Genomic DNA, 72,089 nt, shown 5'->3' on the forward strand with positions numbered 1-72,089 from the left:
TAGCTAGAATAATAAAGAAGAAAAGTGACAAGAATCAAATAGACACGATCAGAAATGATAAGGGTGATCCCACAGAAATACAAACAACCATCAAAGAATAATACAAACACCTCTATGCACATAAACTAGAAAATCTAGAAGAAATGAATAAATTCTTGGATTCATACACTCTCCTAACACTGAACCAAAAAGAAATTGAATCCCCAAATAGACCAATAATGAGTTCTAAAATTGAGGCAGTAATAAAAACCTGCCAACCAAAAAGAGCTCAGGACCAGATGGATTTACAGCTGAATTCTTCCAAAGATACAAAGAGGAGCTAGTACCATTTCTAGCAAGTAAAAAGGAGGCACTTCTCTGTAACTCATTTTATGAGGCCAACATCATCCTGATACCAAAACCTGGCAAAGATACAACAAGAGCACAAAAGAAAACTTCAGGCCAATACTCCTGATGAACATCAATGCAAAAAACGTGCAATAAAATATTGGCAACCCGAATCCAGCAGCACATCAAAAAGGTTATCCATTATGATAAAGTTGGCCTCATCCCTGGGATGCAAGGTTCATTCAACATACACAAAACAATTAATGTGATTAATCACATAAATAGAACTAAAGACAAAAACCACATGATTATCTCAATAGACACAGAAAAGGCCTTCAATAAAATGCAACATCCCTTCATGTTAAAAATTCTCAATAAGCTAGGTATTGAAAGAACATATCTAAAAATAATAAGATCCATATATGACAAACCCACAGCCAGTATCATACTGAATGAGCAAAAGCTGGGAGCATTGCTCTTGAAAACCAGCACAAAACAAGGATGACTTCTCTCACCACTCCTATTCAGCATAGTATTGGAAGTTCTGGCCAGGGCGATCTGGCAAGAAAAAGAAATAAAGGTATTCAAATAGGAAGAGGGAAAGTCAAACTACTTTTGTTTGCAGATGACATAATCTTATACCTAGTAAATCCCATCGTCTCCACTGAAAATCTTCTTAAGCTGATAAGAAACTTCAGCAAAGTCTCAGAATACAAAAATCTATGAGCAGAAAATGCTAGCATTTCTATACACCAAAAACTAGCAAGCAGAGAGCCAAATCATAAATGAGCTCCCATCACAATTGCTACAAAGAGACTAAAATACCTAGGAATATAGCTAACAAGGGAAGTGAAGAAACTCTTCAAGGAGAACTATAAACTACTGCTCAGGGAAATCAGAGAGGACACAAAAACATAAAAAAATTCCATGCTCATGGATGGGAAGAATCAATATTGTGAAAATGACCATACTGCCCAAATTAATTTATAGAGTCAATGTTATTCCCATTACACTACCATTGACCTTTTTCACATAATTAGAAAAAAAAAAAAAACTATTTTAAAATTCATATGGAACCAAAAGGAGCCCGAAAGCCAAGACAATCCTAAGCAAAAAGAACAAAACTGAAGGGATATGCTACCCAATTTCAAACTATACTACAAGACTACAGTAACCAAAACAGCATGGTACTGGTACAAAAACAGATACATAGACCAAAGGAACAGAATAGATAATTTAGAAATAAGACCACACACCTGTTAATACAACCATCTGATCTTTGACAAACCTGAGAGAAATAAGAAATGGGAAAATAATTCCATATTTAATAAATAATGCTGGGAGAACTGGCTAGCCATATGCAGAAAATTGAAACTGGACTCCTTTTTTACACCTCATACAAACATTAACTCAAGATGGATTAAGGATTTAAATATAAAACACAAAACTATAAAAACCATAGAACAAAATCTAGGTATTACAATTCAGGACATAGACATGGGCAAAGATTTCATGACGAAAATGCCAAAAACAATTGCAACAAAAGCAAAAATTGACAACTGGGATCTAATTAAACTAGAGAGCTTCTGCAAAGCAAAATAAACTATCATCACAGTAAACAGACAATCTACAGAATGGGATAATATTTTTCCAATCTATCCATCTGACAAAGGTCTAATATCCAGTCTATAAAGATCTTAAACAAATTTATAAGAAAAAAAAACTATTAAAGAGTGAGCAAAGGACATGAACAGACACTTCTCAAAAGAAGACATTCACGTTGCCAACCAACATATGAAAAAAAGCTCAACATCACTAATCATTAGAGAAATGTAAATCAAAACCACAATGAGTTACCATCTCATGGCAGTCAGAATGGTGATTATTAAAAAGTCAAGAAACAACAGATGTTGGCTAGGTTACAGAGAAAAAGGAATGCTTTTACACTGCTGGTGGGAATGTAAATGAGTTTAACCATTGTGGAAGACACTGTAGCGATTCCTCAAAGAGCTGGGAACAGAAATACCATTTGACGCAGCAATCCCATTACTTGGTATATACCCATAGGAATATAAATCATTCGATTATAAAGATACATATAGATGTATATTCATTGCAGCACTATTCACAATAGCAAATACATGGAATCAACACAGATGCCCATCAACAATAGACTGGATAAAGAAAACATGGTACACTATAGAATATTATGCAATCATAAAAAGGTGACATCATATCCTTTCCAGGGACATGGATGGAGCTGGAAGCCTTTATCCTCAGCAAACCAATGCAGGAACAGAAAACTAAACACCACATGTTGCCACTTACATGTGGGAGCTGAACAATGAGAACACATGAACACACTGGGGGGAACAACACACACTGGGGGAAACAACACACACTGGGGCCTGTCGGAGGGGATAGGGTGAGAGAGAACATCAGGAAGAATAGCTAAGGGATGCTGAGTTTAATACTTAGGTGATGGTTTGATCTGTGCAGCAAACCACCATGGCACACATTTACCTATGTAACAAACCTGCACATCCTGCACATGTACCCTGGAATGTAAAATATAAGTTGAATAAAAAAGAAAAGAAAGTTGTTTTGAGTCAATAAAATGTTGTAAGATTAATATCCCTGATCCATCATTCTTAAATGACTACTCTGTCCCCAAGACCTTGTCAATTCTTTGCATTTATAAATTTTCCCAAATTTTTAATAGTGTATTTATTTATTATAATTTAATGCAACAGGAAAATTGTATAGACACAGGCTTTATGACTCAGTCTTGAGAGCAATCTATCATTTGAGATAGTTGTAGCTGATTTAGCATGTCTCCTGTTGGTTTTATTTTTCCAGCCTAAGTAAAGATGGGTTATCTTGCTGGACACAGCAGATGGGCATAATCTTCCTTCATCTATCTTCTTAATCAGACAAAAAAGGAAACCAGCACTAATTTACGCACAGATTCACTTAAATATTAGCAATTACATAGCATCAGGTAGTCTGGATGGTTTTTCAATACTCATCCACACAATTTCTAATGTAAATATAGACTTATATGTCCATTATCAAGGCAAAAAAAGATATTCATTAAATGTCATTATAAAATATTTATACCAATAACAGTACAATTTGTAATATAAATTCCTAACTAATATTTATTTTCTTTTCACATCAGAGCAGGGTCACCACAGGACATGATGCAAGAGGCAGGAGCCCAAGATGCGACTGAATGTGACTCAGTTAGTGTTTAATACACAAAGGTCTGACATCTAAGAAATCAAGTAGTAACCAGGAACTCAGCCATAGCCATTAGAAGTCAATAGATTTAAAAGGAGTGATAGTAGGAAATGGAAGTCAAAGCTGTCTGTGGTCAAAAGTCTAGAACACAAGTTCTATTCTAGGCAACTGTTTTATACTTCTTACATCCAAATAGTATAGCCTCAAAAGCCAAACCTATAGATGTAAGAAAAGCCCTTGCAATTGGTTATAGAATGTTAATAGGAAAAAAAACTGATTAGAAATGGTAGAAAAATGTATTCTGAAGCAAGAGATGATACAAAGAAAAATAAAAGGAGTTAATATGGGTATGTTCCAGTTTCATCCATGATGGAATAGCTATTATTGTACTTAACTTCTTGCTATAAACAAGTATAAAATCTAGACAAAACATAAATAACAACTGTTTGCAGGCATTGGACCACAGCCAGTGCAGGGCTGTGGTCCTTGAGAAAAAAGAGGCAAACAAATAAACGTCACATAAACCAAGGATTTCTCCCTGGGGGAATTTTCCAAATTATAGCTCCAGAAAATAGAGCCTAAGTAAAGACAGGTAGTCTTGCTGGACAGCAGAAGCCCAAATCAGAGTTCAGGGCAGCCAAGAGAGCTAGGATTGGAGTGGCTGAGTTTCAGAGAGGAAAAAGCTACACAAAAGGTGCCTAAAAATTTGCATAACCTTTTCCCTTACATTTTTAGTCAACTTCTAAGTTGTCAACCTATTTGACAGCAGTCACTGAAATGCTAGAGAGCAGAAGAAAGATTTCCAAGGCCATGGAAATCCCTTAGGTCAGCCAAGGATTAGAGACCTAAAGCATTCATTTTTTCATCACAGAAATGTCTAAAATGTCACATCCTAGGATATGGATGTGACATTTCCCTAGGTGTAAGGGCTGTGCCCAGAAAGAAAGAGCAAAACTAAAATAGACTTGCTCTCACAAAACTTCAAGCTACCCTGGCAAAATAAAAGTAATCTACAAGTAATTTTAGTCTCTGACCAAACAAAATTTAGCACTATTTAGAAGATAACATAAATCAAAGTATCAACCACATATATACAATGTCAATTTTTCCAATCAAAAATTACTAAATATGGCCAGGCATGGTGTCTCACGCCTGTAATCCCAGCACTTTGGGAGGCTGAGGTAGGTGAAACCCTGTCTCTACTAAAAATACAAAAGTTAGCTGGGCATGGTGACAGGTACCTGTAATCTCAGCTACTTGGGAGACTGAGACAGGAGAACCACTGGCACCCGGGAGGCGGAGGTTGTAGTGAGCATTGCACTCCAGCCCAGGCAACAATAGCGAGACTCTATCTAAAAAGAAAGAAAGAGAAGAAAGAAAGAAAGAAAGAAAGAAAGAAAGAAAGAAAGAAAGAAAGAAAGAAAGAAAGAAAGAAAGAAAGAAAGAAAGAAAGAAAGAAAGGAAGGAAGAAAGGGAGAAAGGGAGAAAGGGAGAAAGGGAGAAAGAAAGGGAGAAAGGGAGAAAGGGAGAAAGGGAGAAAGGGAGAAAGGGAGAAAGGGAGAAAGGGAGAAAGGGAGAGAAAGAAAGAAAGAAAGAAAGAAAGAAAGAAAGAAAGAAAGAAAGAAAGAAAGAAAGAAAGAAAGAAAGAAAGAAAGAAAGAAAGGAAGGAAGGAAGGAAGGGAGGGAAAAGAAAATATATGAAAAAATATGCTAAGAATTGGTTTTAAAATATTCAATAATTGAGAGATAAAATAATAAATAGAATCAGAAACAGAAGTGATTCAAGTAATATAGCTAACAGACTAACAGATAAGGGATTCAAAATAACTAAGATGAATATATTTAAGAAAAGAGAAAAAAGATAGTCAAAATGAATAAAAAACACAGAATTTCGATCACAGATTAAAATCTATAAAAAGAAACTGACATTCTAGAAAAAAATTATCTAAACTTAAGAATGCATTCTAAAGACTTAAGTATTCTATTAGTCTGTTCTCACACTGCTAATAAAGACATACCTGAGACTGGGTAACTTATTAAAGAAAAAGGAGGATTAATGGACTTACAGTTCCACATAGCTGAGGAGGCCTTACAACATGGTAAAAGTCAAAGGAGGAGCAAAGGCACATCTTATATGGCAGCAGGCAAGAGAGTCTGTGCAGGGCAACTGCCCTTTTATAAATCCATCAGATCTCATGAGACTTATTCACTATCACGAGAACAGCAAGGGAAAAACCTGCCCCCATGACCCAGTTACCTCCCACTCAGTCCCTCCCACAACACATGGGGAGACACAGCCAAACCATATCAAGTGCAGACTCGATGGAACAGAACACTGGATTAGTGAATTTGAAGACAAGCCAACATAAAAATATCTTAATAAAAGTGCTGAAAAGAAAAGAAATTACGCAAAGAGCAATTTTGTATCAGAATACGGCCAAAGTAACCCTCAAATAAAGGCTTCTAGACATGCCCTACCAAATATAAAAAGTCTTGAAAAGATCTTGAAAAATCAGTCTTGAAAAGATCAAAGCGATTCTGAGTAATTCAATGATATCCCACAACAAAATCCCAAAATATTTAGAGAAATAAAAAGAAATCCATACCCAACAACAAAAAATTTATAGGATACATATTGTTCTTAGCTTCTCAAGCTGTACATAAAGTGTTATATTATTTAAAGCTAAGCTATACTAAGTTAATCTGCTATAAATCTTCAAGTAAGCACTCAAAGCACAGTAGCTAAAATGAATCTAAAATAAAATCATTAAGAAACAATACAAAAGCAAGTAGTAAAATAACAAAAGTGCATGCACACACACATACACAAGGGACAAATGGAAAACAAATAGCAAGATAGTACATTTATGCTATCATAACAGTGACAGCCAGAATTCTGAAATGACCCCCAAAAATCTATACCCTAATCTCTGGAATCTACGAATATGTTTAGATAGTAAACATGGTTTTGCAGGCCATATTGTCTCCATTGTGACTACTCAATTCTCCCATTGTAGCCAGAATATTCTAGATATGTAAATGAATGCGAATGACTATGTCCAAAAAAACTTTACTTACAAAAACAGGTGGTAAGCTGGATTTGGCCCACAGACCACAGTTCGCTGACTCCTGACAAAGAACCTCCTAATAAAACTACAAAAAAAGATATCAAACCAATAAGTCAATTTAGCAAGGTCACAGGATAAAACGTCATTGTACTAAAATCAGTTGCATTTCTATATATTAGCAATAAACAATTGAATTTTGAAATTAAAAATTATATAATTTCTAATATATACTTAAGGATAATTTTTTAACAAAGTATGTATAAGACTGGTACATCAGAAACTACAAAACATTGCTGAGAGGGGGCAGAGCAAGATGGCTGAATAAGCACAGCTCCAGTCTCCAACTACCAGTGCGAGCGACACAGAAGACTGGTGATTTCTGCATTTTCAATTGAGGTACTGGGTTCATCTCACTAGGCAGTGCCGGAAAATCGGTGCTGGTCAGCTGCTGCAGCCCGACCAGTGAGAGCTGAAGCAGGGTGAGGCATCACCTCACCTGGGAAGAGCAAGGGGGAAGGGAATCCTTTTTCCTAGCCAGGGGAACTGAGACACACAACACCTGGAAAATCGGGTAACTCCCACCACAATACAGTGCTGTAAGCAAACGGGCACACCAGGAGATTATATCCCACACCTGGCCAGGAGGGTCCCACACCCATGGAGCCACCCTCATTGCTAGCATAGCAGTCTGCGATCTAAACTCAAGGCAGCAGCGAGGCTGGGGGAGGGCGCCCTCCATTGCTGAGGCTTAAGTAGGTAAACAAAGCCCTGGGAAGATCGAACTGGGTGGAGCTCACAGCAGCTGAAGGAAACCTGCCTGTCTCTGTGGACTCCACCTCTGGGGACAGGGCACAGCTAAACAACAACAAAAGCAGCAGAAACCTCTGCAGATGCAAACGACTCTGTCTGACAGCTTTGAAGAGAGCAGTGGATCTCCCAACACGGAGCTTGAGATCTGAGAAGGGACAGACTGCCTGCTCAAGGGGGTCCCTGACCCCTGAGTAGCCTAACTGGGAGACATCCCCCACTAGGGGCAGTCTGACACCCCACACTACACAGGGTGGAGTACACCCCTGAGAGGAAGCTTCTAAAGCAAGAATCAGACAAGTACACTCGCTTTTCAGCAATATTCTAACTTCTGCAGCCTCTGCTGCTGATACCCAGGAAGACAGGGTCTGGAGTGGACCTCAAGCAATCTCCAACAGACCTACAGCTGAGGGTCCTGACTGTTAGAAGGAAAACTATCAAACAGGAAGGACACCTACACCAAAACCTGATCGGTACATCACCATCATCAAAGACCAGAGGCAGATAAAACCACAAAGATGGGGAAAAAGCAGGGCAGAAAAGCTGGAAATTCAAAAAATAAGAGCGAATCTCCCCCGGCAAAAGAATGCAGCTCATCGCCAGCAACGGCTCAGAGCTGGACAGAGAATATCTTTGACAAGATGAGAGAAGAAGGCTTCAGTCCATCAAACTTCTCAGAGCTAAAGGAGGAATTACGTATCAAGCGCAAAGAAACTAAAAATCTTGCAAACAAAGTGGAAGAATTCATAGCTAGAGTAATTAATGCAGAGAAAGGCATAAATGAAATGAAAGAGAAGAAAATCATGACATGAGAAATACGTGACAAATGCACAAGCTTCAGTAACTGACGCGATCAACTGGAAGAAAGAGTATCAGCGATTGAGGATCAAATGAATGAAATGAAGCGAGAAAAGAAACCAAAAGAAAAAAGAAGAAAAAGAAATGAACAAAGCCTGCAAGCAGTATGGGATTATGTAAAATGACCAAATCTACGTCAGATTGGGGTGCCTGAAAGTGAGGGGGAAAATGGAACCAAGTTGGAAAATACTCTTCAGGATATCATCCAGGAGAACTTCCCAACCTAGTAGGGCAGGCCAACATTCAAATCCAGGAAATACAAAGAATGCCACAAAGATACTCCTCGAGAAGAGCAACTCCAAGACACATAATTGCCAGATTCGCCAAAGTTGAAATGAAGGAAAAAACCTTAAGGGCAGCCAGAGAGAAAGGTCGGGTTACTCACAAAGGGAAGCCCATCAGACTAACAGCAGATCTCTCGGCAGAAACTCTACAAGCCAGAAGACAGTGGGGGCCAACATTCAACATTCTTAAAGAAAAGAATTTTCATCCCAGAATTTCATATCCAGCCAAACTAAGCTTCATAAGTGAAGGAGAAATAAAATCCTTTACAGATAAGCAAATGCTTAGAGATTTTGTCATCACCAGGCCTGCCTTAAAAGAGACTCTGAAGGAAGCACTAAACATGGAAAGGAACAACCGGTACCAGCCATTGCAAAACCATGCCAAAATGTAAAGACCATCGATGCTAGGAAGAAATTGAATCAACTAACGAGCAAAATAACCAGTTAATATCATAATGGTAGGATCAAGTTCACACATAACAATATTAATCTTAAATGCAAATGGACTAAATGCTCCAATTAAAAGACACAGATTGGCAAAATGGATAAAGAGTCAAGACCCATCAGTCTTCTGTATTGAGGAGACCCATCTCACATGCAGAGACATACATAGGCTCAAAAAAAGGGATGGAGGAAGATCTAAAAAGCAAATGGAGAACAAAAAAAAGCAGGGGTTGAAATCCTAGTCTCCGATAAAACAGACTTTAAACCAACAAAGATCAAAAGAGACAAAGAAGGCCATTACATAATGGTAAAGGGATCAATTCAACAGGAAGAGCTCACTATCCTAAATATATATGTTCCCAATACAGGAGCACCCAGATTCATAAAGCAAGTCCTTAGAGACTTACAAAGAGACTTAGACACCCATACAATAATAATGGGAGACTTCAACACGCCACTGTCAACATTAAACAGATCAATGAGACAGAAAGTTAACAAAGATATCCAGGAATTGAACTAATCTCTGCAGCAAGTAGACTTAATAGACATCTATAGAACTTTCCACCCCAAATCAACAGAATATACATTCTTCTCACCACCACATCACACTTATTCCAAAATTGACCAAATAATGGGAAGTAAAGCACTCCTCAGCAAATGTACAAGAACAGAAACTATAACAAACTGTCTCTCAGACCACAGTGCAATCAAACTAGAACTCAGGACTAAGAAACTCAATCAAAACCGCTCATCTACATTGAAACCGCATAACCTGCTCCTGAATGACTACTGGGTACATAACGAAATGAAGGCCGAAATAAAGATGTTCTTTGAAACCAAAGAGAACAAAGATACAACATAACAGAATCTCTGGGACACATTTAAAGCAGTGTGTAGAGGGAAATTTATAGCACTAAATGCCCACAAGAGAAAGCTGGAAAGATGTAAAATTGACACTCTAACATCACAATTAAAAGAACTAGAGAAGCAAGAGCAAACACATTCGAAAGCTAGCAGTAGGCAAGAAATAACCAAGATCAGAGCAGAAATGAAGGAGATAGAGACACAAAGACCCTCAAAAAAATCAATGAATCCAGGAGTTGGTTTTTTGAAAAGATCAACAATATTGATAGACCGCTAGCAAGACTAATAAAGAAGAAAAGAGAGAAGAATCAAATCGATGCAATAAAAAATGATAAAGGGGATATCACCACCGAACCCACAGAAATACAAACTACCATCAGAGAATACTATAAACACCTCTATGCAAATAAACTAGAAAATCTAGAAGAAATGGATAACTTCCTGGACACTTACACTCTTCCAAGACTAAACAAGGAAGAAGTTGAATCCCTGAATAGACCAATAGCAGGCTCTGAAATTGAGGCAATAATTAATAGCTTACCAACCAAAAAAAGTCCAGGACCAGATGGATTCACAGCTGAATTCTACCAGAGGTACAAGGAGGAGCTGGTACAATTCCTTCTGAAACTATTCCAATCAATAGAAAAAGAGGGAATCCTCCCTAACTCACTTTATGAGGCCAACATCATCCTGATACCAAAGCCTGGCAGAGACACAACAAAAAAAGAGAATTTTAGACCAATATCCCTGATGAACATCGATGCAAAAATCCTCAATAAAATACTGGCAAACTGGATTCAGCAACACATCAAAAAGCTTATCCACCCTGATCAAGTGGGCTTCATCCCTGGGATGCAAGGCTGGTTCAACATTCGCAAATCAATAAACATAATCCAGCATATAAACAGAACCAAAGACAAGAACCACATGATTATCTCAATAGATGCAGAAAAAGCTTTTGACAAAATTCAACAGCCCTTCATGCTAAAAACGCTCAATAAATTCGGTATTGATGGAACGTACCTCAAAATAATAAGAGCTATTTATGACAAACCCACAGCCAATATCATACTGAATGGGCAAAAACTGGAAAAATTCCCTTTGAAAACTGGCACAAGACAGGGATGACCTCTCTCACCACTCCTATTCAACATAGTGTTGGAAGTTCTGGCTAGGGCAATCAGACAAGAGAAAGAAATCAAGGGGATTCAGTTAGGAAAAGAAGAAGTCAAAATGTCCCTGTTTGCAGATGACATGATTGTATATTTAGAAAACCCCATTGTCTCAGCCCAAAATCTCCTTAAGCTGATAAGAAACTTCAGCAAAGTCTCAGGATACAAAATTAATGTGCAAAAGTCAAAAGCATTCTTATACACCAGTAACAGACAAACAGAGAGCCAAATCAGGAATGAACTTCCATTCACAATTGCTTCAAAGAGAATAAAATACCTAGGAATCCAACTTCCAAGGGATGTAAAGGACCTCTTCAAGGAGAACTACAAACCACTGCTCAGTGAAATAAAAGAGGACACAAACAAATGGAAGAACATACCATGCTCATGGATAGGAAGAATCAATATCGTGAAAATGGCCATACTGCCCAAGGTAATTTATAGATTCAATGCCATACCCTTCAAGCTACCAATGAGCTTCTTCACAGAATTGGAAAAAACTGCTTTAAAGTTCATATGGAACCAAAAAAGAGCCCGCATCTCCAAGACAATCCTAAGTCAAAAGAACAAAGCTGGAGGCATCACGCTACCTGACTTCAAACTATACTACAAGGCTACAGTAACCAAAACAGCATGGTACTGGTACCAAAACAGAGATATAGACCAATGGAACAGAACAGAGTCCTCAGAAATAATACTTCACATCTACAGCCATCTGATCTTTGACAAACCTGAGAGAAACATGAAATGAGGAATGGATTCCCTATTTAATAAATGGTGCTGGGAAAATTGGCTAGCCATAAGTAGAAAGCTGAAACTGGATCCTTTCCTTACTCCTTATACGAAAATTAATTCAAGATGGATTAGAGACTTAAATGTTAGACCTAATACCATAAAAATCCTAGAGGAAAACCTAGGTAGTACCATTCAGGACATAGGCATGGGCAAAGACTTCATGTCTAAAACACCAAAAGCAACGGCAGCAAAAGCCAAAATTGACAAATGGGATCTAATTAAACTAAAGAGCTTCTGCACAGCAAAAGAAACTACCATCAGAGTGAACAGGCAACCTACAGAATGGGAGAACATTTTTGCAATCTACTCATCTGACAAAGGGCTAATATCCAGAACCTACAAAGAACTCAAACAAATTTACTAGAAAAAAACAAACAACCCCATCAAAAAGTGGGCAAAGTATATGAACAGACATTTCTCAAAAGAAGACATTCATACAGCCAACAGACACATGAAAAAATGCTCATCATCACTGGCCATCAGAGAAATGCAAATCAAAACCACAATGAGATACCATCTCACACCAGTTAGAATGGCGATCATTCAAAAGTCAGGAAACAACAGGTGCTGGAGAGGATGTGGAGAAATAGGAACACTTTTACACTGTTGGTGGGATTGTAAACTAGTTCAACCATTATGGAAAACAGTATGGCGATTCCTCAAGGATCTAGAACTAGATGTACCATATGACCCAGCCATCCCATTACTGGGTATATACCCAAAGGATTATAAATTATGCTGCTATAAAGACACATTCACACATATGTTTATGGCAGCACTATTCACAATAGCAAAGACTTGGAACCAACCCAAATGTCCATCAGTGACAGATTGGATTAAGAAAATGTGGCACATATACACCATGGAATACTATGCAGCCATAAAAAAGGATGCGTTTGTGTCCCTTGTAGGGACATGGATGCAGCTGGAAACCATCATTCTTAGCAAACTATCACAAGAACAGAAAACCAAACACCGCATGTTCTCACTCATAGGTGGGAACTGAACAATGAGATCACTTGGACTCGGGAAGGGGAACATCACACACCGGGGCCTATCATGTGGAGGGGGGAGGGGGGAGGGATTGCATTGGGAGTTATACCTGATGTAAATGACGATTTGATAGGTGCTGACGAGTTGATGGGTGCAGCACACCAACATGGCACAAGTATACATATGTAACAAACCTGCACGTTATGCACATGTACCCTAGAACTTAAAGTATAATAATAATAATAAATAAACAAATAAATTTAAAAAATTAAATAAAAAAACTTGCTGAGGTAAAGATGGCCCAAAGAAACAGAAAGATATACTATGTTCATTGTTTGGAAAACTAAACGTCTCTAAGATTTCAGTTCTCTCCCATTTGATCAACAACTTAAAGAAAATCTCTAAGTAAATATCAACAGCCATTTTTGGAGAAATTTTCATGCAGAATCAAATATTATTTTAATACATACTAAAAGAACCATGAGAATTCTGAAAAGTAATAAATTAAAAGACTTACACTACCTGATTTACAGACTTACTGTAAAGCTCCAGTAATCACAGAAGTGTGATATTTACGTGAAAACTGATATGCAGATTAATAAAACAGAATACAAAGATAAGAAATAGACTGACACAAATATGATCACTTTACTTTTGACAAAGTTGTCAAGACAATCCAATTAATTAAAGTAGTTATTTCAAAAAATGGGGCTGGTAGAAATGAATAAACATGAGAAATAAAGAAGGAATGGAGAGACGAATGGAGGAAAGAGAGTCAGGGAGGAAAGAGAGTTGGAAGGAAGGAAGGAAGGAACTTATTTCACAGCATATTAAGAAATCAACTCAAAAGGGTTTATATATCTGAAAGTAAGAGTTAAAAATCTAAAATTTCTAGACGAAAATGTAGGACAAAATCCTAGTGACCTTGAGTTAGGCAAAGATTTCTTAAATAGGACACAACACAAACTGTAAAAGAAAGTTGATAAATTGAATTTTAATTAAAATCTTTATGCTCTTCAAAGACACTTTCAAAAATGAAAAGAATGCCACTGACTAGAGGAAAGTATTTGAAAAATATATATCTGAAAATAGACTTCTATCCAAATATTTAAAGAAATCTTTCCACTGAAGAAGAATGATAAACTAATAAAAAGGCAAAAAATAATTTTAAAGTAATTTCATTAGAAATACATACTGATGACAACACATGAAAAAAGCTTAAAATCATCAGTCATCGGGGATATGAAAATCAAAACAACAATGAGATACTATACACTAACTGGAAAAGTAAAAATGAATAAAATTGATAATACCCAATGCTCTTGAAGAGAGTGAAAGCAACTGAAAGAAACTCTGGTACATTGTTTAAAATAATGCAAAATAATATAACCACTTTGGAAAATAGTTTGGCAGTTTCTCATGGTAAGCACACATTTGCTATATAACTGAACAGGTTCATTTGTAGATATTATATTTACCACGATAAATAAAAGCCTATGTCTACACAACAGTTTTTATGGGACTGTTCATAGCAGCTTTATTTATAATAACCAAATATTGGAAAGAATCAAGCCAATGTTTCTCAACAGGTGAAGAAATAACCAAATTGTGGGATATCCACTACTGGTACATGCAACAAAATAGGTAAATTTTGAACACGTGATGCTAAATGAAAGAAGCTAAACATGAAAGGCTGCTTAAGTTAAAGTCTACATGAAATTCTAGAAAAGACAAAAACTAGTGATAGAAATCAGATCAGTAGTTTTAAGGGTCAAGGACGAGAAATGAGATTGACTGCAAGAGGGCAAAAGGGAACTTGTTGGTGTGATGGAAAATGTTGTATAGCTATATCATAGATATAGATAGAAATAGATATAGATATAGATTGGATATAGATATATCAACATTGTGGTGGTAGTTGTGAGGCGACTATATATTTCTCAAATGTCATCAAATTGTATACTTGAAATTTACACATTTCATTGTATATAAATTATGCTTAATAAAGCTGACCACAAAAACAATATCATTACGGCTTGAGCTGAGTGATTGTTACAACAATGAGTTCAGTTTTTGAGAAAATTCATCAGACTCTTCATTTATGATATTCTGTATGTATATTATAGTTAAATTAAAGTTTTTAAAATGTTTAAATATAAAAAGAAACTATGTAGGACAAAATGAATTTATTTGTACACGTAAATGGATGAGTTTTATTGAATGCAAATCATACTTCAATAAAGTGATTTCTGAAAACATTTATGGCAATAACAAGAAAAACAGACTCAGTATGAATTATGCATATATATATATACACACACACACACGCACACACACTGTACAGATCTAAAGCTATAGAAGTTGGTTGCCAACAAAAAATCAGACAAAGAGCATTAAAATTAATCAATTTGTTCTGGGGTTGACTTTCCCTTTGCTTTGGCTATAGTTCAATCAGTGCTTGCCAAACTCTATTTGCAAAAACAGGTTCCTATAGTGTGACAACAGCACAACAGCTTTTGAAAGAGGTCCTCTCCTAACTTAATTACTGGGAGTTGTTAATGTTTCCCCATATGGCAAAGAGATGTTGTAGTTGTGATTAAGTTAAGAACATCGAAATAGGAGATTATTTTTGATTGTCTGGGTGATCTCAATCTAATCACAAGGGTCCTGGAAAGCAGATAACATTTTCTAGGCAGTGGTCAGACAGAAATGTGACTACAGAAGAATGGTCTGAAAGAAGCAGCATCGCTGGTTTTGAAGATGAAGGAAGGGGGCCATGAGCCAAGGAATTTGGGTGGCCTCTAGAAGTTAAAAAAGAGAAAGGAAATGAATTCTTTCCTAGAGACTCCAGAAAGGAAAGCAGATGTGCTGACACCTTGATTTTAACCCAATAAGACCTATATTAGACTTTTGAAGTAATAATTGTATGTTGTTTATGTTGTCTAAGCACTAACTTGATGGTAATTTGCTATAGCAGAAATACAGAATCAATACACATAGTATCAATCTATTCACATGGAGATTTAATGTGGCTCTACTGGTTAAAAAAGAAAAAAAAGAAAAAGAAAAAAAAAACCCTCAAGTTTCCAGGCAACTTATCCCTCTGAGCCTCAGTTTCTTTTTCTGAAAAAATGTGGTGTTTATATTAACTACATCACAAGGACACTGTAAGAATTCAATAAAACAATTGCTTGCAAGACAATTGGCTTAATCATGGCACATGGTAAGCATTTAAGAATTCAATAAATCATAGTTATATTATTTCTACTGAGACAGATTCTAGAAAACTTCTCAAGTGCAGGGAGATTCTGATTCAAATTATTTTATTTTAATGTTGAAATTAATGTTACAGTGTTTAAGTCAAAAGGATCTCATTTATTTTGATCTAATGGGAACTCAGTTATTTTAAATAGCAAGGATAAGCAAGCAATTCCATGGAGTTTCATCTGGAATGAAGTTCTCACTAATCTTTCCAAGAATATGGATAAAGTAGTCCAGGATGAGGTTTTACACATAACCAAGAATGTTTTGATTTCATCACTGAGCCCATGGGGAAAAAAAAAGTTTTGGTTTTTGTTTCTTTGTTTGTTTGTTTACTCAAATGGAATTAGGCAGATTGTAAAGAAACAGATGTATATTAGATATCTGAGAATACTGAAAAAGTAAGGGTTTTAAAATGAATAACACAGCCACAGAATACATATTTTAATTCCAAGAAATAAATCATTTTAACTATACTACCATGCTCACACTAAAAACAATGAAATTCAATAATTTCCTTTCTCACATTCTATAGATTATTTTATAACTTTAGGCCAAAAGCTAAGTTCAATATTAGGGAAATATTAGGAAATATTACTCAAACTAGCTGAGTAAATTTTTTAGAACGGATAAAACGTGGACTTTAGGAGACATTTTAAATAATAGAAAATCCGGAGAAAAATAGAGGACCTCATTTGTACCTAAAATCTGCAGCCTGACCAGTCTATAGAACAACAACAACAACAAAAATCCTCATGCATGTAATAAATACTTTAAAATAAGGAAAATTTAAAAGGCCTACCACCATGGGCGAGAAAGGAACCCACCAACCCGAAGACAGAGACCTAGACTCAGCAGTATTCACCATGTGCTGACTAAAGAGCGCTTTAGTCTTCAATAAACTTCAGTGGTAGCCAGGCAGCAGTCACCATAAGCCTGTAGTGGTAGGGGCCACAGGGAGAGACCCCTTTTGCCTGAAGAAAAGAGGAAACAAAATAAAAAGTATTTTGTCTTGCAACCTGGGAAAGGGTTCATTCACAGTAAAATGAAGCACCAAGTAGATTCCTAAAGTTCCTGATTCCAGGCCCTAGCTCTCAGACAGCATTCCTGGAGCCACCCAGAGCCAGAAGGGCACCTGCATCCTTGAAGGGAAACATGTAGGTAGGATTTACCACCTGATGACTAAACAGCCATTAAGCCTTAAATAAACATCAGTGGTAGCCAGGCAATATTCACCACAGGCTTTGGGTGAGACCCAATATTATGCTGGCATCAGGTGTGACCCAGAATGGTCCTCATGATGGTGGCCACAGCAGTGCTTGTGTTAATCCTTCTCCAACTCTGGGAAGTTCAGCATGGAGAGAAAGATTCCATTTGTTTAGGGTAAAGTAAAAGAAGAGAACTAGAGACTCTGCCTGGTAATCTAGGAAATTCTCCCAGATGTTATACAAAAGCACCAAGGTAATATTTCTACAAGCCTGTAAGAGTCACTGCATTACTGGACTTGAGGTACTCCCTAATGCAGATATGTCTGCAGTAACCAAAAACATAGATCACAATACTCAATTCCCTTTGAATACTTGGAAAACCTTTTCAAGAAAGATAGGAGCAAACAAACCATGACTATGAAAATTAGGATAAACACCTAACTCTTCATTGAGCAGACATCAACGAGCATCCACAAACATCAAGACTATCCAGAAAAATACTACCTCGCCAAACAAACTATCATTAAAGAAGGCACCATAGACCAATCCCAGTATGACAGAAATAGGTAACCTTATGGGTAAGTCAAAATAGCTGTGTTGAAGAAGCACAATGAAATTTAAGATAATACAGGGAAGGAATTTTGAATCCTATCGGATAAATTTAACAGAGATCAAATAATTTTTAAAACTCAATCAGAAATTCTGGAGCTGCAAACTGCAATAGGCATACTGAAGAATGCATCAGAGTCCTTCAATAGCAGAATTGATCAAGCAGAAGAAATAATTAGTGAACTTGAAGACAGGCTATTTGAAAATACATAGAGAAGACAAAAGAATGGGGTATCCATCCCCTCAAGCATTTATCCCTTGCATTACAAACAATCCAATTACATTTGTTATTTTTAAATATTTAGTTACATTATTATTGACTACAGTTACCATATTGTGCTATCAAATAGCAGGTCTTATTCATCTTTCTAATTTTTCTGTACAAATTAAAGATCCCATCTTCCCCCACCCCCAAATCCCTACTGCCTTTCCCAGTCTCTGGTAACCATCATTTTACTATTTATGTCAATTGTTCAATTGTTTTGATTTTTAGATCCCACAAATAAGTGAGAACATGCAATGATTGTCTTTCTATGTCTGGTATATTTCACTTAATATAATCATCTACTGTTTTATCAATGTTGTTGCAAATGACAGGATCTCCTTCTTTTTATGGCTGAATAGTACTCCATTTTGTATATGTACCACATTTCTTTATCCATTCATGGACACTTAGACTGCTGGACACTTAGGTTGATGGATACTTACGTTGTTGGACACAGGCTGCTTCCAAATCTTAGCTACTGTAAACAGTGCTACAACAAACATATGAATGCAGATACCTCTTTGATATACTTATTTTCTTTCTTTCAGGTATGTACTCAGCAGTGGGATTGCTGAATTCTATGATAGCTCAATTTTTAGTTCTATAAGGAACTTCTAAATTGTTCTCCACAGTACTAATTTACATTCCCACCAACAGTGTACAAGTTTTCCCTTTTCTCTACATCCTTGTCAGCATTTGCTATAACCTGTCTTTTGGACTAAGCCATTTTAATTGGAAATCACATCTCATTGTGGTTTTGATTTGCATTTATCTGATGATTAATGATGTTGGGCACCTTATTATATGCCTGTTTGTCTTCTGTATGTCTTCTTCTGAGAAGTGTCTATTCAGATCTTTCCCCCATTTTGTGATCAGATTATTAGCTTTTTTTCCAATAGTGTTGAGTTTTTAATATATTCTGGTTATTAACTCCTTGTCAGATGGGTAGCATACAACCTTTTTATCTCATCCTGTGGATTGTGTATTCACTTGGATAATGGCAGCCTTTGCTGTGCAGAAACTTTTTAACTTGATGTAATCTTATTTGATCATTGAGGTTTTGGTTGCCTCTGTTTGGGAAGTATTGCTCAGGAAATCTTTGTCTGGACAAATGTCCTGGATATGTTCCCCAATGTTTTCTTGTAGTAGTTTCATATTTTGAGATCTTAGATTGAAACTTTTAATTCATTTTGATTTGATTTTTGTGTATGATGAGAGATACAGGTCTAGTTTCATTCTTCTGCATATGGATATCCAGTTTTCCCAGCACCATTTATTGAAGAGACTGTCTTTTCCTCAGTCTATGTTCTTGGCACCTTGTAGAAAATGAGCTCACTGTAGATGCATGGAATTGTCTCTGGGTTCACAATTCTGTTCCATTGATTGATGTGTCTGTTTTTATGCAGATATTATGCTGTTTTGATTACCATCACTCTAAGAATTATTTGAAGTCAGGTAATGTGATTCCTCCAGTTTTCTTCCTTTTGCTTGCGATAGCTTTGGCTATTCTGGGGCTTTTATTTTTCCGTATAAATTTTAGAATTGTATTTTCTATTTATGTGAAGAATCTCATTGGTATTTTGATAGGGATTGCATTGAATCTGTAGAGTGCTTTAGCTAGTATGAACATTTTAACAATATTCATGCTTCCAATCCATGAACATGGAATATCTTTCCATTTCTTGATGTTCTGTTTAATTTCTTTTATCAGTGTTTTATAGTTTTCATGGTAGAGATCTTTCACTTCTTTTTGGTTAACTCCTAGATATTTAGTTTTATCTGTGGCTATTGCAAATGTTATTACATTTTCATTTCTTTTTCACATGTTCACTGTTGGCATATAGAAATGCTACTGATTTTTGCCTGTTGCTTTTGTATCCTGCAACTTTACTGAGTTTGTGTGTCAATTCTAATAGCTTTCTTATGGAGTGTTTGGTATTTTCCAAATATAAGATTATATATCATCTACAAACAAGGATAATTTGACTCCTTCCTTTCCAATTTGGATGCCCTGCACATCTTTCTCTTGTCTGATTTTTCTAGCTAGGACTTCCCATACTGTGTTGAATAACAGTGGTAAAGTGGGCATACTTGTCGTGTTCCAGATCATAGAGAAAAGGTTTTCAGTTTCTCCCCATTCAGTATGATACTAGCTGTGGGTCTGCTGTACTTGGCTTCTATTATGTTGAAGTATTTTTCCTTCTATCCCCAGATTTTGAGGGCTTTTATCATGATTGTATGTTGAATTTTATCAAATGGTTTTACAGCATTAATTTAATTGGTTATAAAGTTTTTATTCTTTATTCTGCTGATATGATGTTTCACATTGATTGATTTGCATATGTTGAACCATCCTTGCATCCCAGGGATGAATCTCACTTGGTCATGTCATTTTAATGTATTGTTGAATTAGGTCTGCTAGTATTTTGTTGAGGATGTTTGTATCAATATTCATCAGAGATATTGGCCTGTAGTTTTCTTTTTTGGACGTGTCTTTGTCTTTTTTTGCTATCAGGGTAACGGTGGTCTCGAAGAATGAGGTTGGAAGGATTCCATTCTCCTCTGTTTTTTGAAAGTTTGAGTCGGATTGGTATTAATTCTTCTTTAAATGTTTGGTAGAATTCAACAAAGAAGCCATCAAACCCCAAGCTATTCTTTACTGAGAGACTTTTTATAATGGGTTCAATATCATTACTTTTTTTTTTTTTCTTTGTCAATTCAAATTTTAGATTCCTTCCCTGTTCAATTTGGGTAAGTTTTATGTGTCTAGGAATTTTTCCATTTCTTTGAGATTTTCCAATTTCTTGGCATATAGTTGCTCACATTGGCCACTAAAGATCTTTTGAATTTCTGCAGTATCAGGGATAATGTCTTCTTTGTTATCTCTGATTTTATTTGTATCTGCTGTCTTTTTCTCTTAAGGAGTATGTCTAAAAGTGTGTCAATTTTGTTTAACTTTTCAAAAAACCAACTTTGTGTTTCAATAATCTTTTATTTTTATTTCAATTTCTTTTATTTCTGCTCTGATATTTATTATTTCTTTTCTTCAACTAATTTTTTATTGCTTTGCTCTTGCTTTTCTAGTTATTTAAGATATATTGTGAGACTGTTCATTTGGAAGTTTTCCTCTTTTTTGATATAGGCACTTATAACTATAAACTTGCCTTTTAGTACTGCTTTTGCTATATTGCATAGGTTTTGGTATGCTGTGTTTCCATTATCATTTGTTTCAACATTTTTTTCAATTTCCTTCTTATTTCTTCATGAACCCACTGGTTACTAAGGAGCATATTGCTTAATTATCACATATTTGTATAGTTTCCAAAATTCCTCTTGCTGTTAAATTCTAGTTTTATTCCATTGTGATCAGAGAAGATGCTTGACAGAATTTCAATTTTTTGGAATATTTTAACACGCGTTTTCTTACCTAACATATGGTCTGTCTTTGAGAATGATCCATGGACTGAAGAAAAGAATGGGCATTCTGCAGCTCTTCAATGCAATGTTCTGTGAATATCTGTTAGATCTATTACAGTTCAGGTTAAGTCTGATGTTTCTTTGTTGGTTTTCTGTCTGGAAGATCTGTCAAATGCTAAAAGTGAGGTGTTAACATCTCTAGCTATTATTGTATTGGGGCCCATTTCTCTCTTTAGGTCTAATAATGTTTACTTTATATATCTGGGTGTTCCATTGTTAAGTCCATGTATATTTAAAATTGTTATATCCTCTTGCAGAATTGACTCCTTTATCATTATATAGTGATCTTTGTCTCTTCTTATAGTTTTTCTCTTGAAATCTATATTGTGTGATGTAAGTATAGTGACTGCTGCTCTTTTTTGATTTCCATTGGGATGGAATGTCTTCCTTCATCCTTTTATTTTCAGTGTATGTGTATCTTTATAAGTGAATTGCATTTCTTTTAAGCAACAGATCAATAGGTCTTGTTTTTTCTTCCATTCAGCCTGTCTCTGTATTTTGATTAGAAAGTTTAGTCCATTTGCATTCAATGTTATTATTGATAAGTAAGGACTTCCACAATTTTGACATTTTCTGGTTCTTTTCTTTTTGTCTTCCTTTAGTGAAAGTGATTTTCTTAGTTTTTTGCTTTTTAGTTTTTTATTTTTTGTATTTCTTGTATAATTTTAGTTTAAGGTTACCATGAGGCTTGCAAATACTATCTTGTAACCCATTATTTTAACCAGATAACAAAACTGCATAAACAAATGAAAAAACAAGCAAAAATATTGAAAACTCTACACCTTAACTTTCTTTTTTTGTGTGTGTGATTTCTTTTTTTTTTTTAATTTATTTATTATTATTATACTTTAAGTTGTAGGGTACATGTGCACAACGTGCAGGTTTGTTATATATGTATACTTGTACCATGTTGGTGTGCTGCACCCATCAACTCGTCATTTACATCAGGTATAACTCCCAATGCAATCCCTCCCCCCTCCCCCCTCCACATGATAGGCCCCGGTGTGTGATGTTCCCCTTCCCGAGTCCAAGTGATCTCATTGTTCAGTTCCCACCGATGAGTGAGAACATGCGGTGTTTGGTTTTCTGTTCTTGTGATAGTTTGCTAAGAATGATGGTTTCCAGCTGCATCCATGTCCCTACAAAGGACACAAACTCATCCTTTTTTATGGCTGCATAGTATTCCATGGTGTATATGTGCCACATTTTCTTAATCCAATCTGTCACTGATGGACATTTCGGTTGGTTCCAAGTCTTTGCTATTGTGAATAGTGCTGCCATAAACATACGTGTGAATGTGTCTTTATAGCAGCATAATTTATAATCCTTTGGGTATATACCCAGTAATGGGATGGCTGGGTCATATGGTACATCTAGTTCTAGATCCTTGAGGAATCACCATACTGTTTTCCATAATGGTTGAACTAGTTTACAATCCCACCAACAGTGTAAAAGTGTTCCTATTTCTCCACATCCTCTCCAGCACCTGTTGTTTCCTGACTTTTGAATGATCGCCATTCTAACTGGTGTGAGATGGTATCTCATTGTGGTTTTGATTTGCATTTCTCTGATGGCCAGTGATGATGAGCATTTTTTCATGTGTCTGTTGGCTGTATGAATGTCTTCTTTTGAGAAATGTCTGTTCATATACTTTGCCCACTTTTTGATGGGGTTGTTTGTTTTTTTCTAGTAAATTTGTTTGAGTTCTTTGTAGGTTCTGGATATTAGCCCTTTGTCAGATGAGTAGATTGCAAAAATGTTCTCCCATTCTGTAGGTTGCCTGTTCACTCTGATGGTAGTTTCTTTTGCTGTGCAGAAGCTCTTTAGTTTAATTAGATCCCATTTGTCAATTTTGGCTTTTGCTGCCGTTGCTTTTGGTGTTTTAGACATGAAGTCTTTGCCCATGCCTATGTCCTGAATGGTACTACCTAGGTTTTCCTCTAGGATTTTTATGGTATTAGGTCTAACATTTAAGTCTCTAATCCATCTTGAATTAATTTTCGTATAAGGAGTAAGGAAAGGATCCAGTTTCAGCTTTCTACTTATGGCTAGCCAATTTTCCCAGCACCATTTATTAAATAGAGAATCCATTCCTCATTTCATGTTTCTCTCAGGTGTGTCAAAGATCAGATGGCTGTAGATGTGAAGTATTATTTCTGAGGACTCTGTTCTGTTCCATTGGTCTATATCTCTGTTTTGGTACCAGTACCATGCTGTTTTGGTTACTGTAGCCTTGTAGTATAGTTTGAAGTCAGGTAGCGTGATGCCTCCAGCTTTGTTCTTTTGACTTAGGATTGTCTTGGAGATGCGGGCTCTTTTTTGGTTCCATATGAACTTTAAAGCAGTTTTTTCCAATTCTGTGAAGAAGCTCATTGGTAGCTTGAAGGGTATGGCATTGAATCTATAAATTACCTTGGGCAGTATGGCCATTTTCACGATATTGATTCTTCCTATCCATGAGCATGGTATGTTCTTCCATTTGTTTGTGTCCTCTTTTATTTCACTGAGCAGTGGTTTGTAGTTCTCCTTGAAGAGGTCCTTTACATCCCTTGGAAGTTGGATTCCTAGGTATTTTATTCTCTTTGAAGCAATTGTGAATGGAAGTTCATTCCTGATTTGGCTCTCTGTTTGTCTGTTACTGGTGTATAAGAATGCTTTTGACTTTTGCACATTAATTTTGTATCCTGAGACTTTGCTGAAGTTTCTTATCAGCTTAAGGAGATTTTGGGCTGAGACAATGGGGTTTTCTAAATATACAATCATGTCATCTGCAAACAGGGACATTTTGACTTCTTCTTTTCCTAACTGAATCCCCTTGATTTCTTTCTCTTGTCTGATTGCCCTAGCCAGAACTTCCAACACTATGTTGAATAGGAGTGGTGAGAGAGGTCATCCCTGTCTTGTGCCAGTTTTCAAAGGGAATTTTTCCAGTTTTTGCCCATTCAGTATGATATTGGCTGTGGGTTTGTCATAAATAGCTCTTATTATTTTGAGGTACGTTCCATCAATACCGAATTTATTGAGCGTTTTTAGCATGAAGGGCTGTTGAATTTTGTCAAAAGCTTTTTCTGCATCTATTGAGATAATCATGTGGTTCTTGTCTTTGATTCTGTTTATATGCTGGATTATGTTTATTGATTTGCGAATGTTGAACCAGCCTTGCATCCCAGGGATGAAGCCCACTTGATCAGGGTGGATAAGCTTTTTGATGTGTTGCTGAATCCAGTTTGCCAGTATTTTATTGAGGATTTTTGCATCAATGTTCATCAGGGATATTGGTCTAAAATTCTCTTTTTTGTTGTTGTGTCTCTGCCAGGCTTTGGTATCAGGATGATGTTGGCCTCATAAAGTGAGTTAGGGAGGATTCCCTCTTTTTCTATTGATTAGAATAGTTTCGGAAGGAATTGTACCAGCTCCTCCTTGTACCTCTGGTAGAATTCAGCTGTGAATCCATCTGGTCCTGGACTTTTTTTGGTTGGTAAGCTATTAATTATTGCCTCAATTTCAGAGCCTGCTATTGGTCTATTCAGGGATTCAACTTCTTCCTGGTTTAGTCTTGGAAGAGTGTAAGTGTCCAGGAAATTATCCATTTCTTCTAGATTTTCTAGTTTATTTGCGTAGAGGTGTTTATAGTATTCTCTGATGGTAGTTTGTATTTCTGTGGGTTCGGTGGTGATATCCCCTTTATCATTTTTTATTGCGTCTATTTGATTCTTCTCTCTTTTCTTCTTTATTAGTCCTGCTAGTGGTCTGTCAATTTTGTTGATCTTTTCAAAAAACCAACTCCTGGATTCATTGATTTTTTGAAGGGTTTTTTGTGTCTCTATCTCCTTCATATCTGCTCTGATCTTAGTTATTTCTTGCCTTCTGCTAGCTTTCGAATGTGTTTGCTCTTGCTTCTCTAGTTCTTTTAATTGTGATGTTAGAGTGTCAATTTTAGATCTTTCCTGCTTTCTCTTGTGGGCATTTAGTGCTATAAATTTCCCTCTACACACTGCTTTAAATGTGTCCCAGAGATTCTGGTATGTTGTATCTTTGTTCTCATTGGTTTCAAAGAACATCTTTATTTCTGCCTTCATTTCGTTATGTACCCAGTAGTCATTCAGGAGCAGTTTGTTCAGTTTCCATGTAGTTGAGTGGTTTTGATTGAGTTTCTTAGTCCTGAGTTCTAGTTTGATTGCACTGTGGTCTGAGAGACAGTTTGTTATAATTTCTGTTCTTGTACATTTGCTGAGGAGTGCTTTACTTCCAATTACGTGGTCAATTTTGGAGTAAGTACGATGTGGTGCTGAGAAGAATGTATATTCTGTTGATTTGGGGTGGAGAGTTCTATAGATGTCTATTATGTCTGCTTGCTGCAGAGATGAGTTCAATTCCTGGATATCCTTGTTAACTTTCTGTCTCGTTGATCCGTCCAATGTTGACAGTGGAGTGTTGAAGTCCCCCATTATTATTGTATGGGAGTCTAAATCTCTTTGTAAGTCTCTAAGGACTTGCTTTATGAATCTGGGTGCTCCTGTATTGGGTGCATATATATTTAGGATAGTTAGCTCTTCCTGTTGAATTGATCCCTTTACCATTATGTAAAGGCCTTCTTTGTCTCTTTTGATGTTTGATGGTTTAAAGTCTGTTTTATCAGAGACTAGTATTGCAACCCCCGCTTTTTTTTGCTCTCCATTAGCTTGGTAAATCTTCCTCCATCCCTTTATTTTGAGCCTATATATGTCTCTGCGTGTGAGATGGGTCTCCTGAATACAGCAGACTGATGGATCTTGACTCTTTATCCAGTTTGCCAGTCTGTGTATTTTAATTGGAGCATTTAGTCCATTTACATTTAAGATTAAGATTGTTATTCGTGAGCTTGATCCTGCCATTATGATATTAACTGGTTATTTTGCTCGTTAGTTGATGCAGTTTCTTCCTAGCCTTGATGGTGTTTACATTTTGGCATGTTTTTGCAATGGCTGGTACCGGTTGTTCCTTTCCATGTTTAGTGCTTCCTTCAGGGTCTCTTGTAAGGCAGGCCTAGCGGTGACAAAATCTCTAAGCATTTGCTTATCTGTAAAGGATTTTATTTCTCCTTCACTTATGAAACTTAGTTTGGCTGGATATAAAATTCGGGGTTTAAAATTCTTTTCTTTAAGAATGTTGAATATTGGCCCCCACTGTCTTCTGGCTTGATGAGTTTCTGCCGAGAGATCTGCTGTTAGTCTGATGGGCTTCCCTTTGTGGGTAACCCGACCTTTCTCTCTGGCTGCCCTTAAGATTTTTTCCTTCATTTCAACTTTGGTGAATCTGGCAATTATGTGTCTTGGAGTTGCTCTTCTCGAGGAGTATCTTTGTGGCGTTCTCTGTATTTCCTGGATTTGAATGTTGGCCTGCCCTACTAGGTTGGGGAAGGTCTCCTGGATGATATCCTGAAGAGTGTTTTCCAACTTGGTTCCATTTTCCCCCTCACTTTCAGGCACCCCAATCAGACGTAGATTTGGTCTTTTTACATAATCCCATACTTCTTGCAGGCTTTGTTCATTTCTTTTTCTTCTTTTTTCTTTTGGTTTCTCTTCTCGCTTCATTTCATTCATTTGATCCTCAATCGCTGATACTCTTTCTTCCAGTTGATCGAGTCGGTTACTGAAGCTTGTGCATTTGTCACGTATTTCTCGTGTCATGGTTTTCGTCTCTTTCATTTCGTTTATGACCTTCTCTGCATTAATTACTCTAGCCATCAATTCTTCCTTTTTTTTTCAAGATTTTTAGTTTCTTTGCGCTGGGTACGTAATTCCTCCTTTAGCTCTGAGATATTTGATGGACTGAAGCCTTCTTCTCTCATCTCGTCGAAGTCATTCTCTGTCCAGCTTTGATCCATTGCTGGGGATGAGCTGCGCTCCTTTGCCGGGGGAGATTCGCTCTTATTTTTTGAATTTCCAGCTTTTCTGCCCTGCTTTTTCCCCATCTTTGTGGTTTTATCTGCCTCTGGTCTTTGATGATGGTGATGTACTGATGGGGTTTTGGTGTAGTTGTCCTTCCTGTTTGATAGTTTTCCTTCTAACAGTCAGGACCCTCAGCTGTAGGTCTGTTGGAGATTGCTTGAGGTCCACTCCAGACCCTGTTTGCCTGGGTATCAGCAGCAGAGGCTGCAGAAGATAGAATATTTCTGAACAGCGAGTGTACCTGTCTGATTCTTGCTTTGAAAGCTTCCTCTCAGGGGTGTACTCCACCCTGTGAGGTGTGGGGTGTCATACTGCCCCTAGTGGGGGATGTCTCCCAGTTAGGCTACTCAGGGGTCAGGGACCCACTTGAGCAGGCAGTCTGTCCCTTCTCAGATCTCAACCTCCTTGTTGGGAGATCCACTGCTCTCTTCAAAGCTGTCAGACAGAGTCGTTTGCGTCTGCAGAGCTTTCTGCTGCGTTTGTTATTGTTTACTGTGCCCTGTCCCCAGAGGTGGAGTCTACAGAGACAGGCAGGTTTCCTTGAGCTGCTGTGAGCTCCACCCAGTTCGAGCTTCCCAGTGGCTTTGTTTACCTACTTAAGCCTCAGCAATGGTGGGCGCCCCTCCTCCAGCCTCGCTGCTGCCTTGCGGGTAGATCACAGACTGCTGTGCTAGCAATGAGGGAGGCTCCGTGGGTGTGGGACCCTCCTGGCCAGGTGTGGGATATGATCTCCTGGTGTGCCTGTTTGCTTAAAGCGCAGTATTGGGGTGGGAGTTACCCAATTTTCCAGGTGTTGTGTGTCTCAGTTCACCTGGCTAGGAAAAGGGATTCCCTTCCCCCTTGCGCTTCCCAGGTGAGGCAATGCCTCGCCCTGCTTCAGCTCTTGCTGGTCGGGCTGCAGCAGCTGACCAGCACCGATCGTCTGGCACTCCCCAGTGAGATGAACCCCGTACCTCTGTTCAAAATGCAGAAATCACCGGTCTTCTGTGTCGCTCGCGCTGGGAGTTGGAGACTGGAGCTGTTCCTATTCGGCCATCTTGCTCCCTACACCTTAACTTTCTCCCCCGGCTTTTAATCATTTAGTTGTTTCTATTTATATCTTCCTGTACTTTCTATGTCTTGAATAGTTGTTGTTGTAATTATTATTTTTGATTGGTACATTGCTTAATCTTTCTTCTTAGGATAAGAGTACTTTACACACCACAGTTACAGTTTCATAACATTCTGATGTTTTCTGTTTACTTACTATTACCAGTGAGCTTTGTACCTTGAGGTGGTTACTTATTGCTTATTAATGTCCTTCTGTTTCTGATTGAAGTACACCCTTTAGTATTTCTTGTATGACAGGTCTGGTGTTGATGAAATCCATCACCTTTTGTTTGTCTGTGAATATCTTTAGTTCTCCATGTTTGAGGTATATTTTTGCCAGATATACTAGTCTACAGTGAAAGTTTTTTGTTTTTTTTTTTTTTTTCCTTCAGCACTTTAAATATGTCATGCCACTCTCTTCTAGCCTGTAAGGTTTCCATTGAAAATTCTACTGTCAGGCATATTGCAGCTCCATTGTAAGTTATTTGTTTTGTTTCCCTTACTGCTTTTAAAATCCTTTCTTTAACTTTGACTTTTGGGAGTTTCATCATTAAATGCCTTGAGGTAGTCTTTTTTGGGTTAAATCTCATTGATGTTCTACAGGCTTGTATTTGGATGTTCATTCCTTTTTCCAGGTTTAAGAAATTCTCTATTGTTATCCTATTAAATAAACTTTATACCCCTCTCTCTTTCTCTATCTTCTCCTTAAGGAGAATAACTCAGATTTGCCCACTTTGAGGCTATTTTCTGGATCCTGTAGGCATGCTTCACTGTTTTTTATTCTTTTTTTCTTTTGTCTCCTCTGATGTATTTTCATTTAGCCTGTCTTCAGGCTAATTCTTTCTTTTGCCTGATGAATTCTGCTATTGAAGGACTCTAATGCATTCTTCAGTATGCCTATTGCATTTTTCAGTTCCAGAATTTCTGCTTGATTCTTTTGAATTATTTCAATATCTTTGTTTAATTTATATGATAGAATTCTGAACTCATTCTCTGTGTTATCTCAAATACTTTGAGTTTCCTCAATGCAGCTATTTTGAATTCTCTGTCTGAAAGGTCACATATCTCTGTTTTTCCAGGATTGGTCTCTGGTGCCTTATTTAGTTCATTTGGTGATATCATATTTTCCTGGATGATGTTGATGGTAGTAGACATTGTCAGTGTCTGGCCATTGAAGAGTTAGGTATTTATTGTAGTCTTCACTGTCTAAGCTTATTTGTAGCTTTTCTTCTTGGGAAGGATTTCCAAATATTTGAAAGAAGTTGGGTGTTGTGAACTAAGCTGTATCTGCTTTAGGGAGCACCCCAAGCCCAGTAACACTGTGGTTGTCACAGATTCTTAGAGACACCACCTTGATGGTCTTGGACAAAATATGGGAGAATTCTTTGGATTATCAAGTAGAGACTCTTGTTGTATTCTCTCACTTTCTCCTAAACGAACAGGGTCTCTCTCTTTTTTCTAATACTGGGGGTGAAGAAGCTGGGGGTAAAGAGACATAAGTACCCCTATGGCCATCACCACTCTAACAGCACTGGGTCTCATCCAAGGCCTACTGTAACAACTCCCTGTGTACTGCCTATGTTCAACCAAAGCCCCAGGGCTCCACAATCAGCCAGTGGCAAAGCCAGCCAAGCCTGTGTCCTTGCCTTCAGGATGGAAAGGTCTTCCATTCCCAGGTGGGTCCAGAGGTATCATCCAGTAATCAGAGACTAAAATCAGAAACCTTAAAGTTCTACCTGTTGTTCTACTGTAGTGTGGCTGAGCTGACACTCAAACCACAAGTTCCCATCCTTTTTTTCACCTTTCTAAAGGCAGAGGAATCTCACTCCATAGCCACACCCATTCCAGGCCACAAGAAGTAATAACAAACTACCACCAATGTCCCCTAAAGGCCAAAGTCTCTTAAGTCAGCTTGTAGTGAATGCTACCTTGCCTGGGACTCACTCTTCATGACAATGAGCTCTCCCCTGGCTCAGGGTAGATGCAATAATGCCATCCAAAAAAGTAAAATCAAGTCCTAAAGTCAGGGACTTCAAGAGACCACTTGGTGCCCTACCCCTCTGCAACCGTGCTGGTACCTAATGTGTAAGACAAAGTCCTTTACTTTTCCCTCTGATTTTCTCAAGTAGAAAAACTTTTGCCCTATAGCCACCATAACTGGTAATGTGCTCAGTCTCACTTGAAGCCAGCAAGTCTCAGAGGCTCACTCATGGCTCCTGACATAGTACCTGGGTGTTGCTGCTGGTAATTCAGGGCTCTCCAGATAGCAGGTGATTAATGTTTCCAGAACTGGGTCTTTTCCTTCAAGGCAGTGGGTTCCCTACTGGTCCAGGGTGTGTCCATAAATGTTGTCCACGTGCTAGATCCTGGAATGAGGGTCTCATGACTCTAACTGATGCCCTATCCTGCTGTGGCTAAACTGGTATCGAAGATGCAAGACAAAGTCTTACCCACCCTTCCCCCTCCTCTCCTTAAGTGATGGAAAGAGTCTCTTTTGGAGCCATGACGTATGCAGCCTGGGTTTAGGGGAGGGCTAATGCCACCAACTCCCTTAGCAATGCTGACTGGTGTCTCAATAGGTCATGTGTCCCTGGATTCCACTGTCTCTGGACCTAGTTCAGCACTTGAACTTGCCTAAAATTTGCTATCCTTATGGCCTAGACTGCCTTTCAACTTCATTTAGAGACACAGAGCACTGTAGTCCATGGAGGCAAGGTTTGCTAGAAGTCAAGTTTGGCACGCTGGGATTAGCAATTCCGCTCTCACTAGGGCTGGTTTAAATGTTCCCACTGTGGGAGGACATTAGCTGAGTTTGGTCCAGCTTTCCTTTATGCTCTAAAAGGACAGCACTGAGCTCAGTCCCTCACAATTGTTGTGTTCTCCTTCCCCCAGTGCCTAGAGATGCTCTCTGCACCACATACTCCTTCCAGGGGCTGGGGACGGATGGTGTTGGTGATTCAGGATGTTTTTTCTATCACTTCAGTGCTTCTTCCAGCTATATGAAGATAAAACTGGGTACTATGAGGACTCACCTGATTTTAGGCTCTTATGAAGGTGTTTGTTCTATATAGATAGTCTTTAAATTAGTGTCCTTCCCAGGGGGACAAGGAGTGGAGCCTTCTATTGTACCATCTTGCTCCACTTCTGATATGATTTGGCTATTTCCTCACCCAAATCTCATCTTGAATACCCACATGTTGTGGGAGAAACCTAATAGAGGTAACTGAATCATGGGGACAAGTCTTTCCCATGCTGCTTTTGTGATAGTGAGTAAGTCTCACAAGATCTGAAGGTTTTAAAAAGGTGAGTTTCCCTGCATAAGCTCTTTTATCTTGATTGCTGCCATGTGAGACAGGCCTTTCACCCTCTGCCATGATTATGAGGCCTCCCCTTCTTCCATGTGAGGCCACATATAACTGTAAGTCCATTAAACCTCTTTCTTTGGAAACTGCCCAGTCTTGGGTATGTTTTTATCAGCAGCGTGAAAATGGACTAATACAACCTGTCTCCCAAAATTATGATATATTTATGCAGTAGAATAATAAGCAGCCATAAGAGATAATGAGTTATAAAGAAGGATCTCTAATATCTTCTAAGGTTAAAAAAGTATAGAATCCTGTGAATACAAATAATGGGAAAAAAAAGTCAGTGTTTATATAGGTATGTAATACAAAGATTTCTGAAAGAAAATATATTGATTACCTGTGAGAAGAGGAGTGGATGACGTTCCGGAATAGGAGAGATGCTTCTCTGACTTCTCTATTCTATGAATTGTGAACCATCTAAATACATTACATATTGGAAAAATTTAGTAAAATAATTGGGTTAGAGAGAAAAAAATACAAAAACAAACAGTAAAAGGCCACTTGAAATTCTAAACTCTAGTCAGTGTAATCTAGAGGTATTTGGCAGACCACTCTAAAGAAGAATAACCACAATTTGAAAACTTCAATATTTTTTAAATTTTCTCGATTTCAAATTATTATCCAACAACATGTATTGTGTATTTTAGTAAAAATAAAAGTATCCATAGACAAAAGCTTTCTAGTGAATTAAGTTTAATCTTAAATTAAAAGTCTATTGTGTTTCTGTCCAATGGCAATTTCTCAAATCAAATTTCTAGCTGTGCAAAACAGATTGACAGTTTTACCTAGTATTGATTTAACTTACTAAAAATCAGCAAATACAGTTTTTAGCCATGTTTTTCTGCATAGTTAGAAAAATGTCGAGGGCAGAGCAAGATGGCTGAATAGGAACAGTCTCCAACTCCCAGTGCGAGCAACACAGAAGACAGGTGATTTCTGCATTTTCAACTGAGGTACTGGGTTCATCTCACTAGGGAGTGTGGGACAATCGGTGCTGGTCAGCTGCTGCAGCCCGAGAGCGAGAGCTGAAGCAGGGCGAGGCATCACCTCACCTGGGAAGTGCAAGGGGGAAGGGAATCCCTTTTCCTAGCCAGGAGAACTGAGACACACAACACTTGGAAAATCGGGTAACTCCCATCCCAATACTGCACTTTACCAGGGATCTTAGCAAACAGGCACACCAGGAGATTATATCTCACACCTGGCCAGGAGCGTCCCATGCCCATGGAGCCTCCCTCATTGCTAGCACAGCAGTCTGCAATCTACCTGCAAGGCAGCAGCGAGGCTGGGGGAGGGGTGCCCACCATTGCTGAGGCTTAAGTAGGTAAACCAAGCGGCTGGGAATCTTGAACTGGGTGGAGCTCACAGCAGCTCAAGGAGTCCTGCCTGTCTCTGTAGACTCCACCTCTGGGGACAGGGCACAGCTAAACAACAACAACAACAACAACAAAAAGCAGCTGAAACCTCTGCAGATGCAAACGACTCTGTCTGACAGCTTTCAAGAGAGCAGTGGATCTCCCAACACAGAAATTGAGATCTGAGAACAGACAGACTACCTGCTCAAGTGGGTCCCTGACCCTTGAGTAGCCTAACTGGGAGACATCCACCACTAGGGGCAGACCGACACCCCACACCTCACATGGTGGGGTACACCCCTGAGAGGAAGCTTCCAAAGCAAGAATCAGACAGGTACACTCGCTGTTCAACAATATTCTATCTTCTACAGCCTCTGCTGCTGATACCCAGGAAAACAGGGTCTGGAGTGGACCTCAAGCAATCTCCAACAGACCTACAGCTGAAGGTCCTGACCGTTAGAAGGAAAATTATCAAACAGGAAGGACACCCACACCAAAATCCCATCAGTACGTCACCATCATCAAAGACCCGAGGCAGATAAAACCACAAAGATGGGGAAGAAGCAGGGCAGAAAAGCTGGAAATTCAAAAAATAAGAGTGCATCGACCCCTGCAAAGGAACGCAACTCATCGCCAGCAATGGATCAAAGCTGGACGGAGAATGACTTAGACGAGATGAGAGAAGAAAACTCCAATCCATCAAACTTCTCAGAGCTAAAGGAGGAATTACATACCCAGTGCAAAGAAACTAAAAGTCTTGAAAAAAGAGTGGAAGAATTGATAACCAGAATAATTAATGCAGAGAAGGCCATAAGCGAACTGACAGAGATGAAAACCATGACACGAGAAATACGTGACAAATGCACAAGCTTCAGTAACCGACGCGATCAACTGGAAGAAAGAGTATCAGCAATTGAGGATCAAATGAATGAAATGAAGCAAGAAGAGAAATCTAAAGAAAAAAGAAGAAAGAGAAATGAACAAAGCCTGCAAGTATGGGATTATGTAAAAAGACCAAATCTACGTCTGATTGGGGTGCCTGAAAGTGCAGGGGAAAATGGAACCAAGTTGGAAAACACTCTTCAGGATATCATCCAGGAGAACTTACACAACCTAGTAGGGCAGGTCAACATTCAAATTCAGGAAATTCAGAGAACGCCACAAAGATACTCCTCGAGAAGAGCAACTCCAAGACACATAATTGTCAGATTCACCAAAGTTGAAATGAAGGAAAAAATCTTAAGGGCAGCCAGAGAGAAAGGTCGGGTTACTCACAAAGGGAAGCCCATCAGACTAACAGCAGATCTCTCAGCAGAAACTCTACAAGCCAGAAGACAGTGGGGGCCAATATTCAACATTCTTAAAGAAAAGAATTTTAAACCCAGAATTTCATATCCAGCCAAACTAAGTTTCATCAGTGAAGGAGAAATAAAATCCTTTACAGATAAGCAAATGCTTACAGATTTAGTCACCACCAGGCCAGCCTTACAAGAGACCCTGAAGGAAGCACTAAGCATGGAAAGGAACAATTGGTACCAGCCATTGCAAAAACATGCCAAAATATAAAGACCATTGAGGCTAGAAAGAAACTGCATCAACTAACGAGCAAAATAACCACTTAATATCATAATGGCAGGATCAAGTTCACACATAACAATATTAACCTTAAATGTAAATGGACTAAATGCTCCAAAAAAGCAAGACCCATCAATCTGCTGTATTCAGGAGACCCATTTCACATGCAGAGACATACATAGGCTCAAAATAAAGGGATGGAGGAAGATCTATCAGGCAAATGGAGAACAGAAAAAAGCAGGGGTTGCAATCCTAGTCTCTGATAAAACAGACTTTAAACCATCAAAGATCAAAAGAGACGAAGAAGGACATTACATAATGGTAAAGGGATCAATTCAACAGGAAAAGCTAACTATCCTAAATATATATGCACCCAATACACGAGCACCCAGATTCATAAAGCAAGTCCTTAGAGACTTACAAAAAGACTTAGACTCCCATACAATAATAATTGGAGACTTCAACACCCTACTGTCAACATTAGAGAGATCAACGAGACAGAAAGTTAACAAGGATATCCAGGAATTGAACTCATCTCTGCAGCAAGCACACCTAATAGACATCTACAGAACTCTCCACCCCAAATCAACAGAATATACATTCTACTCAGCACCACATCACACTTATTCCAAAATTGACCACGTAATTGGAAGTAAAGCACTCCTCAGCAAATGTACAAGAACAGAAATTATAACAAACTGTCTCTCAGACCACAATTCAATCAAACTAGAACTCAGGACTAAGAAACTCAATCAAAACTGCTAAGCTACATGGAAACTGAATAACCTGCTCCTGAATGACTACTGGGTACATAACAAAATGAAGGCAGAAATAAAGATGTTCTTTGAAATTAATGAGAACAAAGATACAACATACTTGAATCTCTGGGACATATTTAAAGCAGTGTGTAGAGGGAAATTTATGGCACTTAATGCCTACAAGAGAAAGCTGGAAAGATCTAAAATTGACACTTTAACATCACAATTAAAAGAACTAGAGAAGCAAGAGCAAACACATCCAAAAGCTAGCAGAAGGCAAGAAATAACTAAGATCAGAGCAGAACTGAAGGAGATAGAGACACAAAAAACCCTCCAAAGAATCAATGAGTTCAGGAGCTGAATTTTTGAAAAGATCAACAAAATTGATAGACCGCTAGCAAGACTAATAAAGAAGAAAAGAGAGAAGAATCAAATAGACGCAATAAAAAATGAAAAAGGTGATATCACCACCGACCTCACAGAAATACAAACTACTATCAGAGAATACTATATACACCTTTATGCAAATAAACTAGAAAATCCAGAAGAAATGGATAATTTCCTGGACACTTACACTCTCCCAAGACTAAACCAGGAAGAAGTTGAATTCCTGAATAGACCAATAGTAGGCTCTGAAATTGAGGCAATAATTAATAGCCTACCAACCAAAAAAAGTCCAGGACTAGATGGATTCACAGCTGAATTCTACCAGAGGTACAAGGAGGAGCTGGTACCATTCCTTCTGAAAATATTCCAATCAATAGAAAAAGAGGGAATCCTCCCTAACTTATTTTATGAGGCCAACATCATCCTGATACCAAAGCCTGGCAGAGACACAACAAAAAAAAAGAGAATTTTAGACCAATATCCCTGATGAACATCGATGCAAAAATCCTCATCAAATACTGGCAAACCAGATCCAGCAGCACATCAAAAAGCTTATCCACCCTGATCAAGTGGGCTTCATCCCTGGGATGCAAGGCTGTTTCAACATACGCAAGTCAATAAACGTAATCCAGCACATAAACAGAACCAAAGACAAAAACCACATGATTATCTCAATAGATGCAGAAAAGGCCTTTGACAAAATTCAACAGCCCTTCATGCTTAAAACGCTCAATAAATTTGATATTGATGGAACGTATCTCAAAAAAATAAGAGCTATTTATGACAAACCCACAGCCAATAGCACACTGAATGGGCAAAAACTAGATAAATTCCCTTAGAAAACTGGCACAAGACAGGGATGCCTTCTCTCACCACTCCTATACAACATAGTGCTGAAGTTGGCCAGGGCAATCAGGCAAGAGAAAGAAATAAAGGGTATGCAATTAGGAGAAGAGGAATTCAAATTGTCCCTGTTTGCAGATGACATGATTGTATATTTAGAAAACGCCATCATCTCAGCCAAAAATCTCCTTAAGCTGATAATCAACTTCAGCAAAGTCTCAGGATACAAAATCAATTTGCAAATATCATGAGCATTCTTATACACCAATAACAGACAAACAGAGAGCCAAATCATGAATGAACTTCCATTCACAATTGCTTCAAAGAGAATGAAATACCTAGGAATCCAACTTACAAGGGATGTAAAGGACCTCTTCAAGGAGAACTACAAACCACTGCTCTGTGAAATAAAAGAGGACACAAACAAATCGAAGAACATTCCATGCTCATGGATAGGAAGAATCAATGTTGTGAAAATGGCCATACTGCCCAAAGTAATTTATAGATTCGATGCCATCCCCATCAAGTTACCAATGCCTTTTTCAGAGAATTGGAAAAACGAGTCTAAAGTTCATATGTAACCAAAAAACAGCCTGCATTGCCAAGACAATCCTAAGTAAAAAGAACAAAGCTGGAGGCATCACGCTACCTGACTTCAAACTATACTACAAGGCTACAGTAACCAAAACATCATGGAACTGGTACCAAAACAGAGATATAGACCAATGGAACAGAACAGAGTCCTCAGAAATAATACCACACATCTACAGCCATCTGATTGTTGACAAACATGACAAAAGCAAGAAAAGGGGAAAGGATTCCCTATTCAATAAAGGTGCTGGGAAAATTGGCTAGCCATAAGTAGAAAGCCGAAACTGGATCCTTTCCTTATTTCTTTTATGAAAATTAATTCAAGATGGATTAGAGACTTAAATGTTAGACCTAAAACCATAAAAACCCTGGAAGAAAATCTAGGTAATACCATTCAGGACATAGGCATGGGCAAGAACTTCATGTCTAAAACACCAAAAGCAACGGCAACAAAAGCCAAAATTGACAAATGGGATATAATTAAACTAAAGAGTTTCTGCACAACAAAAGAAACTTCCATCAGAGTGAACAGGCAACCTACAGAATGGGAGAACATTTTTGCTATCTACTCATCTGACAAAGGGCTAATATCCAGAACTTACAAAGAACTCAAACAAATTTACAAGAAAAAAACAAACAACCCCATCAAAAAGTGGGCAAAGGATATGAACAGACACTTCTCAAAAGAAGACATTCATACAGCCAACAGACACATAAGTAAATGCTCATCATCACTGACCATCAGAGGAATGCAAATCAAAACCACAATGAGATACGATCTCACACCAGTTAGAATGGCAATCATTAAAAAGTCAGGAAACAACAGGTGCTGGAGAGGATGTGGAGAAATAGGAACACTTTTACACTGTTGGTGGGATTGTAAACTAGTTCAACCATTATGGAAACAGTGTGGCGATTCCTCAAGGATCCAGAACTAGAAGTACCATATGACCCAGCCATCCCATTACTGGGTATATACCCAAAGGATTATAAATCATGCTGCTATAAAGACACATGCACACGTATGTTAATTGCGGCACTATTCACTATAGCAAAGACTTGGAATCAACCCAAATGTCCATCAGTGACAGACTGGATTAAGAAAATGTGGCACATATACACCATGGAATACTATGCAGCCATAAAAAAAGGATCAGTTTGTGTCCTTTGTAGGGACATGAATGCAGCTGGAAACCATCATTCTCAGCAAACTATCACAAGAATAGAAAACCAAACACCACATGTTCTCACTCATAGGTGGGAACTGAACAATGAGATCACTTGGACTCGGGAAGGGGAACGTCACACACCGGGGCCTATTATGAGGAGGGGGGTAGGGGGGAGGGATTGCACTGGGAGTTATTCCCGATGTAAATGACGAGTTGATGGGTGCTGACGAATTGATGGGTGCAGCACACCAACATGGCACAAGTATACATATGTAACAAACCTGCACGTTATGCACATGTACCCTAGAACTTAAAGTATAATAATAATAATAATAATAAGTCTTCTATAATCTCAACCATATCACCACTATGCTATTACACCATTTCTGAATCATTTTCATCTCTTCCCTGATGCCCTCCACAAGTCATTTTAAAGAGTAATTAGGCATTGTGAGCTCATTGGCATTGAGCAGAGAAAAGGTTTTTTACAAGTCTGCTTCCAAATAGAATATAACAGAAGAATTTGTTTCTAAACTTGCTCGCCATTTTATGTTTCATCATGCTCCCATGAATTTTGTTGGTATGAATTTAATTATTTTTAAAATGTAAAAAGCAATACTCATTGGTTAAGGAAATCATGAATGTCTTAGTTCCGGTCTAACTCTCTTAATTACCTTTCCAGCAAATGTGCATTTGTCTTCCATTTATCTCCAGAATTTAATGTAATGGTCTAAAACTGGAAAGACTCAATGACCACAGGTAGAAACTTGGGATTAGGTAAATTAAGTCATTCAGACTGAGCATCTTCCCAAATGATAATAATTTAAGTGGACAAAAAACAATCTGACAAACCTGTATCTTTAGGCAGATTTTACATACCAGTGCAGAAAATAAGAAATAAAGTAGGACTGGGGGGCAGGAAGGGAGAAGACTTCACTGAAATAATGGTATGAAAAGAGAGATGTTGCAATCATCCTAAAATAACCATAACCTATACATTTACAAGGTTCTCTTTAAAGGTAGGGAAATTCAAACAAGCAAATAATTTTTCCAGGAAGGAAGCAATAGCAGTGTGATGGCTATCCATACAATGTTTCTTTAAAAAGAAAGAAACAAACAAAAACATTCTTATAAATAAAACGATGTATCACTTCCAATTCAAACATCTTATGGCTTCAGACAGAAAACACTAAAAAAAATCATTATTCTCAAATTAACTGTACTTTTCTTAATGAAAAGTACTTACGTTGAAGCGGTTTCAACTCTTAGTTTCTTGATCATTTTATTTGGATTAATATAATTAATTCCGGAATAACAATCTCAATGAATGTTATCTAAACAATTATTTAACAAAATAGACATGGGGACAATAAATTTCAATGTGCCTATGATTTTGACAGTACAGATGAACACTCTTGCTGCTAAGTTGTAGGGACATTGCTCTCACATAAAAAAGTACTGTGAAGAATTCACCAACTAAAAGCAAAAAAAATGAAATTAAGCAAAAATGGTCACTAAGGAAATCTTACTTATGTATACCCACATTTTGCAGAGTCTGTGTGTCTCAGGCCTTACCCGCTAATAACTAATTTATAAAATACTGTGTCATTTTTCTAACCACTTGTCATAGCAGGACCTCCTGCCAGACTTGTTGCTTTAAATTATTGGCCCCCTTATTGTCCTATAGAACTCTTCTGAAAGTTATCCAGGGGCATCTATCTACACTTTGCTTTCCCCCAAGGAAATAGGTATATAATATATAATGCTATATATATTATATAATTTATATTATTATAATATATAATTATATAATTTATACTATAATATATTAATTATTATATAATTATATATCATTATATAAGATATAATAACATGCTATTATATAAGATATAATAACATATATATTATATTATTATATAAGATATGTTATAATATAATATATAGTGAAAGTTTAAAATGTTATGCCTTATAGTCAAATACCTCCTGGGTAAGTTTTAGACATTAGTGAACTCTTTTATCCTACAATTATGTTCCCTAAAACCAAATTTTAAGGAGAAAAAAAAAAATGTTATCTTTGTAACATAAGCTTTTTTTTCCTTTTTTGCCTCCTCTACTACCCTTTCATTTGGATTATGCTGTAAATTCATTTGCAGGATCAAGCCTAACTGTAGGAGTTAGTATACAAGTGAGGCTGGAATAAAATCATGTTTCACAGACTTGAACTGCTGGGTCATCCAAATTCTCTTTATACCTATCAACCAGATTCGGGAAGTATCATGGCCAAGTCTCACCTCAGCATACGTACAGGCCCAGAACCAGTACTCCTTCCATGTATGCTGGCTGGTTAGACTGGCTTTCATTTCCCTTCTGTGGTGATTTCAGCTAGCATGCCTCTCACCCCAACTTCCCTTATAAAACTGAACCCTTTGCACTGTGTTTAAATTTTCTTTTCTAGGGCTAGACCATCCCAGCAGATTTCCTTCTACCTTAGTGACATCTCAAATTGACCATCTCCTATCGTACTCCTGAATATTTCCCTGTTCCACCATCTCTACCCCAACTAAGTGTAGTTCTGTGCTGCTTAGCCTCATAATCGTGCACTTCCTAGTCCTCCTGATTACCAGTATTGATGGACTTGTTCAGTGAGCCTCTTGGCCTACTTGATTCCTTGGCCTACTTTATTCCTCTAGATAAAACCTATCTCTGTAGGAAGATTATGAATCTTCCTGTCAAGTCTCCCAGCTTTTGTTTCCTTGCCTTGAGGCATAATGTTCAAGAAGAAATAAAAACAATCACTTCAGAGAAAAACCTGAGGGAAAATGGGAGGAAGGGATTGTATTAGAATGACTACTTAACTGTTTTTCCTGTATTTTTCCTTAAAGTGAATAATTTTTAATATAAAGTCATCCTCTCTTCTCTAGTGCCTAGCTTATCTCAGAGTATTAAAGGGGTGAAGTGCTGATCAATATGTTTTCCAAAACCAAATAATACAGGGATTGCACCAGATATAGCACACCAGTAGGAAAATAGTTACCTGCCATGGGTAACTAAATAAAGAGAGAGAAAAAATGCAACCTCACTACAGAAAACCTCATGTATTTTGAGTTGTGAATACAATTTGTCTCTAGTAGGATAGGATTTATGCATACTTGAATATTTCCCTGTTCATTCATCTTTAAGTTTTTATTCAAGGGAAGTAAAAAGCATAAAAATAAATAAAGACACCTGTATTCTTCCTAATGCTACATCATCTGCAACACCTATGGACACAAATATTTAGTAATATTTTTCTAATCAGTCTTCAAATCTAAGTTTGGATAGCCATACAGAGACAAATTTGGCTTAGACGAGCTAATAAAAAAAAAAAAAAAAAAACTAAGGCCATTTTTTATAGATCTTGCTTACTTAGAACTGATTTTGTCTACCTAATACAGATCTGGCAAGAGCAGAATTCAACAGGGCAGGGGGACAAAACTGGGAAAGTTCTAGGGAGTAATGCTCAACTAGAAATGAAAACAATCACTTCAGAGAAAAAAAAAAAACTGAGGGAAAAAGGGAGGAAGGGAGTATATGGGAATGACTACTTAACTGCTTTTCCTGTATTTTTTCTTAAAAAGTGATTAATTTTTCACAGAAAGTTATTCTCTCTTCTCTAATGCCTACCTTATCTTAGAGTACTAAAGGGGTGAAGTGCTGATGGATATCTTTTCTAAAGCCAAATAATGCAGGGATTACAGTAGATATAGCACACCATTAGGAAAAACAGTACTACTTTCTCCAACACTGATAAACAAGGGATGTTTGGCATGTGTCCATATCCCAGCTTTGGGGCCCCAGAGAATAAATCTGATTGTGGTATCTTGAAACTCAACAATCTCCTCTGAAAGGTGGGAAAGAGATACCTGAATCAAGAGGGCAGCATGAGACCACTAGCTGGGTGTTAATGAGAAGACAGAAATTAGAATCACAAAGTCTATAAAGCCCCATCAAGATTATTTGTGGAGCTAGAGGTACCATCATTCCTTGACATTAAGCCACAGCAACCTTGTAGACAAGCCAAAAAGCAATCACAACCTACAAACGAGAGAAAAATGATATTGCCAAGCAAAACCCTCTAAGGAGAAAACTGGCCCTCCCTATGTACCTCGCAAATACCAGAGGAGTAGGGGAGGGAATCGGGGTGGGAATGCATTTTGTAAAAAGAAGCACATGCTCTCCAGGCCACTAGTCTAGCCTTGGGTGGAAGGGGTGCATGTGGAGGACAGTGAGAGAAGGAAGCTTTCAGGCCAATGAGATAGCAAGAAGAGACTCCACAATTCTGCAGACCCTGAAAGTAAGGAAGACATTATGAATCAAACTGGATGTCATTAAAAGGGCTCACTGCATAACAGAAAATGCATGGAGATTTCAGAGACTACAGAGGTAGTGCAAAAAAACACATAGTCCACATCTGTATCCCAGTGGATCAAAACTGCTAAAAATTGTTACAGTGGTATTTTTTATACATTATTATCAATAGATAAAAATATGACAAACCTCTAAAAGAACACTTCTAGCCTCTACCCTTATATACTCTCAAAAGAGTTTGAGAAAGGTGAGTGCCCCATCTATTCTAAAATGTCATTTAAAGGTAATCTTCTTCCTAAAGCTACTCTAATGTTTAATAACTCTATTTGCAGGTCACTTTCTTCACAAAGTTGAAGATCTTTTATAAACATTAAAAGCACACCAGTTAGAATGGCTATTATCAAAAAGTCAAAAAATGGCAGATACTAGTGAAGTTGTGAAGAAAAAGGAACACTCATACACTATTGGTGGGAGTATAAATTATTTCGGCCATTGTGGAAGACAGTGTGGCAATTCCTCAAAGACCTAAATACAGAAATACCACTCAACCCAGCAATTCCATTACTGAGTATATGCCCAAAGGAATATAAATCATTGTATTATAAAGACACATGCACATGTATGTTCATTGCAGCACTCTTCACAATAGAAAAAACATGGAATCAACTAAAATTCACCAGTGATAGATGGATAAAGAAAATGTGGTACATATACACTATAGAATCTATACAGCCATAAAAAAGACTGAGATTATGTCCTTTGCAAAGATATGGATAGAGCTGGAAGCCATTATCCTTAGCAAGCTAATGCAGGAACAGAAAAGTAAACACCACATGCTCTCACTTATAAGTGGAAGATAAATGATAAGAACACATGGACACATAGAGGGGAAAAAAACACACTAGGGCCTATAGGAGGGTGGCGGGTGGGAGGAGAGAGAGGTCAGAAAATAACTAATGGGTACTAGGCTTAGTACCTGGGTGATGAAACTTGTGTACAATACACCCCGATGACACAAGTTTACCTATATAACAAACCTGCACTTGTACCCCTGAGCTTAAAATGAAAGTTAAAAATAAAAATAAAAATAACATGCCTGTATACTACTCCTAAGAAAACATAAAAATATTTGCTTTCCCATTCTAAAAGTGTAGGTGTTATTCCAGTCAACAATATGACTTTGGTTTTCAGTCTTTCATTCTAATCTACATAAGTGCAATGTAAAAATCAAAACATTTCATGTGGTCTTTATTTTTTAGTAAATCCATTTACCTTTAACATGCACTTTGTGTGTACACCTTCAAAAGGCAAAAATAATGAAACAGGTCAATAAAAATTCAAGTAATTTCTAAACTTGGTGCAATACAAAGCTAACACATCAGTTCAGCAGAAATAGTATTCCATAGTGCATATGTGCCACATTTTCTTAATCCAGTCTATCACTGATGGACATTTGAGTTGATTCAAAGTCTTTGCTATTGTGAATAGTACCTCAAATATTTGATTAAACTGATTTTTCAAAAAGGTAACAGCATATTATAGCATCATGTATAAAAAGACACAGGGGATATCAATTAAGACAGAATTAGGAGCATGGAAGGTTGACAGGGTAAGTGAATTGTAGTTAAGAATTTGTCTGTCTTCTAACATTCATGGAATAAACCTATCTTACAAGAGGTTGATATTTAACCCTCTCAGGAACCATAGTGATTTATAGTATGATAATGGAACAAAGTTAAAAGCATATGGCAAATTTGAAAGATAGTACCAAAGAAAACTGCCACAGGAGACTAAATTTACAGCCTGGAAAATGATTTGCCATCACAACTGTCACTGCTTATGTAAAATTGTTTTTGTCAATGGTTGGTCACCATAAAGATGTGCTGTCATCATTGCATGAAAATAAACATAGAGATCAGACCAATACCCAGAATTACACTGGAAAAAGAAAGAGGGAAGCCCTTGCCCGAGAAGAAGAAAAAAAAAGTCACAATTTTCAATAGTGTCCTAAGTCAAATATTCATAAAAAGATCTCTTGCCAAGGAAAAAATACTTTCCTAATTTGCTTCTTTTGTTGTGTTTTGCTTTGAATCTGAAAAGCACTTTTTTGTTTTGTTTAAAGGGCAAATTCATAAATATTTACAGAGAGATCTTACTAAGCAGAAAAAGAGATTAGAAAATGTTTTTCAATGAATGCAACATGTTTCATGTAAATTGAATTATACAATCAATTTTACATTAAGGACAAAAATAATAAATCACAAAATATAATCTATTTTGTGAGACAATATTTTAAATGATATGAGAAGTGAAGACAATCCAGTGTTTTGTTTTTGTTATGGTTCAAATTAAATTTAAGAAACATATTGGCACCTAACACAGTAAGTAATAGTGTGTGTATTAAACGTTACCAAGTAAAAACAGTATCTAATAGTTAATAAGTCTTCATTTCAAATGTTTAATTTAAATATATATTACACATACTGATCACTATATACAATTCTTTATCATATAGTCTTATAAAATCTTTGATTTTCTATTTTCTTGTTTATCTGAGACTACGGTAAAAGTTTTTCAATTACAACCTCACAAACACAAAGATGAATTACATGTTTGCTTTATTCAGATAGTGATACTATGGAATTAAATTCAAAATGTAATTCAGTAAAGGCAAATATTTGTTTTATTGAAAAGCAATATGGTTTCTTAAGAAAAATACATTCATTATAGTTAGTAAAGACCTCCTGGTACCAGCATCATCACAGAGACATTTCAATTTATGGTTTCTAGTAGTCTTTTTCAGTATGAAATACTAAATATGAGAGATGGGCTTTTAGAAAATTATTTGTAGATAGTTTACACTTAGATAGGCTTCATTCTTAAATTATAGAACTATTTAAACAAATACAGATAAAAGATTACATGTTCCATTCTCTTAAACACTGTTTTCATTTCTCCTAGAAACTTCATAGTCCTGGATATAAGTACTATACATGAAATCAACAAGGCCTTGATTCATCAAGAGTGAAAAGCTATGAATCATGTGATCCATCAAAGTGCAGGTATAAATTGGGCATCAGATTTACTCTCTCACTCACATACAATTTTAGACATAATATCTTCTAAGAAGGTATACATATTTTTGATCTTTGGCTTAATAGGTAAATGACATCTCATGAAATGCTTCACAAATCCAGTCAAGGAAAACAAAATAGTAAAAATACTAAAGAAAAGAAGTCTCCTTTACCTCGCCTAAAGTTCTAAATTTACTTTCTGTAAAATAAGAAAATTTTCACATCATCTTATGCCTATAGGTAAAAGGTGTTTGAAAAAATAGTTATCTATATTTTGTTTTTAAATTCTGAAAAAAAGTATGTGGGAGAGAAAAACTGGCTACCAGTAATTGATTCATTCATTAAGTACTAGTTGAGGCCTCTTTAGAAAATAAAAGTTATCATAGTATGTTATCTGTGTGTAAAGGGAGATGTAATAATAAAAAATGCTTACTCAGTGTATTTGATATCCAAGGAGATTATGTGTTCCCCAAAAAGCTGTAGAAACAACAATATCCATAGTTGCTTTAAGAAATTCAGCATTAAGGTAATTGTTACAATACTATGATGGGCATAATAGTTTTCCCTGATAATTAGAAAACTCTGATAGCAATAAAAGCTATGAATTCCTCAAAATATCTCAATAGTTTTTCTCCTTTCTCTAAAGTCCAGTAGGTAGTTAGAATTCCTTTCATCTACCTACTAGATCACTCTCTTTAATTGTGGGAAAGGTAAGACATGTTTTATGTGTCTAAATGTCAGTATTTATGGGAGAGAATAAGCAACTAAAATACATTTGCAATAACATCATATTAAGGATTATTTATGATTAGAGTTAAGGTAATATGATTAGAATTCATATACCTTTATTTGTAATTTTTATACAAATCCCAAACAACGTCTTTTAACAAAAGTTAAATATGTGTTTTTCTAGTTAGCCATCACTAGATAATAACTTCCATCTTGTGCTTAAAATCGTATTGAGTAATTGAAAAGCATATCTGTAATAGACAAAGAGTTTTTTTTTAATTAATGAAAATATAATGAGAGTTCTAAAAGACAGCATAATAATTTGAAAAAAATAGAAACCTGGTGTCTTGGTCCATTTTGTGCTGCAATAACCAAATACCTGAGACTGAGAAATTAAAAAAAAAAAAAAAAAGAAATATTTATTCCTCATAGTTCTGGAGTCTCAGAAGTTCAAGATCAAGGCACTGGCACCTGGTGAGGGCCTTCTTGACGCATTATAACATGGTGGAAGACATCGACATCATATGGGAAGATAGTGAGGGAAGAAACCCAGATTTATCCTTTCATAAGAAACTCATTCCTTCAATAATGAACTTGCTCTGACAATAAGGACATTAGAGCTAATCACCTCTTAATGGTGCCACCTCTCAAAGCTATTGCACGGGGGATTAAGTTTCCAACACATAAATTTGGGGGACACATTCAAACCATAGCATTTCACCCCTGACCCCAAAATTCATGCCCTTCTCTCAGGCAAAATACATTCATTCCATCTCAATGACCCCAAAAGTTTTAACTTGTTCCAGCATTAACTCAAAAGTCCAAAGTCCAGCGTTTCATCTGAATCAGATATGGGTGAGACTCAAGATATGATTCATCCTGAGGTAGATTCTTCTCCAGCTGTGAGCCTGTGAACTTAAACAAGTTATATGCTTCCAAAATACAATGGTGGAATAAGCATAGGATAGACATTCCCATTCCAGGCCCCAAGTAAATTTAAAACCTAACAGGGAAAACATTAAACCTTAAAGCTTCAGAATAATCTTTCACTCCATGTGAAAGATAATCATTCACCTCTCTGACACACTCAGGCAGGGGTTAGGCAGCCCCACCCCTATCTACCCCTATCCACCCCTATGGCTTTGCTGAGCTCAGCTCACTCAGCAACTCTTTTTTTTTTTATTATTATTTTTTTTTTTGAGGTGGAGTCTGGCTCTGTTGCCCAGGCTGGAGTGCAGTGGCCGGATCTCAGCTCACTGCAAGCTCCACCTCCCAGGTTCACGCCATTCTCCTGCCTCAGCCTCCCCAGTACCTGGGACTACAGGCGCCCGCCACCTCGCCCGGCTAATTTTTTGTATTTTTAGTAGAGACGGGGTTTCACCGTGTTTGCCAGGATGGTCTCGATCTCCTGACCTTGTGATCCGCCCACCTCGGCCTCCCAAAGTGCTGGGATTACAGGCGTGAGCCACCGCGTCTAGCCCACTCAGCATCTCTTATGGTTGCCATCTTATGCCTGCAGCTCTCCCATGTGGAAGTTTCATGCTGGTAGCTTTATAGTTCTTGGGTTTCAGGGGGGGCCCCACTCCCATGGCTCAACTAGTCATTATCCTACTGGGGATCCTCTCCGCAATGGCTCCACTCCTGCAACAGATTTCTGCTTGGGCTCTCAGGCGGTCCAGTACATTTTTTTTTTTAATCCCTAGTTAGAGGCTGTCATGGCCCCACAGTTTGGACAGTCTGTCCATATGCAGAGCCAGCACCACATGGGCATCACCAAAGCTTACTGCTTGCACTAGCAACACCTGGGTCCACTTGAGCTGTGGATGGGCCAGCTGAGGAACACTGCACTGGAATGTGGGGAGTGAAGTGCCAAGGCAGCTCTGGTAGTAAGCCCATGGAAGATGCCCTGATCTCATCCTCTAAAATCAGTCTGCCCTTCTAGAGCTCTGGACCTGTGATGGGCATGGCAGCCTTGAAGAACTCTAAAATATCTTTAAGGTCATTCTCCCATTGTTTTATGAATAGCACCTGGCTCCCTTCTATCTATACTAATATCTTTATCAAACAGCTGCTTAGCCCTACCCTTGGTTTGCTCTCTTAAAAATGCCTTTTTCACTCTTTACATGACCAGGTTATTAATTTTCCAAATATTTTTGCTCTGCTTAACTCTTAATTATCAATTCTATCTTTAAATCATTTCTCTCCTTTCATGTCTTTAAAAGACATGCCATTACTTTCAATGGCAAAAACCACAATTATTTTTGCACCAACCTAACATGAGTGGTTAAAAGCACTTATGCAGCTACTTCAATATTTTGCTTAGGAATTTCCTCCACCAAATATTCTAGTTCATCACTATTATATTCTGCTTTCTGTAAAGCCCTTGGGCATGGACACTATCCAGCCAAGTTATTTACAACTTTTTAACAAAGATGACATTTACTCCAGTTTCCAATCAGAGAGTCCTCATTTCCCTCTGAGACCTCATCAGAATGACCTTTCCTATCCATATTTCTACCAAGATTCTGATCACAACCACTTAAACAATCTCTAAGAAGATTCAGAGTTTCCCTACAGCTATACTCTTCTGAGTCCTCCCCAGAATTGTCCTTAAAGCTTCATTCATAGCCATTCAGGATTTTTCTAGCCTGCCCCTCCAAATTTTTCTAGCCTCTGCCCATTACCCAAGTCCAAAACTGTTTTCTGTTTCCACACTTTTAAGTATTTATTATAGCAACACCTCACTCATAACCAATTTTCACACTCAAACCATGGCACTTGGGAATTATTATTATTAACTCTAATTCTCTTACAAATTACTTGGTACAGTATTTTAATTTTTTTCTTAGATGTAAGGCAAAGATATATAAATATGTGTGTATATATATATATCAGCTTGATTAGTATGATTGTGTGAAAAATAATGAATTTTGTTCCCAATTTTTTTAAAAGCAATTTAAAAGTGAGATAATTGCTTTGACATGGATGATATTGATTGAAAACAAACATAATGATAGAGAAGTTTCCATGTCCTAATACAATCCTATAACATATACCCTCTAATGAGAAGTTCTAAAATACAAGTTTAAAGGCAGAAGTTGACAACGTACACACATACACAGGCACACACACTGAATTTCTCTATCTACTTCCAGTAATATTTTCAATTGCCATTTCAAAGTTCCTATCCATGTTTATGATTTGCATCTTGGTATCAAACTCTGCCCCTGGCTATAAAGTCATCATTTTTATTGTCTTGGAAAGCATCCATGTGCAAGGAGAAAAACAAAATGTTATAATTGGTATTTATTTCCATTCTTCTTTCTAACTACTGCTTAAATTCAGGGTTGTTCTCTATTTCCTTTTGCAGTCCTTTTCTTTTCTGGTCACAAGGAAACTATTAATTCAAAGAAATCCAAGAATCAAAATGCTAATTAAATTTCCTTTCAGTGCTTTTTATTTCCAGAAAAAAAGGTCATACTTGCTTTGAAAGTAACTCTCTATGTAAAGAAATTAAAGTTGCAAACTTCAAGTCATATTAAAGAAATTATATATTAAATATAAATGAGCATTAAATAAGTTCCTTATTAAAAAGGTGGCAAGGCAAAATGTTCAGGAATATCTGCTAAAAGAATTAATAGTCAGGAGGAAATTCTGCTACAGGCTTCTAATTGGAGTGGAAAGAAATTCCCATCTTCCTACCCTCTCCTAGAGAGGGTCCCCGATGAGACACCATGAAATATTATAAAACCCCCACAAATAGTTACCTAGCAGTAGTACTCTCTCCCTACAAAGTCAGAGAAAAGAGAAAAAGAGAAAGTACTCTATAAAAAGTAGAGAATTACTCCAGTACATAAGTGGGGAAAAGAAAGCTGAATAAAAACTGCCACTGTTAAAACACATCCACTTGAAAGAATCTTTAAAAGTAGTGAATAAACCTAGGGATCGTGATTCTTTTTTTTTTTTTTTTTTTTGAGACAGAGTTTCACTCTTGTTGCCCAGCTGGAGTGCAATGGCGGGAGCTCGGCTCACTGCAGTCTCTACCTCCTGGGTTCAAGGGATTGCAATCAACATAAATGACAAAGTTAAAATGAATGGGAGGACAAATAGGTAGAGAGAGGGAGACAGATACAGAGATGCAGATATTAATTTTTCAACACAATGTTGAAAAAAGTCAATATTCACATTCAGTTCCGTACAATGGAATATTACTCAACAAAGGAGGAAGGAACTACTGATACATACTACAACATAGATAAGCATCGAAAGCATTTGGCTAAGTAAAAATATTCATATGCAAAAAAACTAAAAATAATAAAAGAAAATCAACTCTTGCCTCACACCATAAACAAAGGCTAACTCCAAATGGATCATACACTAAATGTAAAAGCAAAGTTATAAAAGTTCTAGAAGAAAATTGTTCTGCCCTTCAGCTTGACAAATACCTCATAGGACACAAGTATGAATCATAAAATAACAAATTGATAAATTATTCTTCATCAAAATTAAGATATTTTGCTCCTCAAAATTTACCAAGAAAATGAAACATCAATCCCAATAGGCTTGGATAAGATATTTTTAAAATGTACCTGATTTTAAAAACACCTATCCAGAATGTATTTAAAAATTTTTACAGTTCAATAATAACAGAAACTAATTTATTAAAATATGGGCCAATTCAGTAGCCACTTCACCAAAGAAGATATACAAATGGCTTGGAAGCACTTGGAAAGATTCTCAGCTTCCCTAGTTGATAGAGAAATCCAAATTAAAATGGCAATGAGATATCACTGCACGTCCACAGAACAGTTAAATTTTAAAAACTAACTATATACTAACTGTTAGAAAAGATGTCGAGCAACTGGCATTTTCATACTTCACTGGTATGTTCAGTCACTTGGAAAAGAAGTTGGGTCATTTCTTACAAAGTTAGGCATACACTTGCTATACAACCCAGGAATTCTATTTCTAAGTATTTTCCCAGGAGTAGTAAAAGTGTAACTTTACACAAAGACTTTACTTGAAAACTTACATCATCTTTATTGATAATTAAAATTGTCGGCTATCTATTCAATGGAATGTTATTCAACAAAAGGAGAAGGAACTACTGATACATACTACAACATAGATAAGCATTAAAAGCATTATGGTAAATAAAAAGAAAGTAGGCCCCCGAAGACTATGTACTGTCTAATTCCATTTATATAAAAATTTTCAAGGCAAAACTGTAGTAATAGAATGCAAAACAGTGGTTAGTAGAAACTGGTGATGGGGGTAAATAATTACTGTAAAGGACCATGAGAGAATTTGGGGATGTTAGAAGTGTTTCAAAATGATGATTGTGTAAAAGCAACATGACTATACCGTCAAAAGTCATCACAATTTTTTTGTTTTTGTTTTTTTAATTATACTTTATTCTAGGGTACATGGGCACAACGTGCAGATTTGTTACATAGGTATACATGTGCCATGTTGGTGTGCTGCACCCGTTAACACGTCATTTACATTAGGAATATCTCCTAATGCTATCCCTCTCCCCATCCCTACGCCATGACAGGCCCCAGTGTGTGATGTTCCCCTTCCTGTGTCCAGGTGCTCTCATCGCTCAATTCCCACCTATAAATTAGAATATGTGGTGTTTCGTTTTCTGTCCTTGCAACAATTTGCTGAGAATGATGGTTTCCAGCTTCATCCATGTCCCTACAAAGGACATGAACTCATCCTTTTTATGGCTGCATAGTATTCCATGGCATATATGTGCCACATTTTCTTAATCCAGTCTACCATTGATGGACATTTGGGTTGATTCCAAGTATTTACTATTGTGAATAGTGCCGTAATAAACATATGTGTGCATGTGTCTTTATAGCAGCATGATTTATAATCCTCTGGGTATATGCCCAGTAATGGGATGGCTGGGTGACATGGTATTTCTAGTTCTAGATCCCTGAGGAATTGCCACAATGTCTTCCACAATGGTTGAACTAGTTTACAGTCCCACCTACAGTGTAAAAGTGTTCCTATTTCTCCACATCCTCTCCAGCACCTGTTGTTTCCTGATTTTTAATGATTGCCATGCTAACTGGTGTGAGATGGTATCTCATTGTGGTTTTGATTTGCATTTCTCTGGTGACCAGTGATAATGAGCATTTCTTGATGTGTCTGTTGACTGAATAAATGTCTTCTTTTGAGAAGTGTCTGTTCATATCCTTTGCCCACTTTTTGATGTTTTCTGGTTTTTTTTTTCATGTAAATTTGTTTGAGTTCTATGTAGATTCTGGATATTAGCCCTTTGTCAGATGAGTAGATTGCAAAAACTTTCTCCAATTTTATAGGTTGCCTGTTCACTCTGATGGTAGTTTATTTTGCTGTGCAGAAGTTCTTTGGTTTATTTAGATCCTATTTGTCAATTTTGGCTTTTGTTGCCGTTGTTTTTGGTGTTTTAGGCATGAATTCCTCGTGCATGCCTATGTCCTGAATGGTATTGCCTAGGTTTTCTTCTAAGGTTTTTATGGTTTTAGGTCTAACATTTAAGTCTCTAATCCATCTTCAATTAATTTTTGTATAAGGTGTAAGGAAGGGATGCAGTTTCAGTTTTCTACATATGGCTAGCCAGTTTTTCCAGCACTATTTATTAAATAGGGAAACCTTTCCCCATTTCTTGTTTATGTCAGGTGTGTCAAAGATCAGATGGTTGTAGATGTGTGGTTTTATTTCTGAGGACTCTATTCTGTTCCATTTGTCTAGATCTCTGTTTTGGTACCAGTACCATGTTGTTTTGGTTACTGTAGCCTTATAGTATAGTTTGAAGTCAGGTAGCATGATGCCTCCAGCTTTGTTCTTTTGGCTTAAGATTGTCTTGGCAATGCAGGCTGTTTTTTGGTTACATATGAACTTTAGTCTCATTTTTTCCAATTCTCTGAAAAAGGCATTGGTAACTTGATGGGGATGGCATCGAATCTATAAATTACTTTGGGCAATATGGCCATTTTCACAACATTGATTCTTCCTATCCATGAACATGGAATGTTCTTCCATTTGTTTGTGTCCTCTTTTATTTCACAGAGCAGTGGTTTGTAGTTCTCCTTGAAGAGGTCCTTTATATCCCTTGTAAGTTGGATTCCCAGGTATTTTATTCTCCTTGAATCAATTGTGAATGGGAGTTCACTCATGATTTGACTCTCTGTTTGTCTGTTATTGGTGTATAAGAATGCTCATGATTTTTGCAAATTGATTTTGTATCCTGAGACTTTGCTGAAGTTGATTATCAGCTTAAGGAGATTTTTGGCTGAGACGATGGGGTTTTCTAAATATACAATCATGTCATCTTCAAACAGGGACAATTTGAATTCCTCTTCTCCTAATTGCATACCCTTTATTTCTTTCTCCTGCATGACTGCCCTGGCCGACTCCAACACTATGTTGAATAGGAGTGGTGAGAGAGGGCATCCTGTCTTGTACCAGTTTTCAAAGGGAATGCTTCCAGTTTTTGCTCATTCAGTATGATATTGGCTGTGGGTTTGTCATAAATAGCTCTTATTATTTTCAGCTATGTCCCATTAATACTGAATTTATTGAGAATTTTTAGTATGAAGGGATGTTGAATTTTATCAAAGGCCTTTCCTGCATCTATTGAGATAATCATGTGGTTTTTGTCTTTGGTTCTGTTTATACGCTGGATTATATTTATTGATTTGCATATGTTGAACCAGCCTTGAATCCTGAATCTCAGGGATGAAGCCCACTTGATCTTGGTGGATAAGCTTTTTGATGTGCTGCTGGATTCAGTTTGCCAGTATTTTATTGAGGATATTTGCATCGATGTTCATCAGGGATATTGGTCTAAATTTCTTTTTTTGTTGTGTCTCTGTCAGGCTTTGGTATCAGGATGATGTTGGTCTCATAAAATGATTTAGGGAGGATTCCCTCTTTTTCTATTGATTGGAATAGTTTCAGAAGGAATAGTATCAACTCCTTCTTGTACCTCTGGTAGAATTCGTCTGTGAATCCGTCTTGTCCTGGACTTTTTTTGGTTAGTAGGCTATTAATTATTGCCTCAATTTCAGAGCCTGTTATTGGTCTATTTAGGGATTCAGCTTCTTCCTGGTTTAGTCTTAGGAAGGTGTATGTGTCCAGGAATTTATCCATTTCTTCTAGATTTTCTAGTTTATTTGTGTAGAGGCATTTATAGTATTCTCTGATCATAGTTTGTATTTCTGTGGGATCAGTGTTGAAATCCCCTTTATGATTTTTTATTCTGTCTATTTTATTCTTCTCTCTTTTCTTCTCTCTTTTCCTTGAAGGTTTTTTTGTGTCTCTATCTCCTTCAGTTCTGCTCTGATCTTAGTTATTTCTTGCCTTCTGCTAGCTTTTGAATGTGTTTGCTCTTGCTTCTCTAGTTCTTTTAATTGTGATGTTAGGGTGTCAATTTTAGATCTTTCCTGCTTTCTCTTGTGGGCACTTAGTGCTATAAATTTCCCTCTACACACTGATTTAAATGTGTCCCAGAGATTCTTGTATGTTGTGTCTTAGTTCTCACTGGTTTCAAAGAACATCTTTATTTCTGACTTCATTTCGTTTGATACCCAGTAGTCCTTCAGGAGCAGGTTGTTCAGTTTCCATGTAGTTGAGCGGTTTTGATTGAGTTTCTTAATCCTAAGTTCTAGTTTGATTGCACAGTGGTCTGAGAGACCATTTGTTTTAATTTCTGTTCTTTTACATTTACTGAGGAGTGCTTTACTTCCAACTATGTGGTCAATTTTGGAATAAGTGTAATGTGGTACTGAGAAGAATGTATATTCTGTTGATTTGAGGTGGAGAGTTCTGTAGATGTCTTTTAGGTCCACTTAGTGCAGAGTTGAGTTCAATTCCTGGATATCCTTGTTAATTTCCTGTCTCGTTGATCTGTCTAATGTTGACAGTGGGGTGTTAAAGTCTCCCATTATTATTTTGTGGGAGTCTAAGTCTCTTTGTAAGTCTCTAAGGACTTGTTTTATGAATCTGGGTGCTCCTGTATTGGGTGCATATATATTTAGGATAGTTAGCTCTTCCTGTTGAATTGATCCCTTTACCATTATGTAATGGCCTTCTTTGTCTCTTTTGATCTTTGTTGGTTTAAAGTCTGTTTTATCAGAGACTAGGATTGCAAACCTTGCCTTTTTTTGTTTTCCATTTGCTTGGTAGATTTTCCTACATCCCTTCATTTTCAGCCTGTGTGTGTCTCTGCACGTGAGATGGCTCTCCTGAATATAGCATACTGATGGGTATTGACACTTTATCCAATCTACCAGTCTGTGTCTTTTAGTTGGAGCATTTATCCCATTTAGACTTAAGGTTAATATTGTTATGTGTGAATTTTATCCTGTCATTATGATGTTAGCTGGTTATTTTGCTCACTAGTTGATGCAATTTCTTCCTTGCATCAACGGTCTTTACATTTGGGCATGTTTTTGCAGTGGCTGATACTGATTGTTCCTTTCCATGTTTAGTGCATCCTTCAGGAGCTCTTGTAGGGAAGGCCTAGTGGTGACAAAATCTCTAAGCACTTACTTGTCTATAAAGGATTTTATTTCTCCTTCGCTTATGAAGCTTAGTTTGACTGGATATGAAATTCTTGGTTGAAAGTTCTTTTCTATAAGAATGTTGAATATTGGCCCCCACTCTTTTCTGGCTTGTAGAGTTTCTGCCGAGAGATCCATTGTTAATCTGATGGGATTCCCTTTGTGGATAACCTGACCTTTCTCTCTGGCTGCCTTAACATTTTTTCCTTCATTTCAACTTTGGTGAATCTGACAATTATGTGTCTTGGAGTTGCTCTTCTCAAGGACTCTCTTTGTTGCGTTCTCTGTATTTCCTGCATTTGAATATTGGCCTGCCTTGCTAGGTTGGGGAAGTTCTCCTGGAATATCCTGCAGAGTGTTTTCCAACTTGGTTCCATTCTTCCCATCACTTTCTGGTACACCAATCAGACATAGATTGGTCTTTTCAGATCGTCCCATATTTCTTGGAGGCTTTGTTCATTTATTTTTACTCTTTATTCTCTAAGCTTCTCACTTCATCTCGTTCATTTGATCTTAAATCACTGATACCCTTTCTTCCAGTTGATCAAGTCGGTTACTGAAGCTTGTGTATTCATCACGTAGTTCTCATGCCATGTTTTTCAGCTCCATCAAGTCATTTAAGGACTTCTCTACACTCGCTATTCTAGTTAGCTATTCGTCTAATCTTTTTTCAAGGTTTTTAGTTTCTTTGTGATGGGTTTGAACTTCCTTCTCTAGCTCAGAGAAGTCTGATTGTCTGAAGACTTCTTCTCTCAACTTGTCAAAGTCATTGTCCATACAGCTTTGTTCCATTGCTAGTGAGGAGTTGCGTTCCTTTGGAGGGGTAGAGGCACTCTGACTTTTAGAATTTTCAGCTTTTCTGCTCTGCTTTTTCCCCATCTTTGTGGTTATATCTACCTTTGGTCTTTGATGATGGTGACGTACAGAGGTTTTCTGTGTAGATGTCCTTTCTGTTTGTTAGTTTTCCTTCTAACAGTCAGGACCCTCAGCTGCAGGTCTGTTGGAATTTGCTGGAGGTCCACTCCAGACCCCGTTTGCCTGGGTATCAGCAGTGGAGGCTGCCAAACAACAAATATTGCTGAACAGCAAATGTTGCTGCCTGATAGTTCCTCTGGAAGCTTCATCGCAGAGGGGTTCCCAACCATGTGAGTTGTCAGTCTGCCCCTACAGGCGGTTGCCTCCCAGTTAGGCTACTTGGGGGCAGGGACCCACTTGAGGAGGCAGTCTGCCCATTCTCACATCTCAAACTCTGTGCTGGGAGAACCACTACTCTCTTCAAAGCTGTCAGACAGGGACATTTAAATATGCAGAGGCTTCTCGGGCATTTTGTTGACCTATGCCCTGCCCCCAGAGGTGGAGTCTACAGAGGCAGGCAGACCTCCTTGAGCTGCAGTGGGTTCCACCCAGTTTTGTTTGCCACTTTGTTTACCTACTCAAGCCTCGGCAATGCCCGGCACCCCTTCCCTAGCCTGGCTGCCACCTTGCAGTTCAATCTCAGACTGCTGTGCTAGCAATGAGGGAGGCTCCGTGGGCATAGGACCCTCCAAGCCAGGTGTGGGATATAATCTCCTGTTGTGCCCTTTGCTAAGACCCTTGGAAAAGCGCAGTATTAGGGTGGGAGTGACCCGATTTTCCAGGTGCTGTCTGTCACGGCTTCCCTTAGATAGGAAAGGGAATTCCCCGACCCCTTGTGCTTCCTAGGTGAGGCAATGCCTCGCCCTGCTTCGGCTGTCAGTGGGCTGCACCCACTGTCCTGCACCCACTGTCTGACACACCCCAGTGAGATGAACCCGTTACCTCAGTTGGAAATGCAGAAATCCCTCATCTTCTGCATCGCTCATGCTGGGAGCTGTAGACAGGAGCTGTTCCTATTTAGTCATCTTGAACAAAACTCTTCAAATTTAGCACTTAAAATATAATTTTAATTTACATCAATTCTGCCACAAGAAAACTGATTTTTAAAGAAGTTTATGTGTCCTTTGCCCATTTTTAATGGGGTTGTTTTTTGCTTGTTGAATTGTTTAAGCTCCTTATAGATTCTGGACGTTGGATATTTGTTGAATGCTTAGCTTCTGAGTATTTTCTCTAATTCTATAGGTTATCCGTTTATTGATAGTTTCTGTTGCTGTGAAGAAGCATTTTCTCACCGATAATCAGGAGCTAAGCATTGGGTAAACATGGAAATAAAGATGGCAAAAATACACACTAGGGACTACTCAGGGGAAGTAGGGGAGAGGGGTGTGGGTTGAAAAACTACCTATTTGGTACTATGCTCACTACCTGGGTGATGGGATCATTCATACACCAACCTCAGAAACATGCAATTTATCCATGTAACAAACTGGTACATTTCCCCCCTCAACCTAAAATAAAAGTCAAGGAATAAATACAAATAAGCATATAAGAATGAACAAACAATAATCAGACAGCTATTTTCCCATTAAAATGTCATGATCTGGCCAGGTTAAGTGGCACATGCCTGTAATCCCAGCATCTTGAAAGGCAAAGGTGTGATCAATTGAGCCCGGGAGTTTGAGACCAGCCTGGGCAACATGGTGAAACACCATCTCTACAAAATATATAAAAATTAGCCAGGTATGGTGGCATATACCTGTAGTCCTAGCTACTTGAGAGGCTGAGATGGGAGGATGGCTTGACTCCAGGAGGCAGAGATTGTAGTAAGCTAAAATCATGCCATTACACTCCAGCCTGAGTGAGACCCTGTCTCAATCAATCAATCAATCAATCAAATGTCATGATCTCTTGATCAGTTCCCAAAAGTGAGCCAGTTTTCAAATCTGGAAACTGTTGATTTAAGTGGTGGCCAGGTCTCCAGGAAAAAGGACAAGACAACACCACAATAAGTGTATACTGTAATGATCCTCCCAGTCCTTCTCCAAAAGATCCTATGGCTTTTTGCTATACAACGGGGAGAGAGAAATACTTAGACATTTCATGGACTGTTGAACCAAGGGTCTGAGTTGACATTTTTTTCTGAGACCAGAAGCATCACCATTGCCCAGTTATTAGAGTGGAGGACATGCAAGGGCCAGATAATAAATGAAGTCCTGGCCATAATTGAGTTTACAATGGGCCCACTGAGTTTGCCCACCCAACTGTTGGTCCTTCCCCCAACTGCTGAATAAATGATTCGGAATGACATATTTGGCTCTTGGTGTAACCCTCGCATTGGGTCTTTGACTTGGGGGTAAAAGCTGTCTGAGTTGAGAAGCCCAACTGAAACTTCCAAAATTGTCCTTACTCTACCCACAGAAAGTGAAAAATCAAAAAATAAAAACTGTATCCCAGGAATGGTGAAGAGATTAATGCCACTTTAAAAGATCAAATTAATGCAAGTATAGCAGTTTATAACATTTTTCTAGTCTAGTCCCTGAAATCACTGGTTGGATTCTGAAGAATGGCCATTGACTACCACAAGATCAAACAAGCTGCATTATGAGGTGTGATATCACTACCAGAGCAGATTAACACAGCCCTGGATACATGATGTGTGGCTATTGATTCCATAAGTCTGCCATTTTCTATTCCAATCAAGAAAGAATATAAGAAACAGTTTACATTCACATGGAACTGACAACAATATACATTCATGATTTTGTCCAAGGACTTTGTTAATTTTCGTACCCTCTGTCATAATAGAAACTGAAGAAATCTGAGATATTTGTGTACCTCACTGAATATCACATTGCTCCAGTATTATATCAATGACACCAAGTTACTAGGGTAGGGTGAGCAAAAAGCGGTTGCGGACCTTGTTAACAAATGTGTACTTCAAAGGGAGGCAGATACACCCTATGAATCTTCAGGGACCTGCCACTCCAGTAAAGTTTTGGGAGGTCCAGTTATCAAGTACGTATCAGGATATCCTCTGTAAAGTAAAATTCAAATTACTGCATCTTATATCCTCTGCTACAAAGAAGGATGCATAATGTCTTGCAGGACTTTTCAGGTACACTACATACATTCAAGCTACATTACAAGTAACCATGCTACCTGAGCCATGAAATCCACAACAACCAACAGTGTTAAAAGTCAATGGTGGGAAAGGTATAGTGTGGAATATGTTTCAAGTCTTAGTAGGAGAATCTTAATACAGATTCTTTGAGTCCTGAAGCATAGCCTTCCATCCACAACATAGAACTACATGCTTTTTGAGAAACAGCTCTTGGAGTGCTATTGGGGTTAGGCAGTGTATTATGCTTGGCCATGGAATCTCAGGCAATTATTCATCCAGAACTTCTTATGATGGTCTAGGTCCTGTCAGACATGCCAAGTCACAGAGTTGGGTGGGTCTAGCTGCAATCATAATAAGAGGTCAAGCCAGCTGAGCTTCTGGGTCGGGTGGGGACTTGGAGAGCTTTTCTGTCAAGCTAAAGGTTTGTAAACACACCAATCAACACTCTGTGTCTAGCTAAAGGTTTGTAAATGCACCAGTCAGTACTCTGTGTCTAGCTAAAGGTTTGTAAATGCACCAAACAGCACTCTCTAAAAACGGACCAATCAGCTCTCTGTAAAATGGACCAATCAGCATAATATGGGTGGGGCCAAATAAGGGAATAAAAGCTGGCCACCCGAGCCAGTAGCAGCAATCCAATAAAACTGTGGAAGCTTTATTCTTTCACTCTTCACAATAAATCTTGCTGCTGCTCACTCTTTGTGTCTGCACTACCTTTATGAGCTGTAACACTCACTGCGAAGGTCTGTGGCTTCACTCCTGAAGTCAGCAAGACCACGAACCCACTGGAAGGAAGAAACTCTGGACACATCTGAACATTTGAAGGAACAAACTCCGAACACACCATCTTTAAGAACTGTAACACTCACTGCGAGGGTCTGCAACTTCATTCTTGAAGTCAGCGAGACCAAGAACCACTGGAAGGAACCAATTCCGGACACAATAAGATGAAAATGGTACTTACAGGATCAGAAGACACAAGCAAGCTGCATGAAGAGTAGCTTGTGCTTCATGTTGCCCAAAATGGTTGTGCCAGCACCCTCCTCCTTCAAGATCATATTCAGGCCATATGGGAAATTTAACACTAGCAGCTCGCTAAAGGAGGAGAAAAAGGTTGAGCTTAATTTATGTATGGTTTTGCTCAGTATGCAGGTGAATTAAAAAATACAACATAGCTTCATCACTGGCTCATTCAGGGGCAGTCTTGAAAGCCAAATGGAGAAGGAAAATCTTTACAATGAACAGAACTTTGAGTGGTGCACATAGTCATCCACTTTCTATAGAGAGGTATGGCCTGATATTAGAAAATATATGGATACATGGGCAGTGGCAAATGGCCTGGCCAGTTGGTCAGGAGCCTGAGAGAAGGAAGATTAAAGACAAGGATATCTGGGATAGAAGCACACAGAAAGACATAAAACATTAGGTACTTATATTATACTTCAATACCCATCAAAAGCACCCACCACAAAAGATGTACTAAACAAATAAGTAGACCAAATTAATCACTAGTTGATAGTAGCTAGACATTGTCAGTGGCCACCTCAATGCTGGCACAATAAGCAACTGGAAAAAAATGACTATGGTGGGCAGAGATGCTATGCGTGAACCCAACAACATGAACTCCCACTGACCAAGGCCAATCTAGTTACTGCTGCCTCTGCATACCCAGAATACCATCAAAAGAGACTACAGTTGAAACCCCAATATGCCAATATTCCCTAAGGAGACTGACCAACCACATGGTGGTAGGTTAACTACACTGGATTCTGTATTCTGTTATCATTAAAGGCCAGTGATTTGGTCACACAGTAATAAACACTAATTCCAGGTATGGGTTTGCCTTTCCTAACCACAGATCCTCAGCCAGTACCACATCTGGGGCTTATGAAGTATCTGTTCCACAGATGTAGCACTGACCAGGAAACCTACTTCACAGTGAAGGAGGTGCAGGAATAGATCTATCACCAAAGTAGCCACTAGTGTATTACCTTCTACACCACCCTGTGGCAGCAGGCCTCATAGAACACTGGAAAGACCTGTTTAAATCACAGCTGAAGAACAGCTTCAAAACAATACTTTGCAAGGATGTGGTGCCATCCCCCAGGAAGCAGAGTGTGCTGAATGAGAGACACTGTGTCCCAGTAGGAAAGCTATATGGATATGAGAAGACAGGATGGAAGAAATAATGGCCTATTTACCATAATTCCAAATGACTAAGGGAGAAATTTTGTGGCCCTGCAACCCTGAACTCTGTAAGGTTAGAATTCCTGGTCCCCAAAGATGACTCTCTCTGCTCTAAGACACAGCAGAGTACCAAAGACTGAAAACTATAGCTGTGTCCAGCATCGATAGGCAAAAACAAGTTGCATTTTGGCAAGGCAAATCGATCTTGATCATCAAGAAGCAGTAAGAGTCCAGGTGCAGTGGCTCACACCTGTAATCCCAGCACTTTGGGAGGCCAAGGCTGGTGGATCACCTGAGGTCAGGATTTCAAGACCATCCTGGCCAACATGGCGAAATCCTGTCTCCACTAAAAAATACAAAAATTAGCCAGGCATAGTGGGAGGTGCTGATAATCCCAGCTACTCAGGAGGTTGAGGCAGGGAGAATTGCTTGAACTCAGATAGTGGATATTGCAGTGAACCGAGATCATGCCACTGCACTCCAGTCTGGGCAACAGAGTGAGACTCCATCTCAAAAAAAAAAAAAAAAAAAAAAAAGAAGAAGAAGAGGTAAGATTACTGTCACACAATAGCCACAGAGAGGAATATGTGTGGAACTTAGATGACCCACTTCAGTACTTGTTGGTATTACCTTGCTCAATCATGATCATGAATGGACAAATGCAACAACAATGGACTGAGAACAGATGTTCTTGAAATATTAGGATATCTACCTGTGTTAGGAGAGGTGAAGGCTGAAGGCAAAGATAATTTAAGACAAGTAGTGGTAGAGGGAGAGAATGAATAGAGTTACAGTTTCAAGACCAACTGTAGTGCCAGTTTGTCCCTCTAACCATCCTCTTCCAAGTTTCCCCTCAGAAAGAGAACAACTGTGACCCTGGAGGAGCTGTTGCTCAAATGTGTGTGAGGTAGTGAAGGAAGTGGACTGCTTGGGCCCCCCTACAAGTAAGGACATGTGGCCTAGCTGCAAGGAATTTGCTTAAACAACTTCCAACTGTTAACTCATTCATGTCTTCCTCTAGCTTTTAAATCAAAGTCATAATCTTTTCAGGGTGGTACCAGCCAGTGACTGAGCAGACTCTGAAACAAAGGCCTCACGACAGCCCAACAGACGACTCCTCTAACAGCAATCTTTGCTCCAGAGCTCTCCGTGGAGCTAACAGAGACTTTTTCAGATAAGCCTGAGAGCTCCCATGGCTCCATCTTTTCTTCCCTTTCCTTTTATAGGTTACTCCCCAATAAATATTTGTACTCTAACTTCATCTCAGTACCTGATTCTTATTTTTTATCTCTTAAAACAAGTTTCTGTCCTTCAAAAAGTGCCAGACACTCTGCATCTTGTATCCCATTCTTACAATTATAAGATAAATTAACATAATAAAGTTGCTGAACATTCTAGCAAAAAGGAAATCTGTTCAACTTTGTTTATTCTGGAGCTTCCTAAAATAATTTGACCATGAACCCCTTTTCCTCCTAACACCTATAACCTCCCACAGAAGTCATATCTGATGAACACACTTTGGGAAATACTAACCAAGCAGCAGCTTACCATATTTCAGATATATCCCCTAAGAAAAAATAAACAATTTCTGAAAACTTGTTTTCAAATAGAAATCTATAGAATAAAAGCATCATAACAAAATGAATTAGAAATGTATGCAAGTTAACTTATTCTAATTCAATGCATCCTTGAAAATTTGGGGAAAAATGTTGATATCAGAATTATAAATTTTTACAAGTATTTGCATCAGGATTTTCCCAAAACAGAACAGTTAACTACTTTATATTTGTTCATGGTTTTTTTGTTGTTGTTGTTTTTGTTTTAGTTTTTTTTACTACATTTACTTCTGGTTTACTAAAGTGATGAATAAATACCTCTCAGAATAATCTCTTTTCTTTTCTCTCCATTTCTATGATCCTCAAGTTACACCTTCGGAGTCAAACAAGGTTTGATTTATCAGTCTAACCTCCATCTACTTTGCCAAAGATCTTTCCTTTTAGTTCCTGGCCACCAAACATTCTGAATCTACCCTCTAAGATCTCACACCACATTTTCTCCACATATTGTGTACATAGTCTATTTATACTTTTTACATGTATATCTCTTTTCTAGAAGCAAATTTAGCCCCCAACAGGCAGCAATAAAATCTTATAAATGTTTGTAATTTCAACAACTAACATGGTACGTGTCATGAAGACTTTCCTTTTCCTGCCTCAATCATTAATCACAATTTGTCTATTCTTCTATTCATATCAGAATTCTTGAGATCATTGCTATATATCGCCTCAGAAGCCAGATGATGCAAAATTTCATTATTCTTTTTTGAATCGTCTCTCATCTTGGTTATATATGATCGACCAATACTCTTTACCCTCCATGGACAATATAGTGGCTTCCAGACCACAGAGAGGCACAGTCATATGTTTTCTTCAGATATATCCAACCAGAGCACCACATTCATATGACAAATCCAGTAGACATTGTCTTTACATTAAAAGAAATAAATAAGATTCAAAATACTAGATAACTGGAGGGACTATATAATTAATCACCTGAACCAGGATGCTGCTAACAGCAGAGGAGACTATTAGTAATAACTAAACCAAAACAGCAGACACAAACTATTAGTGTCCCAGCAAATCCACTTTCTGTTTACTCAAGAATGAGTTTGCCACGGGGTTGCATGACAAAGCCCTAAACAAGAAGGACAAGACCACCTAATGACTTATTCTTTGATTCATTCATTCAACAAATATTTATTCATTACTTCTGTGTGCCAGATCCTTTGCTAAGCACTAAGATAAAAAGTCATAAATAAGGCAAATATAATCCTTGCCTTTGTGGAAGAAACAGAAAACAAGGACACAATCACATCACTAAAATAATTACCAGTTGGGATTTTAAATGCTATAAAGAAAACAAAAAGTTTCACAAGAGACAGGAACATACCTGTTCAAAAAATCTCTCTGGAGAGTGGTAACATTTGAACTGAGACTTGAAAGCCTAATATGATTAGTGATGGGGTGGCTGGGAGGTGAGAAATAGAGAAGTGTTCCAAGCTCAGAAAACAGCACGTGCAAAGGCCCTGAACGGAGGGTGGGGGAGCAGGGAATGTTTAGTTTAAGTGGAAAAATGATGAAGACTTGCTTGCTCGTAGTTTAGAGAAAAAATGAAAAAGTATCCAAAGTAGGCTGGAGAGATCAGAAGTCTTACATTTCTTAGCTAGAACTCTCTGGTGAAAGGACAGTAAGACCTTAACTGCCAAGGCACACAGCACAGCCAATTCAGTAAGCATTTACTCTTTTATTTTTTTTTTTCTTATTTATTTATTATTATTAAACTTCAAGTTGTAGGGTACATGTGCACAACGTGCAGGTTTGCCACATATGTATACTTAGCAAACTATCGCATTTACTCTTTTGTCCCCTCTTAGCATATGCCTACCCAAAGAGGTAAATTAAGAGGTGGAAAAATATTACTGGAACCTAGTAAAAACCAACTGTGCTCATTTCTTCCTCTATTGCCATGGCATAATGAGGAGGGTAGAGAAGGAATGGACATGTTTACAGCAGCAGAATGAGTGCAGTACCACAGAACACAATTTCTCCCTGGGTGTCTCTAAAGGAACTGGTGTTTCTTTGGAACTGGAACTGATGTCTCTTTGTTCAGCATCTTCAAAAATTGTCCTGGTCTATGCCTTTTCCAAATGACCACAGCATGGCAAAAAAAATTCTAGACAATTTATATAGTGCTTTTACCATTTCAACAAGATGCAAAATTAAGGTTGCACAATTATTAACAGAGAAGCAGAATACATTCCTTCTACCAAAAGTTTGGTAACATGTGAATATAAAGCTGGAAGTATACTTCTGAGTGTCAAGGGTTTTATCAATAACTAAAACAAGCACAAACCCAAGGAAGTAATTACAACTCAGAATAAAGTCATTTTCAAATTTTAAAAAAAATAAACAGTATTAAGTCTAAACATGAATTAATTTTAAAAGAAAAGAGGCTCCAGCATAATTTGGGGGTCCAGGAAAACACTGAGTTTTATTCTAGTATTTTGGGTTCAGCAAAATACATTTTGCCAAACATTTTCCCCCTTAATTAGGAAAAGGCATGCATATTTGAAAGGAAATTTAATCCATATGTTTCTGATTCATTTACACTTAATTCATCAAAATGTTGTTTTGTAAGAGTTATTTGGTGTCCAAGAAGTCTTATAAGACTCTTCTCTTTGAACAAAAAGCCTTGCATTGCCAGGACTAAATGGAGCTTTATTTGCAAAGAGAGGACCTAGTGTTCCTCTAAGGAGTTTGGCTCATAAACTAGACTCTACTCCTGGAGCAGTGAAGTCAAGAGTAACAGGTAACACTGAGAATCAGCAGTGAGAGATAAAGAGAAAACTGTCACCCTCCAGTGAAACAAACTCAGCATTCCATTATTGAGATGCAGTTTTTGTTTTCATTTTTTATTATGGAAAATGATTTCAATAATTTTTCAAAAAGAAAATGGACTTTGGTCCTTAGCACGGAATGTTATACTTAGTTATTAACCAAGAATAAATTTATTATTTTATAGTACAATAGCAAAAGTGTATTTCCTCTGGTATTTCAAGCATTTTGTTATGCAGATTGTGAGCTTCCTCAATGCCTTCATGCACTTCACTAATTGTTTTGGACTTTGAGAATGCTATTCTTTATCTAACTGATGTTTAAGTTTTTCCACTAACCAGTGGGCTTTTTCTCTTTGGGTATGTGCTTGCTTAAGTCCCAAGACTATTAATATTGGTTCTTCTGCTTCTTTATTTTTAATAAGTATGCAAGATTTCTACATTTAAAACTATATTATACTGTGATGGATTTACTGTGATTATTAACTTGATTGTGCGTATTATATGGCAACAGTTCAAAATATCTTTTACAATGATCCAAACAATATGATGCAGTTATAGTACTATCCCTTGATGGATGTAGAAAGCCTAAACTTTCTTGAATGACAATGAGGCACAGGATTTAAAAGTACAGACTTCATCAAGATTCAAGATAACCGAAGATTTCCTATGATTGAAATCATAAAATAATTCAGTGAAAATAACTTGAGTGAAATATTAAACAGTAACAAAAATGGTTGCTGTTAATATGCTCTCAATAATTTAAACTACAAAAACAGACATTTTTAAAGGGCTCAGTATAGATTAATATTATTTAATAACATTGATTGTGAACCCTCAAATATATCGTCTATGTGTAATAGATACGTATATCTAGTGATATAATTTCTTTTAACTCTTTTTTAAATCTAAAACATTTGAGATTGTAAAACTTTAAATGTCTCTATTTTCTTTGAAAAACTTCCCAATTATTTACACAAAGAATTTCATTGAGTACAACCCTCAAATTAAAAGCAAAGGTTAGTGAATACAGGAATTTATTGCGACCCTAGGATGCAAATATGTTTTCAGTCCTAACGGGTTTATCTGCATAGTGCAAAGTATGTGATTTGGAAATTATAAGAGAATTGTCTTATCGCTTACCTAATAATTATAACAAGAGAAAAAGGCCTCCACAAAGAGAACTTGGATCAAGTCCCAACTCTACCATCTAGAAACTGTGTTCCACTTAGATATTTTTTTTCAATCCCTATGAGCCAGTTTCATCATCTGTAGAGTGAGTAAAATATTATTCCCATCTCAAAGAGCAAAGAATTAAGCAATGTATGTGTGCTGAAGTAATGCTAGATGTCATAAATAAATGCTCAAATTATACAAAACATGACAAAAATTCATTTCTCACACACATACAGTCCTAACTGGCTATTCTTGATTGTCAGGAGGTTTTGTTCTTAGCAGAAATATTGGAAATAAGAGCATGCTTCTGATAACCCCACTCTTTTGACATATCATTTCTAAGATTACTATATTTGTCTGCATCAAGGCAGCAGAAAATGAAAGAGCATCACATATGAGATTTTATGGACTAGACCTAGAAATAGTACATGTCACTATTTTCTTGCCATTGACAAGAACAAACTCACGTGGCCACATGCAGTCACAGCTTAGGATGGAAATGCCACTAGTTGGGTTGCCAGGAAGAAAAAGACACAGAATGGGAGAAAACTAACAACTCTTTGTCACAACATGTAAAGTTCCTAGTACTCTTCCAGTTGTAGACTAAGTACTCAATAAATGTTAACTATCACCATTATTAGTAATTTCTCTTAATTGAAGACATTTACCTTGGAAAATTCTGACCTCATTGGCAGGACACCTGAATGCATATTTTTCTACATATTTACTACATTATGTGGCTAAGAGAAAATTATGTCCAAAAAAAAAAAAAAACCAGCAAAATGTTTTAGAAGAAAAAAACAATGTATTTAGTGGCTATATATATCAAATAGACTAAACAAAAGACTATTTATGCATATTCTTGAATAATGCCATGCTAAAAAGAACCAAACAAGCCTGTCTCAGACATCAAATGTTCAACAATTCAAGCTTAGTAGATTAGAACAAAATCCCTAATTAGACAGATGCATTTGCAATCCTATTATAGCAAACCCCAAGGTACCATCCAAATTCCTTTGCTGCATTATCATCCTATTGCAAAGCATACAGCATCCATGGCATGAGGGTTGAAAATAGTTTTTGTTGTATGTATCAGCTTCCCGTCGTAACACTGCTATCACAGAGTAAAGCCTATGCGGTCCACCAATGTCACATCATTTTATTCAAGTAAAGATAAAAAACTATACCTATCACTCAAGAGCAATACAGAAAACTTTGCACAGAAATCATTCCTTTCTTGTTAAATAAATTCCTTTTTAAAAAATCTAAAGTGAAAGAATAGTTCAAGATTCTTCAGAGTCTGGTTCTAATGGTAAAGCATTGCCAATTCAAGGGGCAGATTTCAGCAGCTTTAAAAAGAGTTAATTAAAATCACCCTTCTCCTAACTTGCCTCTTTTTCTGTCTCTTTAGTTGGCCCAACTTGTCCATTAGTATAATATTAAACAAATGAAAGCCAAAAGGAAAAACGAAGCAAGGTTCTTTCTATGCATATTTCTAAGACCAGGCGATTTATGCTCCAAAACCATGTCTACAAGAGCCAAAATTGTTGTAAAAATAAAGCAACTTTTTTAGCTGACTGAAAACTACTTGAATTCAATGCTGGTTTTACGTACCACAAACGATTTACATCCTTGGAGATTTAAAAGTACTTGCAAAGCAGACACTACCAAATACAGCACTCTTTTTTAAATATGTTTTGAGGGGCCTCTGAAATATGCTCCAGAAAGCAAGTTACCTCTTACACATTATTTTCACATTATTTTCCCCCCAATAACTGTTAACCTTGGAAAATAAAGCTGTCCTGAATGTTTGCAACAACCTTGGCTATCTGGTCATGTGCTCAGAGAAAGCAATACACTCTGGCTTTCATTAGTTTGAGGACATCTGTGAGTAGAACTTACAATCCAAAACAATCTTAGTTGCTGATCTTGTTCTCTCATCTGGACCGAACAGTGTTAGTGTCAACAATTGCAGTAAATGGCATAGCTAGAGCTAACATAAACATTTCAGAAATTATAAGCTTAATATCATTGCTCAGGAGTTGGACCAAGCTATGACTAAACTCTTCTGCCCTCTAGACCACAGGCCAGAGACTGACTTTGATTTATTTCCAGAAAGAAAGTGTATCCAAACCTGCACACCAGGAGAAAAGTAAACATTCCTGGTGTAGGAAGTAGATGTAGCAAGAGGTGCCTTTGGTGGGTGGACACATGCAGCTGTGGAACAAAGGGCAGTGATGCCCTGCCTGCAGCAGGTGGGAGGCTTTCTGCAGGTCCCATTGTTATGAAAGTCGTCTTAAAAGTAGATACTGTTTACTTCTGCAGTGGTGGTTCTTCAATCCTCGCTCCTCCTCTGGCTTGCGTTTTTTAAAAATAGCTCCATGCCATTCCTATTATGGGTAGGGTTTCTTTCGACCCAGGGTAAGACAGTGGGAAACAAATTTAAACAAAAGCAAATGGAAACTAAATGCTTTGTTTTTGCTTTATAAACATGTCAGCCGCAAGGTAGGTAATTACCTCCAAATAAAGAAATAATTTGGTGGGTCACTGTGCTCAAGTGAGAATTTTGTTGTTACGTATAAGATCATAGACTATTTTGTCATCCCTGTTTATATGCAGCCAAAGATACTTTTGAACTTCATGTTGATTCCCAATGTTAATTCCAAATAAAAGATACAATAAATTGAATGGCATCTTCTCTACTGTATCTTCCATGGCATACTTGTCATCTCTGGATCAAATCTGAATGATCAGATCCTTTGATAGTTTGGATGTTTGTCCCCTCCAAATCTCATGTTGAAATGTAATCCTCAGGGGGCAAAGCAACATGGTCGAATAGGAACAGCTCCAGTCTCCAGCTCCCAGTGCAAGCAACACAGAAGACGGGTGATTTCTGCATTTTCAACTGAGGTACAGAGTTCATCTTACTAGGGAGTGCCGGACAATAGGTGCTGGTCAGCTGCTGCAGCCCGACCAGACCAGCGAGAACTGAAGCAGGGGAGGCATCACCTCACCTGGGAAGTGCAAGGGGGAAGGGAATCCGTTTTCCTAGCCAGGGGAACTGAGACACACAACACCTGGAAAATCGGTTAACTCCCACCCCAATACTGTGCTTTACCAAAGGTCTTAGCAAACAGCACACCAGAACATTATATCCCATACCTAGCTGGGAGAGGCCCACACCCAGGGAGCCTCCCTCATTTCTAGCACAGCAGTCTGTGATCTAAAGGCAAGGCAGCAGGGAGGCTGGGGGACGGGCGCCTGCCATTGCTGAGGCTTAAGAAGGTAAACAAAGCCACTGGGAAGCTCGAACTGGGTGGAGCCCACCGCAGCTCAAGGAGTCCTGCCTGTCTCTGTAGACTCCACCTCTGAGGACAGGGCACAGCTAAACAAACAAACAAAAAAAGCGGCAGAAACCTCTGCAGATGCAAAAGACCCTGTCTGAGGGCTTTGAAGAGAGCAGTGGATCTCCCAACATGGAGGTTGAGATCTGAGAACAGACAGACTGCATGCTCACGTGGGTCCCAGACCCCTGAGTAGCCTAAATGGGAGACATCCCCCACTAGGGGCAGACTGACACCCCACACCTCACGCGGCGGGATATACACCTGAGACAAAGCTTGCAAAGTAAGAATCAGACAGGTACACTCACTGTTCAGCAATATTCTATCTTCTACAGCCTCTGCTGCTAATACCCAGGAAAATAGGGTCTGGAGTGGACCTCAAGCAATCTCCAACAGACCTACAGCTGAGGGTCCTGAATGTTAGAAGGAAAACTAACAAATAGGAAGGACACCCACACCAAAACCCCATCAGTATGTCACCATCATCAAAGACCAAAGGCAGATAAAACCACAAAGATGGGAAAAAAGCAGGGCAGAAAAGCTGGAAATTCAAAAAATAAGAGCAC

This window comes from Chlorocebus sabaeus, chromosome 4 (genome assembly GCF_047675955.1).
Source record: "Chlorocebus sabaeus isolate Y175 chromosome 4, mChlSab1.0.hap1, whole genome shotgun sequence".
NCBI lineage: Eukaryota > Metazoa > Chordata > Mammalia > Primates > Cercopithecidae > Chlorocebus > Chlorocebus sabaeus.